Source organism: Pelecanus crispus, chromosome 11 (genome assembly GCF_030463565.1).
Source record: "Pelecanus crispus isolate bPelCri1 chromosome 11, bPelCri1.pri, whole genome shotgun sequence".
Lineage (NCBI taxonomy): Eukaryota > Metazoa > Chordata > Aves > Pelecaniformes > Pelecanidae > Pelecanus > Pelecanus crispus.
The window spans coordinates 4,323,879-4,384,826 of NC_134653.1; the positions used below are offsets into that span (position 1 = coordinate 4,323,879).

Below are 60,948 nucleotides of genomic sequence, written 5' to 3' on the forward strand. Positions count from 1 at the left end.
ATGCAGTCAGTCCCAGCATGAAGCCCAAAGTCTGAACAGTGGGACAGAAGGGCAAACCCACAGCTGGGGTATATCAACATCATCTCCAATGGGTCTCTGACAAATAAAGACCCAGACACTGTACTGCAGAGGTCTAGAGAAGAACCTGTGAGATGGAGCTGTTCTCTGTCATTTTTCAAGGGTGGTAAATGGGATACCATACAAGCAGTGCACAACACACATAAAAGATCCTCTTTAGGATCTGAATGATAGAGTGCCTGGCAGATAGATCAGGGACTAAAAGTCAGGATTCCTGACCCCTGTTTAAACTTTGGCACTTGAAAATTTACATTGGACAAAAGACACACTCTGTTCCAGTTCCCTGCTTTCCAGTGAGTGTAACAGTCATTGCCTGCCCTTGCGAAACAGCATTCTCCATTCATGTTTGGGGAGCTCCTGGATAGCAGAAACTGTGCAAGTGCAAAGCATTATCTCTTCAGCATCCCGCAAGAGCGTACCAGCAACATTTAACCTCCCCTCAAATCCGGTGGCAGGTCACAGCGATTGGCGGGTCTCGCATGTGTGTGACTGTGAGTCACCTAGCATTACTGATCTTCATATTAATCTATTGTTGTAAATGACTTGGAGCTGCCTACAGACAATCCTTCAGAATACGGAACAATGGAGAACCTGCACATCTGAAGTAAGCCTCCTCTGCATGGCAACTTATTGCCATCGTAACCAGCATAAACAAGAGCAATTAAGACAATTTCAGAGCATCACCTCCTCCCTCTGGGGTCTTAATGAGAGCACGCTCAGAAGGGGGCTGAAGCAGAAGCAAGCAAGGGCTGGGAGTTAACTTGTGTGGGAAAAGAAGGGTAGGAGAGTTTTAGATTCAAAGGATTGCTTCCTCTCCACCCCATAGCGTAATACAAAGGGCAAGTAGGGGGAGAGATTCAATCAACTCCGTGGTAGACAGAAAAGGCTCAGAGAAGCAGGGCTTTTCTGCTGCCTCACACCCTGCAGACCCTTCTGCAGGACCCTGCAGAAGTTTTTGCTGACATACCCAGGTAACTAGGGGTAGCTAGAATGGGTGAGTGCCATGAGCATCACTCAGAAGCATAACAGGGTTCAGAGCCAAAGCTCTTGGTAGAAAACAGGGTTGGATTGGATTGATGGCCTTTTAGAAGCAAGGTGTTAAGGAAGAAGCTCTTCTAAAGATGATGATTATCTATCCTAGAAAATAAAGACAAGCCTCAATACGGTGGTGTTGGGTTAGTATATAGGTTGTTTGTACTTGCTCCTTAAAGCTTTGCTATATGCTAGTGATCTACGAGCATTTGGATGACTGAAAAGCTGTTTGTGGGTGGCTATGCAGTGAGAAGGAAAATTAGGAAGCTCTTCTATGAGGAAACTGCCAGGAGATGAAAGCTTACGTATTAGAGGGACTGACCTGTATAAATACTCCAGGGAAGGAAGGGAGACAGATCCTATCAGCTTGGTGACAACACCTCTTCTTTTGGCAATCTGGCCCCTTGCAATGGAGAAGAGATGGATGGGGCTATAGAGCAGAGCTTTTGTTAAGGTTTTCATATGATCTAATACTGCAGGAACTATATGATTTTCAATTGACTCTTCTCAGATTTAAGGCAGAAGTCAGAAACTAGGTTCCTGCATTGTCACAGTGTATAAATAGTCCTGATGGAAGCATAACAGGAGCTCAGTTAGGTTTTACCCAGTACAGCAAATGATGTATCATGGACTCAAATATTTTTATAAAAAAGCCACAGGATTTTATCCAGCTACTCTTGCAACAAGCTCACTAGCTTCTGTTTAATGTGTGTATAATGACAGCTACCCATGCTTCAGGTGGATCGCAAAACTCACCCTAGATCCAAAATGGTTCTTTCCATTCTCTGCAGAGACAATCTTTTCCTTTTAACTTGAAATTTGCTATCACAGATTTGATTGTCTGCTTGAAAAAAAAGAAAAGTGGCACATTAACTTGCAGAGAGAAGAGGAGCTAAATCTGAGACCTCTTATCTGAATCTTCTCAATGCCTAAGTGCTGGATAATTGGAATTGCTGTCTGAGCCATAAACGCTGTTTTGCTCAGATGTTGCTAACCTCATATAGTCTTCTCCTTTCTGCTTTTCTAGCACAGCAGAACCCTGGTTCTAGGATCTTAGAAGATACATGAAACCTGACCTTCAGTGGAGAGAGATCCTACAGAAACTTTCTATGAGCCAGCAGGAGATGAGTGTTTTGCAAAATGAGAAACCCACTCTCTCTGGAGTCAGGAGCTGTTCAGAAGCAAAGCGTAACTCAGCCAAGCCACGTGGACCAACTTTCCCTCAGCTAAGACTTTGGACAACAAACCCTCCCAGCCAAAGGACTTCCTATCATCAGGTGGGTCTTTAGGAGGGATGTGTGAAACAGTCATGTTGCTGTTAAGAGCAGTTCAGGAAACTGGGGCTGTCTGCTGTGGTCATCCTTGTCTTGTGCTGGTTCTGCGTGCATCAGATTGGCTGGGTGTGCAGAGCTGGGGTCCACCTGCAAAAATATATATGACTGTATAAAGAGGAATAACAATTAGTGGTTGCTGATATTCAAGACAAGACAGCTTTCACCACGGATATCCTGTTCAGGTACTGCCTGGAGGGGAACTAGTGAGCACTCAGCAGTTCTGAACATCAGCTTACATATTTAGGAACCTCATGTCAAATGCCTTCTAAAAAATAGCAAAAAGGCCATTTGACAGAGAAAAATGGGGAGACGTGAACAGCTGAATCTGTTCTCTACCACTGACTCACCAAGGGACATGGAGCGAGTCACCTTATTTCTCCATGATTCAAATACTCCTTTGTAAAATGAGGCCAGCAGAAAAGCAAGTACAGCGTTTTCTGTAGCGGCCTGGTTTGTACCTGTGGATGTGTGTGCCTGGATGGGCGGGGTTGCACAGGAGTTTTCCGTTCAGAAGAAAGGCCTGTAGAGAGACACCAGTGTTTGCTAACCCATCCTTTATAATGCTCTGACATCTGGAAGGGCAGAGCACAATCATTATTGTTAGGATGATGAGCACTGTTTCCCTTATTAAGAGGAAATTAAAAATAGGAAGTGGTTATAATTATCATTTTGGACACCATTCCAGTGGCATCATTCTCAACATGCTGTCGGGATTATAATGTAATAGCATAGTGAATGTCATCCTACAATTCCTTTTTTCACCGCAGCACAAGTGTGAGCCAATAAGATCCCTGCTATCTCCTTCCCCGACATCCAGCCGTGCATTTCCCAATATGGCTAGCTCCCTCTTTCTGAGGTCCATTGTAACATTAACAAAGGCAGCCAAGCGGTATTGTTAACATCCAAATGATGGAAGGGTACACAGAAAAAAAAAAAAACCCAACCCAAACTAGCATCTCTAGAGATGAAAACAATCATCTTGCACCATTCCAGAGAGGAAGAGAAGAATTTCCCAGATAAAGACTTATCACCGTCCCCGTCACCTGCTCTAAGGCGAAGTGCTGTTGCCCGTTCCAAGCTCACCGTTTTAGCTTGCTGCTCCATGCAAGGAAGAGAGAACCTGCCTTTGGAAACTGCTAACCTTTTCCTGCATGGAAAACCAAACGAACGCACTTTGTTTGGGAAAGGCTTGTGCTGGGATTCATAATAAGCCATCGTTGACGTGACAGACCTTGTTATTGACCTGGAGCCAAATCTTGAGGTCCTTGCCTGAAGGATCAGAAGGATTTGACCCCAGGACTGTTATTAGCCTTGACATCACCAGCTCCTGACATGGGATAGTTTTCCAGTGAACTTGCTTGAGAATGTTTAGAAATGTCAAGTGGCCGAGCCACGAGGATACAAGAACGAGAAGGTGTCAAATTCGCCCAATTGAACGGGAGAATTTCAGTCCTCCCCCTTGCTCTCGTTGGCGATGGCAGCGCTGCTGACAACGTATGTCAGAGTTACACTGCGTTATCAGACCTCCTCTCAGCCCAGGCATCCTTTGTCAGCACAGTCCACGTGTGAGATCCCTGCTAAGTGAGAGCAATGGGATCCCTACATAGACTCAGAGACCCGCAAGAGCACTTTTTCAGCACTGATTGTGTTGTGGCGGATGGAGCTTGTACCAAACCTGTTTAAGCAAAGGATGGACACTGTGCAAGCTGGACAGAAGCCTTCAAGTTCTGGTTGTGGTGTGGTAGTATTTTGCTGAAGGATACCTGGTGTCACATCACACTAACTGACAGCTTTGAGGGTGGGGAAAGAGAAGGGCAGAGAAGGCTAAAGAAGCCAGATAGCTGTAGGCACCAACGTACCGCTCTTGAGGTGCAGCGATCCCCACACATTTACTCTTACTTCATAGAGGCAAGACTTCTTCTGTGTTTGAACTCTAGCAGAGGAAAGGCTGTGTGTTAGTTAGAACCTCTGGCCAAACTCTTTCTCCACACTGGGAACAGCTACTGCACTGTCTCTAATACTTGCAGAACAACTCAGCTTACCATGGTTTAAACCAAACTTCTCAACAACTTTTTCCATTCTCCATTGTCTTCACTGTGTTCAGTGCTGTCAACTTTCCTTGGGTACATCCACAGCCTAAAGTATACAGTAAATCTTACTGCTGTGCTCATGGACTCAAGCCACCATTCTGGTTGCTGACACTGGTCAAGGTTTAACAGGATCTACCATTCATGCCTCCAAAAGACTTATACCATCAAGATGCCATTATTGAGTGACACTCACATTGTTTCATGCAGCTAAAAATGATAATGGGTCAGAATCTGTATCGATCATATATATCCACCCATCTATCTTGCCATCTCTCCACAATTTCCGTAATCCTTGAGAGCACCACTTGTTAGTGTGCTGCAGGAACTCATCCAAAATGCTTTAAGATCCTTAAATTAATCATGGAGGATTCACCTTCCTTTCCATCAGGGAAAACAAAAGCTTGAAATTCAAGGGGAGGGCTGAAATCTACTCGGCTGATTGGCTGGAGGATGCCTTCTCGCCCACACGTCCTGCTCGGTAACATTTCCAAGTATTTTTGAGCAAGCTGAAAACAATTGTGTTGGAGGGGCAGAGAGGGCCTGCTAATACCCTATCGGTTTCACATTCTTAGGAGAGTTCCCAGCCCACCGATCTGCTGTCCTATATCAGGCAATGAGCCTTCAGCTGGAAACTTTACCCTGGCTCTACCTATTGTCCAATGTTTTCCTTCCTGCCAGATGATTGGAATCGCACCAGTTGTTAATTTTACACCTGCTGTTTGTGAATATCCCTGGGTGACCTTTCCGACAACAGCTAGCACAGGGGATTTCTTGGTGGAGAGATGCACATAGATGCATGCGGGACCAGATAGAACGGGAACAGGAAGGGCCCTCCCGATGAATGATGAGGGATTAAAATAGCTCTTGCTGGGGCCATAGTGGGATACTGGACGGCAGGAATGGTGAAGCGGATGTTTAAAACAGAGTGAAGTGTTGATCTAAGCACAGAGGGCAAAATAGTGTTATCAGATCCCTTCCTCTTTCCAGCTCTCTCCTTGTGCCCAGTTGGCTGAGCAATGCCACCCACCCCCAGAGCCTCCTGCAAAAGAAGAATGTCTCCCTGAGATGCTGAAGCCAAGGTCTGGAAAGTTGGAAAACTTTTTCATTTGGGAATCTGACAGGAATATCTGCCCTATGGCCCCATTCATGTCTTCCTTACCTTGGTGTAGCTGACCTTAATGCCATCTCTGGAAGGTATTAATCACCCCAGGAGGGATGTGTCAGTACAGCATGAACAGGAAAAGCCATTGGCTTCGCAGTCCTGAATTCTAGCTGGTCTGAGGAAGTCACAGGTGCTCAGATATCACTGTGACCAGCTTTAATACTCAGATTAGGTTAAACAGATCTAGCCCACATTAGAACTGCTGCATTAAGAGCACTCTGGTTATTAAAAATGATTTATGGGACCAGAGATGGATCAGAGGAGATAGTGGCCATGGGCTGTAGCCAGGTCACCTCGACATTTCCTATGGCAAGCGGGTACTTGGCTGTAGAAAGTGGAGTTAGTATACATGTAGGAGCAGGAGATGGCACATTTCCCTCTGAGGGAATACTGAATATTGGATAAATATCTCAACACAGTGGTGGATGTCTGCTGAGTGGTAGCAGATGTTTGGGGACAGGCAAGCCTGACCCTTGCGGAAGAGAAATCACTGATGTGGCTATCAACACGATTTGTGTGTACGCTGCTCAGTCACAGGCCTCCATCCTTCCTGGCCCAACAGTGATCAGTGTGCCAAGCAATTCCTCTCCCAGCAATCTCAACTCAGTGTAATACACCCTTTTACCAGAGAATGGCTCTGGCTCAAGAACTGATTCTGTTCAGAGATGGTAGGGCAAATCTCGCTGTTTGCAAAGCTCCTCTGCCCTCTAACCTGGCCAAGCACAACTCACATGGAAAAAACCTTCTCAGATCTGAGCCCCAGGTCCTAACCAAGCTGGAAGAGCCTGGGGCAGCAGCCCCCAATGCCTGTAAGTTGTCACAGTAACAGGATGAGGAAACCCCATGCCGTTCTAGATGCCATCTTGCAAGAGAGGCTCTCATCGCATCTAAACTAATGATCAGCCCCACCATGTCTTGTGCAAAATGGGAACTCTGAGAGTTGGCCACTTCCCAAACTGAAGAACAACGTTCTGACAATCTAAACTCCCGCTGTAGCTTTTACCCCAGAAGACATTGCTCACATCTTCTCCTGACCAAGTGTGGAAGACAGGACTGTCTCTGCAGCAAGCCTGTCTGCAAGCACCAGGTGAATAATCTCAACACACATGTGACATGCCTCTCAGAAGAAACGATGTCCCTGACTAATTGTTTTGCTATGGTATTCTTGTGATTCCTTCTTCTGAGACTTTCAGGCCAGCAAGCCACCACTTTCTAAATACTCTTGGCCAGAAACTCACTCAAATGCATGGACAGCTGCAAACAGTATGATGCACCGTGGGCAGCATTGAAAGGGGTCTCTGTGTCACGTATCTCCAAACCCCCGGAAACCAGGGGAACAATAGTTGTTATCCCAAAAAACTGATCCCTCAGCTAAGTGAAACCCATCTTTGAAGATCAGGGATGGCAGATGAGCTTCTCTCTGCAGCCTCACAGACATGCTAACAGCCATCTGCATCTCTGGATTCAGTCCTGTCCTTGGCCAACTCAGTTTAGAAAAGGTTTTGTTTTTCTTGGGCTGGTTTTGTTTACAGCCGTTTGACCGAGGCAGAGAGTTCACCAGCAGCTGAATGCAACCCAGGCTCTCTCAAGTGTAAGTTCTCCAGTGAAACATCTGGTTACAAGGCAAGGTCAAACAGGCCTGAAATGGGAGAGGGCCACAGGCTCTCTCCACAGAGATGCAGCCAGCTGGGAAAAGAACAGGCTTTTCTGGCTATGTTTGAGCATTTGGCTGGGAAAAGGAAAAAGAAAAAGAGAAAGAAACAGATACTGCAAAAAAGCCAGGGATCAAGAGGCTGGTTCTTTTATTGGTTAAAAATCAAGACCACCCTAGTTGCCACATGAATTGTTGAGTCTTATTTAGCAGGAATTCCAGTTGTTCCCAAATAGACAGAAGGTCTCTTCAAGTCCCTCATTTATGCATATTTACCAGTGTGTATGTGTGAATTTCTCTATTCCCCACTATCCTGGAATTACCTCAGATACACATCTCAGGCAGAAGACCTTCTTCCCACTCTGTTCTTTCTATTATTTACCTCTTACAATTGCACTAGAGCTGGAAGGATAAAGACAGACCTGACCTGCAGCACACTGCAAACCTTGCTCTCATAAGTTCCTTAGGACAAAGACCACCCAACCACCCAGCTGCTCTGTGTTCGTACAGCACCTAGCACCACTGCTCCCCAAGTCAATGCCTGGTTGCAATAACAGCACAAATAACAATGTTGTTCTTGAACGGCGCGAGAGCTGCTGAGAACCAAAGAAACCATTCAGGAAGCCTAAAGAATGACTCTTTCCATGCAGCCCCAGGGAATGTTAGCAGCAATCTAACATTTAGGATTTCCTTGTTTTTAGAAAAAGCCTCATTCCTCTGAACAAGAATCAGGAAAACCCTCATGTGAACCGAATGCCCAACCAAGCGCAGAGAACACCTACCAAGAGAGAAAGCTTGTCATGGAGACACAGCGGGAACTGTTTGGTGAGTTGGGATTGACTCATGGACTACCAAAAAATAGCAGAAAAGACTAAATTCACTTTATGGGGTCTCTGCGGCATAAGCTGACCAGCCGTAATAACATTAATCCTTAGCACATGATTTTCAGAGAGAAACAGGTGAAGAATAATTGTCTGAGCATGGGACCAAGCACTATTTCTGCGCTCTGATGCTTCCTCCTTTAGGGACCTTCACTAAATCTCTCAACCTTTTTGTGCTTGAACATCCTTCTCTAAAAGGATAAGGACAATAGCAGTCACTCACCTACTTCACCGGGTAATGAATGATTCAGAAAGCTCTCATCGACCTCTTCAAGTCCTATACACAATATCCGATGTGTCATGCAGCAGTTCCCATCAGCCAGAAAGCTATCGTCTCTTAATGGGACTGAGTTTCAAGGGTGATGGACAGGGCAAAGCCTGTGGAAGGACCTGGCCTCTGAAACTTTTTCCTCTGGCATCTCTGTCCAAGCTGGGACTGGTTTGCGGAAGGATCCACTTTCCTGTGGAGGCAAGCAGGGAGGGAGGGGGGACAGCTTGTGCTGAGTGTGTGACTGCCATTGCACTGGGTCGTGCTGGAATCCAGACATCAGGGGCAGAAGCATCTTTTAAGGCACAGCACATCAGCTGATGCCTTCATGCACCAGAAATAAAGGACTCCAAATCCGAACCTGGAAGCCAACCAAAATACCAGAAGACCGTCGTGCTTCTCATGTGCATAAACTGATGCCTAATTTGCATGCACCGCTTCTGTATCTTAATCCCAGCTTTCCAGAGGACGCTGTCTCATCCCTGATCCCATCAGCAGATGGACTACATCTGCTCAAATGAAAGCCACAGTTTCACCCTACTCAGATTTTTCCCACCAAACTGCTGGATGCAGCTGTTATCCAGGCCCCTGCCTTATGCAGTCTTTGATCTGAATGCGGAGATTTTCTTTCACAAGCTCGTTACCATTTGAGTCACCCTTCAGGCTGCCTGGACGTGAGCAAGCTCTGATCTGGAGTCACTGCTGGAGTCACTCTGATCATTGGAGTTCACTCCAATGAACACAATCGGCACTTCCGAGCACATGGTACTGGCTAATGTTTGCTTGGCTTGGAGCACAGATCCCATGCAAAACCCCACACAGACTAGCCAGTTATTAATAACAGTCTGCAAAGGGCACATGTGGATTGGGACTTTACTCAGACATGTTTGGGAGTGCGAACGCGAGATGCTGCTCTCATGAACACAAACCTCATCTTCACAAACTTCTTTGCAAAAAGCCAACCACGTGACTTTGCAATTTTCTGCACCCCTCATCCTGTAGGTAGGATTCAATGAAAAGAGATGTTTGGTCTGAGCCTCTGGTATCTGCAAATAGTATTGGAGGGATAAAATGGAACCTGGTCCATGCTTTTCCCAGAAAGTCTGGGGGACAACCCAAGACACCTAGTCCATCCCTTAAATAACAAGCAATAACAAGAACACAGAGAATCACACCCTTATTCCTAAATTAGTCCCTCTTAAAATCGAGCCAGTGGCTTTAGGAAAAGGTGTATTTGCAAGCCCACAGACTTAGATTTCCTAGGAGAAACGGAATCATTTAAGGGTAGGTAAATCCAATTTAGAGCATTAAGTATGCACGTGTTGGAACTCATTGTAGAAACTGGGCTTGAGAAACAACATAGCAAAATGTTGATTCATCCTCATCCCTTTCCTTCTCTTCTGTCTTTTGTCTCACAATGGGGAAGAGTCCCTCTAGAAAATCTCACCTTGTATCTGTCATTGTGATAAAATAATCTCCAGCTGCCTACCCCAAACCTATGTGTGAGTGCATGAGGAGAGGAGTTTTGTCATAACGTAAAGGGTCAAATAGTTCCCCTCTCCCTCTGTTTATTTACCTCCTGGTATGGGGATTCAGGTCATTCCCATCCTCTCCTGGGCAAAAGGGCTTCTTTGCTTGTTGGAGTTGTACCAAAGTAGCCAGCAAAGTTTGGCAAGGCTTCCTTTCTCTCGGCTGCCAGGAGGAAGTGAACCAACCGCACTGACTGAGAAACTGTCTGGGACTTGGGCATTTTTCTTCCTCTTCCTTTAAGCAGAAGCGTTTTGATTACACTAGCAAAACCAATCATTTTCACTAGCACTCCTTAACTTTATTTTTGTTACTTGAAACAACCTTTCCTACATAACATTCACTACACCCGTCTCAGAACCTGTTGCCTCCCTGTACCCAAGCGAGAGATGCTCCTGCACAGTCGGACCTGGTATCGGCTGGGGAGCAGCAATGAACCCATCCGTCCCCACTTCCATGGGCTAGGATCACACTCCTGGATGGCCAACCCTTAGATTGCACTGGGCAAGATGCTGCACCAGGGAAACGGTCCTTAAAGCTTGTTCCCTCTCTAGTTATGCACAGCAGGGATAAGTAAGGCCTCATCTATAATCACCTAAAAACATCACATGATTCATGCTCTCACAGTACAACAGCTGAGCACGCCGCAGGATACACAGCAACATACATTGGTGATGCACCATTACACACTTTCCCATTGCAAGCCCTGTTGAAACACTGCCATCAAATTATTTCAACTGATCAAAGTAGGAAAAAAATAGAATATTAAAGCCCCAGATAACAAATTAATAAGAATAAAAGCATGTAGGTGAGAATTAAGAAGGCATTAACATTCTGATGGCATCTGCTGCCTAAATTAAACTACAGGGAAAAAAAAAAATTAGTTCAGCTGACGCTCAGGATCAGGACAAATAGTTCTCAAATGGAAATTACAGTTTTGAAAATTATGCACCAAAAAAGGATCCAATTTAGGACATTTCTGATTTGTGAAGTTCTTTCTCCAGGTGGGGATCTCAGGCTTGACTGGAGGGCTGGCAACATGATTGGCAAGATGCTGGAGTTGCTCAGTTCCTGCATCCCGCAGCAGGACCAGACTGGCCCAGAGCTGAGCGGGGCCGGTGTCTTGTCACCTCTCCCATCCCGCTGGGGCTCTGTCCCCTTCTGGAATTGGACCATATGGATATGGTGTGTAAAGCGTGTTTCATTCATGCGGACACCAACATGGAAAAGGAGGAGGAATGAGGCCTGGATTTTCAAAGGAGCTCAGTGTTAAATTATGTGGATAACTGCATCTGTAATTTCCATGAGCAGTTACTGTGACAACTAATAGTGAACGTCATAAGTAGCCAGTTGAGCATGTAATGACCTGAGTTATATGCACCATCATGTCTCTTTGGCACACCAAATTAGGTGTGCGTACACATTTTGCATGCCCCAAAGGACTGCTACCTCGGCAAAGAGCCTTAATTTCACAGCACAAGCCTGATCTCAGCAGCCTAGCACAGCACAGACAGTTTATGCAATGCAAAGAGCTGGCACAAACTCCATGGCCCAGGTCGGAATGGATCCTCAGACAGCTAATTAATTTTTACTGCTCCTTTGTGAACTGTAAATTACCCTTCATTTCCTAGATTTCTGTCCCATTTTTCGCCTGCCTTTCTCTAGTGAAGCAGTAAAAAGGGAAAAGTGCCAATAACGGGCTCTCGTTGTGATAAAAGCAGCCACGACTCACTCGTACTTTGAACAATGCTCTGCTTATGACCGGAATACAAAGGCAATTGGTTTCAAGAAACTGTCCAGAGATAATGACTTTTTCTGGAGATGGGAGGATACGAGGAATATTTTTTAAAAAAGAGGGGCAGGGGGGAACTGTCTGTTTTTGCAGGACAAACACAACCAAGTTCCTCTCTTGCAGAGGGTTAAAACCAAGATAAATAATCTTCGCTTAGAGACCAAGTTCATCAGTATTGCCTGCACAAGAGCAGAGGGAAACTGCTTACAACGCTGAACCGCTAACAGCCTCCCCTTCTCACTCAGACAGGAAAGAAGAGCCTATCTCCGAGAAAGAGTGACCTTCAGACCACACACACACGAGTCTTTAGAGAGCAGCCCCTGAGCAAATGGTGCCAGAGCAAGGATGGGCGGCTTTTTTTCAATACTGCCATGACCCTGTTCAAAGGCTAAAGCTGCTGATTCTATTGAATCCAGATAGCAACACCCTGCCAGGGAAAGACCTGCTAGTATATACAAACCTGCCAAGACATGGGTCTGGTGTATGTTCTTTGCTGATGCCACTGTTCTCCAAACCTGTTACCTTCAGTCCCACACCTATCATCAGAGGCAGGAGTTGCTGTAGGGAAGAGATCATAACACACCTGAGATGAACTTTGCACGGCCTCTGCTGAAATTCAGGTCAGCTTCAGCGTGGTGAGAATCACTTCACCCTTGTGTCAGGACACCAATATTTGCATTAAATCTGTGAGTACAAAAAGGTATTACTGGAATTTTCGTGCGGTTGCATCTACCAAATGCCCCTTGAAAGGCCATGGCCGCAAGAACATACGGAAGATCTCTGGGTCCATGCTGTTGGGATGCTGCAGGAATGAGAACACAGCATTGCTGGGGTGCCTTTATGGGGCCTTCAGCATATTAGATACTTATATTGCAAAACACAGCATTCCTCAGCTCTGACAGAGCCTCTTTTATCTCAGCTGCAGATTCCTGAGTCGAAATCGCTGCCAGATGACTGTGCACAGTGAGTTAATGGCCACAAAACCCGAGCTTCTCTTGCCTCAAGTCATTTACCCATAGCATCAATGACGTTATCATGTTCAGCCCATATTTACTACAGCTACAAACTGATTCAGAGAAACCTGGAGTACAGGATTAATCATTACTCTTGGGATGTTGAAAATGGATACCAGAACGGACTTCCAAATTAGGTATCTAAAAGTCCTGCATCTCCCAGGAGAGCCCCATTACATCTCCCTACTCGTCCTAATGGAATCTATAGCATGTGAGCACGGCTTTGCCTCCCACAAACCCTCCCTGCATAATTAGCCCCAGCTCAGATTGCTGCTTTCTGTGATGGGTGGAGAACCACTTTCTTCAGGCCACTGAGATGTAAAGAGGAAATGTTTATTGCAAAATGCAAGTCAACCACAGCTAGTGGGTCTGGACCATGGTGGAGGGATACAGAAATGGCTGCTGCTTCTTTTTTTTGCCTCAGAAATAGAACTCACTAAAAATAGCAGTTCCTCAGGAACAAGACTGCCTGAAAATAGCTGTTTCTCAGGAGCAGGGCTGGCTGCTTCTGAAAGAAGTAGCTATTAATGTATAATTGTCCCTGAGGCTGGTTTCTGAGAAAATGCTGTACATACAGAGGGCTGTAAAGAGATATGTTCACAGGCAGGAAACATAGGCACCCCTCTCTTGTCAGAGGTCCCGTAAACTCCAGTAGCTCACGTAAGTGCATTTGGTTCACTAATCTTAGGCACAGTTAGAACCATCGCAGCACTGGGAGGTATTTTCCGCTGTACTGGTTAAAGCAGCGCTCTGGGATGCTCTTATTATCTAGACCAGTAAATGACAAAGCCTCCATCAGCTCTAACCAAACCTACACTGGTTCTTCTCCCAGGACTGAGAAAGCCTTACAAGCTAGAGCCAGCTCTGAAAGTCCAGCACTCTCTTTCCCCAAAAGGTCCAAGAACTTTGTTGAATTGCAGGTTGTGCAATCTACTTCCAATTTCCTGCTCTACTCAGCACTTAGAGTTTTCTCACGCAGATGCTACAGGGCAATAAATCTTCTGAAGAATGGCCCTACATTTCTCCCGCTATGGTGTTGCCTTATAATGAAGAAAGACAAATTGCTTGTGAGATTGGTTGATTGGTTGGTTATTCCCTAAAATGTCTCACTCATCCCTTTCATCGCACCATGGGTTCAACAGCTCATTTCTTGTGTCTTCTTTTTCCTTCATGGCACAGCCAGCCAATATCTGCACAGAAGCCATTCTCCTCCTCTTCTTCTCCCCTTAAGGAAAACTCCAGCTGACCGAAAGAAGCAGAGATTACAAAAGGTCCAGAAAAGGCAAATTTTGCAAAGCAGCAGCTTTAAGGAAATGGTAGTGCAGATGAAGTACAGGGGGCTCTGACTGATTGCTGCCACCATTTCAGTCCCACACCACCAGTGCCAGAAACCATAGCAGCCTCTGCTGAGAGCATCCTCGGATCCCAAGGGCTGGGTAGGACTGGGCTGTGTCATCACTGGATGGAAATCTACAGACTGCTTTTTCCAGGCTCTGCTTTAAGTGCTTCTTCCAAGTCCTATCTCTCCTCTGTTCACCGGTGATATGATGCTTCAGCATTCCGATAACATCAGAAGCAGCCTTCTGGAGGAAGTGTAAGGCTGAAGTTCTAGCCACTGAGTAGCCCAAGGCAGTTCTTTTAGCTCAAGAAATTCCTCTCTTTTTTTCTTAACCAAATCCCAGCAAAAGAAATGGCATTCTGCTTGCAATTACAGCAGGCTGCAATTTTCATTATGGAAACTACCTTTAGTTCTGTGAGCAGGCTTACATTGCGGTGTGCAACAAAGACAGACATTCCCAGACTTCATTTTAACCTCGTTTGCTTAGGAGGGAGTATCAGAGAAGCTGCAGCCAGGCTGATTTCACATACCCACAGCTGTGGGAAACTCGTAAAAAACCCAAATACGTGCTGCCAGAACTTTGGTCCCTGACACAGCCAGGCAAAATTAGGGCAGGTATCCAGACCCTGGCCGCACAGCCGTGACACCCAACCACGCTGTTAACGGAGCTTTCCCTTCCCTATGGCTGAGTGCTATTGTTGTATAATCGAAACTGCATACATGAAGGGAAAGATCTATAATATACAGATATATACATACACTCCGTGCCTTTTCGTTTTGTTAAAGTGTTGAAAAACGCCTTGGGACCCTTAAATCAAATAGCCCATGAAAGACAGAGTGCTTGGCAACATTGCTGTTTGATAGCAGCAGGGTGAGGATTTTTTGCAGCTCAGATCGGTTTGATTAAACAAGCATTTTGTTGCAGCCATCATACAGCGCTCATTAAAAAATACTCTACATTTGTGTAGCATTTATCATCCAAGAATCTCATCATGTTTTACAAAAGGTAATTAATTAAACTTTACAACTCCCCTTGGAGAGGGATAAGAAAATGGAGAGTTGCCTTAATCCATCACTGAAATGCAGCAGACACCGGGTAAGAGGCAAGCAGCTGTTCAACAGCATGCAGCAGCACTAGGACAAGACGAGAAGATCTCCAGGCAAAGTCACCCAGGGAATGTACTATACACCTTGCGTTTGCCTGGACTGTGCACTTCCACTATAGGTTAAATCCCAATTCTTGCAGAAAAGAGGATGATTTTTTTCTCCCCTGCCCCGCATCCCAGGTTTAGATGTGAGACACCTGGCAGTACAGCATGCCTCGTCTCCGCGAGAAGTATTCCATCTATTGAATCCCCAGCACTGCTAAATACCAGGGGCAGCCACAATCCTGACCAGAACCGAGGGAGGCAGAAGATACAAAGCCAAACAGCCACAAATTGCATCTCATAGTACTGGAATGCTGCGCAAGCTGGTGCTTAAAGTGGAGGGAGGGTAAAGTCCCCTTAATCCCTCGCTTACTTCCCTCTCCCCTCCCCATCAGTAAATCCACACCTGTTAAAGGTCACCCTGAAATGAAATACATTTGAATACTTCCTGCTTCAGCTTGGCTCCCCTGTCCCAGTCCCCTGCGGTCCCTCCCAGTTTGCGCTGCAGAGCAGAAGAGGGAAGGGGGGTGCCCATGTGCCCTGCTTGAATGTCAGAGTCGCATGGCTGAAATCCCACCTGCCTCTTAGCTGATCTTTAGAGAGGAATCTCTTTCTCACCCTGGCTTTAAGCTCCTTTCTTGCCGAGCGTATGGGATAACATGGCCATTGGGCAAGCCTGATTAGACAGATCTGTTGTGCGACTTTCACTACCTTGCAAAAAGCTAGAATGAGATCCGGTGCAAGCTGAGGAGGGGTTGCAAAACATCTCTCATTTGCGAGTGAAGTATGACAACAAAACCACAGAGATACATGTGGGGGGAGAACGATGCGAAGAAACACGTGTGCATCCACGCTGCACCACAGAGAAGCACTGAGAAAAGGGAGAACAGATGGAGCAGCAGGTATCTTACCAACTCACTCACCAACTAATCAAACACAGCCGTGAATCCCGTACTGGTGACTGCATCTACTGACTGGAGAAAGACGCATGGTCTAACTGTCTGGATGTGCAAGTACCAGACTGGAAGGCCTGTGTAGTGAGAGACAGCTGGTGGGGACCGAGCTGTGGATCTCCCATTGCAGCGCTACAAACCTCCCGATTCCTTTGTGTCTTCTAAGAGATCCTTAGCTCACACACCGGTAAAAAAAATAAGAATGAGGTCTAAATGAAACAGTAGTGCTTCTCGGCTCCTAAGCACGCACTTGAGTCTGATGTGTAAGTGACTGCAGCCATCGGGAAGAAAGAGAAACCCTGGGGTACAAGTCCTCCAGAAGCGCTCAGTGGGGAGATGCACTGGGTTGCTGGAGACTGGCTGTGGTCTGAGATCTGCAGGAAGCACCATCGATGGGCACCACAGGGCTGTGGAAGTGATAATGTCCCAAACCCACCAGCGCCTTTGGTCTGAATTAGACCCATGTCAGCATGAGCTTCTTCCAAGACCCAAGCCAGCAGAGGGAGAATAACCATCGACTCCTGCAACCCAGGGAAGGTCAGATAGATAATTTCCATGCAAGGCTATGCAAGTGCTGAGTATTTTCATCAGATGTAGATGTGGGAAGAGAGGAAAAGTACAAGGATTGTGCTGAAGGAACTGACAGTGGAGTCAAAGATGGTAACAAGGTGATTTTTTAAGCCTCTGTCACACTATTTAATTAGGCTCCAAATCCTCCCCCGATAACATGAGGCCCATTTGTACGACCCTCCTGCTGGGCCACTCACGCTTCGCCAAGCAGACACATTGGTAAGATGGGATTCATCACACCAACCTTCCCCATGCTCACGAATGCAGATCTGCTTGCACAGATGGAAGATGTGTTCAGCCCTGCCCTTCTGGACTCATACCACCACGGCTTCCCCAGTGGGTACACGTCTTTCCTCTTTTGAGCATGAAGAAACTGTTTTTTACTGGTCCCTGATTTTATTTTCATGTTTGCCTGTGGGAAGCAGGCAGTCTCAGACACAGCTGTCGCTGCAGCAGACCTACCTTAGTGAAAATTCCTGCTTTGGTTTTGCAAGTGTTTTAATTAACGTAAATTATTTTACTACACTTTACTACTGATAGCATGTAATTATCTCCCCACAGGTATATATTTAGCTAACCAGCAGGCTGATCAAAGACCTACAAAATAAGGTACTTTTGCAACTGACACCAGATAGAAGCAAAGGCCAGCAGGATGGGACAAAAGGAGGAGGGAGGAATTCCCCCTCCCCAGTCCTAAACACAGGGCTCAAATTTCTCCGCTCGAAAAGATAATCATAACATTAACTTACACATTTTGTCAGGGGAGCATGAAGATGCATCTATACTCAAGTGCTGCGAAGGAGAAAAGAACGATGTACATGCTAAACCATTAATCATTGGTAAGCGATCGCCTTTGTAAAGTGTTTTGAGGTTGACTAAGGAAAATAGCTCTGGAATAACACAGAGCAAGCAATCTGCTTACAATCATAGGTTAATTCTCTCAACTGCTTTTGCTGGGCCAGTCCCTAGGTATTATTATACATGCAAGGCAATTCACCATTTTCCTGAGGAAGTCTGGCCATGGAAGAGATTCCAAACTCCACACCCCTTTCTCATCCTATTCAGCTCTGGAGTCTGGTTTCCACTGCAAGCACATTTTTAGATGAATGAGGTTGAGACCTATGCTGAGCAGCTGCACTGCTCTCACCACGTCAAACTGTTCATACGATTAAAAAATAACAGATTGGATCAAGCTACCTGGGACCATAACTCTTCTCCAAATTACTGGTTGATAAAACACGCATCTCTCCATTGAGCTTCTGGAAGCGCTGGCAGCCCATAACTTCTCTTTCTCTTTGATGGCTACAGCCGCTTAACCTGTGCTGGTGGGAAGACTTAAGAAATAGGAAGATTGAAATAGGTCTTTAGGAGCCAAGAAGCAGCTGATGCCAAAGCGCATGTTTCAGAACCTTCTCTGTCCACTTGGGTAAGTTTAAACCTTTATGAAAAGCACCGGGCGCTTTGTCATCAGTTTCAGTGGGCGCAGGATCAGCGAGGTAAATCCTTGTCTCTTGACCTTCTTGAAGGCCGCTCCGTGCTACTTTACACAACCGTGGACACTGTGCCTGCATGTTACTGTTGTATTGCTGACCACCGGGCCCAGGTGAGACCCCGAGTTTTCAAAGGGTGGCACAGAGAATGAAGAAATTATCCCAGCCTCTAAGATCTTGCAGTCTGAGGGAGGTTGTGTTACGCTTTTTACTTCTCCGTTTCAGCAACTTTAATGAAGAGTGTTACTTAACTTTTCAGGCCACAACTGAATCTTTGGTCTGAAAGCTGCAATATTATGTGTGACGGTTGCTACCGCAGAAAGGAAACCTCTTTCGTATCTACTGACGTCCTTTGCAAAATACTCTGGGTTTTTTGAATGATGTACTCCCTATTATTTCCATGCCATTACTTATAAACTTCACCGCATTTTCTAGAGGGGTCTTCAGTAAGATGAAAACCTCAGGGCAACACTCCATTAGGCTTTTATTGTTATAGGTTGGGTTAAACCTTCTTGAAACTGGTAGGTTTAACCGCACTCCTTTATTTAGGGTAGCTGAAGGAGACATTAAGTCTATTTCCACCCACAATGCAAGATTGCTCAAGCACCTGAAGGCTCTGGGAGGACAGTTTCGGGTAGCATATTAAAAGGAAAGAAGGTTGTGTGTGGACGGACAGTACAGTTCAGGTGGAGACAGAAAGACAGCATACTGAAACAGGCAGGGAACGGAAACTTCAAACAGCCTGAACAATCATTGATATAAAACCTGGCCTGAGTACAAGAGACAGGGATTTGGGGTCACGTTGCTGCCTGGAGCAGGTCTGGAGCTATAAGCAAGGAAACTGGCCCTCAACTGTGGGATTTCTTCTGTGTTCAGGAAAGGGGGGCTGTGAGCATTCTGGTAAGCAAACAGAAATCCATCAGAAATACCCTTCTTCATCACTCCTCCTCCAATCTGGATCAACCAGTGAGACCCTGAATTTTGGCCAGCACCACGGGTCAAAGGGAGGAAACGTGTGCTGCAAAACCTCCCGCACATCTGTACCGTTTAACTCTTCCTGCTTGGTTCAGGATTAAGATGGCATAAAGACAACAGCACTATTCCTCTCTCCCTCTACCAGAGCGGGCAGTTCAGGCCAAGGTTTAGGTCACTGCTGTCCCTAATTGCATTGGAGCTGTATCCTTGTTATGGACTAACAAACCAAATTTGCCCAGATCTTGCTATAAGCAGGTTGAGCTCTTCTGCTCTGCAGGGAACTCCTTCAAACAAGGCACCCGCCATTGGCTTTTTTTCCTGTAGGTGAATTAATCTGCCTTGCATGAGTAATCCTATTTAAAACAATAGGTTGCCTTGCAAGAATGAGGGAAGCAAGTTTGAAGCACGCTTTTATGCAAGTACTGTAAAAAGGCCACACAGTAGTTCATCAGGGGACACTTCAGCAATAAAATGACAGTTACCAGTGAAGTCCAATAATAATATAAAGGCTAATTTAATAAGAGGATTTTTAACCCATTTAACAGGGACTAAGTCTGGAACCCTTTCTTCAAGTGATCAGGCACAGTATGCTGTCCTAATCCTACTTTATGTTAATAAGTAAAAGAAAAAAAACAGGCAGTAATCTATTCCTTCTGCTTTTATTTTTATGTTATGGGAGAGCACTATTCAATGTAAATAAATTAATTTCAGTAAAATAGAGACTGAAGCTAGACATGTAGACCAGCCTCTGAGTAAGATGCATTACAGAGTAGCATATCTCTTGAGACAACAGAGGTCCTGTGCCTCAACTCATTTAATGCCAGGTAACACAAACCCTATAGATTATAATGCAAGAGTCCCGCAGCGGCAGGAGGAAAGCATGTGGAATAAGAGTCTGCAACCTAAGAGAAGTAAAAGCTGAGGAGATTAGTAGTCCCGTGTTTATGTAGGAACCCTGAGGGCCCCCTTCAGTGTCCTTAATTTGGTCTGCATCATCTCTAACAGTCCCCTGTGGGGTGGAAATTTAATATCTAGGAAATCTGGGGTCCTGGCTGACCTGTCAGAAACAGCGGCTGATGGCCGCTCCCCGTTTACTGCTGTATCACTTTGCTTTCCAGATTCGGTACAATAAAGGACAACAAAACCTGACAGTATTTTATGAACCTGAATGATAGGATTTCAAACCTCTAGAGGTCAGGCTAATGGAGAGCATCCTTCCAGCAGCTGCGTTCTGCTAAGTGCGAGTGACACCTGCTGGAGTCCTCTTCCCCATAAGCCACCCTTGCCCCACCGTGGCCAGCTCTGCAGGTGTTTTAGTTGCCCACGGTGGTCCTTCTGGGGGGCTGAGTGCACAAAGTCCCCCAGAAAGACACGTGGGCAACACGAAATAAATCCGGGTGGCTCTTCCTTATTGCAGGAAGGCAAAAGTAGTCTTCATCTGCACATCCTCATACCTCTTCCAGCACTCTCGTTACGCCCGTGTACTTCCACTGTACGCCGAGGCCTGGCCTCTCCTTTTGCCTTTGACATCTTTGGAGAGGAGCTGTAGTAAAACGCAGCGTATTTCCACAGGGAAAAGTCCTGAGTGGGCACTGAAATGGGACCACACGATACATTATTCACCTGTCACCTACTCCCTGTGAAAAATACAGTCTAACTTTCCTCCTCTCGCCTTGAAGCCAGCAAAGATGACTGCAGGAGAGGGGAGGTGACTGCTGGAAAAGGTCTGAGAAGCCCTCACTTCTTACAATATATGATAAGCTTAAATGCACGTTGCATTATCTGTGCATTATGCACTATCTGTGAATACACATTTACAGCGTTAAGAGTTGCAACTTCCTCACAGCACACCAGAAAAAGTTCATTTGTGGGACATCAGCAGCCCCCAAAAGACTGCCGATGAAGTCTTGTGACAACGCAAATGAAGACTTAGGAATTTTCCTCTCTCTGCTATTTTCTTACAATCTGCAGCGCCGGCACCTGACACCCCGCAACATACAGCGGGGACAGTGCAAGGTGCTGGGGTGTCGGAGGACACCCCGCATGAGTTGTCCGGCATGGCTGGGCCGGCACCCCCTGGAAAGGGGCCCGGCCACTGAGGAGACCTGCTGGAGCGGACAAGGAAGAAAACATCTCAGTGTGCCCCCAGCCCTGTGACAGGGCCCCACACGCTCTGGCCTCAATGCAGTGCCTGTGGCAACTGCGGCAGCGTGTGCAGCCCCCACTGGGGAACCGACCGCCGCGGTGAGGGGATGGGACGGGGACAAGGCGACAGCGGAGCCAGCACCTCCTCAGCGGGCCCGTCCTGAGGGGGATGAGCCGCCCGACCCGCCCAAGATGGCGCCGGCAGTGCGCCAGCGCCGCAACATCCGGGTTCCGCCTGACCTGGGTTCCCGCCTGACCTTCCTCCCGTGAGCCTCAGCGCCGCGCCCCGCCCCTTCCCGTCCCGCAGCAGCGGCAAGATGGCGCAGCCGCCGGGTGAGTGCGGCGGGCGGCCAAGGTGACCGCGGCTCCCTCCCTCCCTTCCCCTCTTCCCCCCTGACCGGGCTGTGTGTGTGTCTCTCTGTGCCGCAGTTCCCCTCAAGGACATGAAGCTGCTGGACGTGAAGCTGGGCCAGCTGCCCACCTGGCTGGCCATGAGGGACTTCACCCCCGGCGGCATCCTGGGGGCCCTGCGGAGAGGTGAGGGGGGCTGAGGGGGGCCGGCGGCGGGGCTGCCCGCCCTGCGGACAGAGCTCCGCACCCCTCGGCCGGCCAAGGCCCGCGGGGTGTGAATCCTTTCTCCAACGGAGCTGGGCAGATCCGGGCAGAAGCATCTCTGGTTGCTGGAGCGGACGTTGGCTGTGGCAGGGGGGACCCGGCAGTACAGGGGCTGCTTCAGGGCGATTTTTGCTTTCCCGGAGCGGTGTAGTGTCTTGTTCTCCCATCTGTAAATTTGTTTCTCGTATGGGCTTTATCCGCCAGAGGTTTGGTTTCAGTATTCCTTCTTGTATAAAGAGGAATTATGGTGACCTGACTCCTGACCCCGTTTGCTGAAAATCTTCAGGTTTCCCAACATCACAAGTAAATTAAAAAGAAAAAAAATGCACTTGATCCCTAAAGATGGTAAGAAAGGATGCAGGGCTTTTATAGATCGCTTGGCAAAAGTTCTGATGCCTTTTGCTATAGATATAGTTACGGCATTCAAGAAGACTTAAACACGAAGTATCAAACGCAAGTGCCTACATACTGTATATACAATAGTAGGAAAGAATTAGATAATTCCAAAGCAGCTTGAGCTCACGAGAGTCACAGTAATGTTTAGGGAAAAATGGTAAATGGCTTTCCCCCCCCCTTTTTTTTTTAAGGTTTAGCGCTAGTAACTTGAGTTCACCTCGCTTAACTAACACACAGGTTGCCTTCTCCCAGACTTGCTTCCAAGACCCTCAGGTGTTTCATTAGAACCAATTTCTTGAAGTTCTGCGAAACCGGGCTGCTTCTTTCTGACACAGAAAAACACGCAACTCATCTAGCTGCTATGAAATCTTTTCTCCTACGCAGGTTACGACCGATACTACAATAAATACATCAATGTCAGGAAAGGGGGCCTTGGTGGCATCTCCATGGTGCTTGCTGGTTATGTTGTTGTCAGCTACATCTGGAGCTACAGTCACCTGAGTAAGTAAAAGCAGTGTGGCTGAACGTATGTAGCGCAGCTCGGAAGATTGCTTGGGGCAATAAAAACAATGACTCTGCTGCTGCTTTTAGAAATAAAATGAAAGACTGTGCTAACCATCACTGCTTGAATCCAGGGCTGTGGGCAAGCAGACTTCTAGCTATAGAGAGCTTGAATACTTTTAGTAAGTTATCAGATGGCCAGTATTTTCTTGGTGATGAAGAAAGCTTAGATCTTGTTGCCTGTCTGATCTGACAGTACCTAGAAACTACATGCTCAGATTTTTTTTTGAGTGCTTTCTTTCCGGTAATTTCAGGTGTGGTGCTTTTTTTCTTGTGACTTCAGTAAAATTAACTTGCTTTTCTTCAAATGATACAGAGCACGACCGCCACAGGAAGTACCACTGAAGCGTGAATTTCAGAAAGTGAAGGTACAGCTCTTGAACAGACTTGGCTACTGGAACAATTATCCTGACAGAATACATCAGAACTATTCATATTAAGATCTGTAGGATTATGACCAATAATAAAGTGCATACACTTTACATTTACTGAGCTGCCGCTCTTATAACTGACTTGTTAATTGTACTGTGCAAGTGAGCTTGTCGTCTTAGAGTTTCATCCCCCAAGGATAAGTTCAGAGACTGTTGGGAAAGCATCTGCTACTTGGGTTACATTATGAACTGGGGAAACTGTTATAATTGATTCCTATTTAACTGTTCGATAAAGGTAAAAAGCATTGGATTGCTTCTTAATGGCCATTAAGTACAGGCTGGACATCTAGCTGAAAGGATATAGTATTTTGATTTGAAAGAAGAGTATTTGAGCTTTAAGAGGCTTCTTGGTGTGGCCGCGTGTTTCTCATTCTCAGTCAGGCCGTCACCTGGGGACTGTAGGTATTTGGGTGGTTTTCCATCAATGCAGAGCACTGCCTCAGATGAGATCGGTCGAGCTTTAAGGTCTGCAACTCATTCCGTCACTGGGTTTGTAACGCTTCTTACCTCTGATAACCCATTTCTATCAAAACTCTACCTACTTTCATTACTAAAAGAAGCTGCAAGGTTATTCTGCAGGGGTATAAGCTTAAAAGACATATAATAATGCATATAGCATATAACAATGGTCCGTGAAGTTAAAGCTAAAGGATAAACTTTGCTTCTTGACTTCACTGCAGCAGCAAGGAGACACCATGCGCATAAATGCCGCTTAAAACAGCCTCTGGGTTTGGCCCCAGCTGCTGACCTTCCTCCCGCACCCCTCTGAGCAAGCGCGTCCCACGGTCGCGACGCTGCCTGCCAACACCCGAAACTGCAGCTGGGCACGCAGGTAGGACCCGCGGTATCCCCTTCTGAGTAGGGGGAGAAGGAAAACCACTTCTTGAGGGATAGGAAGAATCTCTCAAGAGCTTCAGTGGTAACAGCGAAGGCTTTCCGTTTTGGAAAACATCTGTTCAGGCAGTGAAGACCATAAACTCCTGAACTAGACAGGGAAGGCAGCCGGACACCGAGGTGTTGTAGTTCCCTTTCCACATGCTTAGTTACACGCAGAAAACACACCTCGGCATTTGGCCGCTGTTCAGCCTCTGGGGGCACAATGTGTTACGAGAAGTGTCCGATGGTCTGTCATACCATAATCACTTACACCTGAAACTGCTAATTTGACTGACTCAGACTCTGCAGTGAAATAACCGCGGTCATTCAAATCAATATAGGCTCCGGTCACTTCTCTTAATCTAGTCATATTACCTTGTTCTTAAAAAAAACCCAACCAAACAAAAAAATTCACAGCCAGCTTCTTCCATCAGTACATTTCAATAAAAACAAAGTATAAAGGCAGTCAGCAAATGAGAGACTGGTTAGAATTAATAAGGCTCATGTTGTAGGTGCAATTTTTTTTTTTTTTAATTCACATTTTATCATTGGCCCTTTTGAAATAGTCTTCTCACAAAATGAATGGGTTTTGGCTTGCAAAAATTGCTCTCCGAAAAATGCTCTACCACTTTTAAAAGCAGTGTTCCGTAATAATACACATCTCCACTTCTCGGTCTTCTCTAGGCTATGGAAATACCTGCTCAGTGTGAGCTAGACGACAGGGGTGCTGAGGCAAGGCTCTTCTATTCCTACTCTTCAAGCTGTGTTCATTTCCCTCCTTGGTTTTTGCAAATGGAAAATGAGCACAGGTGTGGCTTTCCTACAACCACCGTTCCTCATTGGTTGGCTAGCCACAGAGAGGCCAATTTATTCTCCCCTTGATCAGTTCTCACCCAGAAGATCAATTTCTAACCTTCAGTATAGCCAGAAGCACAGAAACAAAGCAAGTGGACGAGTTTTACAGCCTGATGTACGTGATGCATTAAGTCAGCCACCAGGACAAGCTTACCGACTACAACAGGCTGGACCTAGGAACGCAACTTAGCTTTTTAAGAGCTACAGGACAGCAGAATCCCTGCTTCCTCACTGAAGGGAAGGCATTTCAAGTATGAATTTTCCCAGTCAGTCTTCCTGCTTCCACAGGGAGGGCTGAAACGCTGCAGGTTCTCCAAAGAGAAGTGGCAGAAGGAAAACACTTTAAAGAAACACTGGCGTAAGATGCGTTTACGTAGAGCGCTGCACTGGTGAGGGGTTTGCATATCTATTGGCTTTTAGATCTACCTTTCAGCAGGGCTCAATGAAAATAGACGGAGGCCAAAATCTGTTTTAAAAAGGTTAAAACATAAAAAAAAGTTGTGGACAATTACAAAAATGTTGCTTAGCAGCAGCCAGCCTCTGACCAGTTCTTTCAGTAATGGCATTAAAAAACCTGATTAATAGTTCAAGACATAGTGCTAGGCAGAAACCTTTTCTCAGTGTTAACAGCAGCCTCGCACTCGTCGTTCTGCTCTTTCACTGTCCACTGAGAAAGGCCAGATGTCCTTTGGTGCATCTGTTGGCATAATGACCTTTTTCACCACACTAAAAGAGAAAGAGAGAGAGGAGTTATTACACAGTTACAGCTTTTTTTTTCCTCTAGCTGCCTTTATCAAGGTAGCTGGCAACTGTTCTGATTTGAAAGCTTTTCCACGTATGGAAGATGCGGCATTTAGCAGGTGAAGTAAAACACGGTGTCACGAGGGCCATGACTTTTGGGCTATTTCTACTCCTTGGAGCAAAAGCTGCTTCTGTGCTGGGAGCAACCTGACACCACGTTACTGTAATGCACTACAAAGGAGAGAGCGCTCAGCGCACTGCTACAAACAGCGCAGGGCTGTAACACACACAGAGGCTTTCAGCGTTTGAGGCTTCCAAGACTACACCATCTGATGTGCACTACATCCGAGATACGTGGGGACTCTCCTGATCAGCTATCCTGAATTAGACAGAGAAAAGCACACCTGAACAAGAGATCACGACTTTGCACCTTGAAGCTATTCAAGCCCAGAGAGAAATGCCAGTATCTGATGCTACAGCATTCTCCAGCTATGTAATTTACTTGCAGCTATAATAATAAGCAGCTCTTTTCAGTGAAATGGATTCGGCTACTTAATATCCCTATCCAATCACAGTAATTTTTACACAAACGAGCACCTAAGGCACAGAAGCTGGCATGTACAACAATGTAACTGTCAAAGCTGATGGGACAGGGAGATTCTTTGCCCTTTTCCAGTGGCTACGGTTGGGGCTTTTGTGGAAAAATAATCAGAGATGGAAACTCAATCATGTCAAAGTTTTACCAGTGCTCTTCAATGAGTAACCAAGGTGAATTGCTCATTCCTTGGTTTGACAGTGACGGGGTGCGTTTACAGCTGAAATACTGATCAACCTTTGCATATTCCATTTCTGTTACTTGCAAGGACCTTCCATGCTAACAGGGGAGAAGAAAATCTTTCTACAATCACCAAGTATAAGCAAATTAACTAGTGAGACAAAACTAATATTAGCTCTTATTTTGAAACGTGTACGTTTCATCAGTCTCCTTTAACTGTCATTGCAGTAGGGCTTTCTATTTATTAGCAGCGAAGTCTGGCCTACAGCAGCCTTAATTGTCACAGCAAGTCCGTGAGCTGGCAAACCAGCGACCTAGAGGCCTCAGAGCTCAACGCTAATTCCCACAGCTGTATCCATGTGCAAAATGCAATGTCTGTTGAGCGGAGCGCACGTTTCGTGACCCTGTTCACGCTGTGCAAGAACCTTTTGCAGGACCAAGACCCCTCATCACAACAGTCCATTCCTTTGCCCATAACAAGCAACCAGCAGCAAAGCAGCGTGATGTAGTCCAGGTGACGTGCACTCTGTACTCCTTACATCGAGCACCCTCCGCTTTCCCTCCTCGTCCCACCCCTCTGAATTACCTTGTAGCAGGTGACCTGCTCCAACGGCCGGGGTCCCCTGTTCCCAGTGTTGTTGTTTTGAGACTGCATGACTCCAATGACTTGGGGTGTCCTCTGTTGGTTAGGAGAAGAGTTCTGACTCGTTAAGTGCATCGAGGATAAAGACCTTTATGGTTGTTATTTTGTTAAGAAGGGAAAAGAGCACCCCATCTATCAAATTACCAATTTTCCTCCAAATCTGTGTGTGGGTGCTCTGCCAGCTGGAGCACCAGAGAGAAGCAAGCAAGCACTGAGGCTTACAAAGCCCAGCGATCCTGCTTTTCTCTGGAAAGCAGATTTAGAGAGTAGGTTTAAGCTGCTAAAATATCATTGCCATCACCAAGAGATGTCACACAGATTACAAAAGCTGGCAGATCGCCGCACAACCACATACAATGCGCTTCTATGTAACGTGGGAGTGTTCTGTGACTGGACCTCCATGGGAAGCTGGAGCAATTGCAGGGCTTTCATCACTACAGTGGCACTCAGGGCTGCTCACTGTTTAATTCTTGCATAGCACCCTCCCTTACAGGCAGCGCCCCAAGCAACGGAACTGCCGCTGCTGGCCTCCAAGCTGGAGGACAGTACTGATGACTGAGAAGGTTAACCAAGGCGAGGGGAGAAACAGAACAAAGGAAAAACACCAGGGTCCCAGGATGAAGGCAGCAGCAGTCCGTTGTGATCAGATAGTGGACATGAGAGGGCTGGGAGGAGGAGAGAGAAGGGACAAAGCTTTGCGGCTTATTAGGATTTGTCTCCAAGTTCTTAATTACAAAAGAATATCACGCCCTGTTGCAAAATAGGAAAGGTTTTCCCTCATTCAGTGAGTATTTCTCTAAGGCTTTCTAGGAAGCCATGTCCAAGAGCCCAGCTGTCCAGTTCTGACCACTAGACAATACACCTTCTTTTAAAGCACAGTGGGAAATGCTTTGAGGGTGGGTGTGTAGGGGAGGCAGGGGAATTGTGTACCTTTTGCTGTGTTTGTGTCGGCTGAGGCAGTGGTGGTTGCTCTGTCGTTCCCATTGGCAGTTCAAACCGAGGGCTGGTTTAGATGGAAACAAGAAAATTGATTCTCAAATCACATGCCAACATTTTACCATCAGCTCAGTCAAGTAACTCCAAACAACAGAAGAAACATTCAGCCAATTAAATTCGGCTCACAGGAAATAGCTCTCCCCCTCTCCACTTCTCTTCGCATTCTGATGCACAGCAATTACGTACACAAAAACAACAATCCCGTACGTAGTATATCCCTCTACTTGTGAGGTCTTCTGGAATATAAACCCATGTGATCCCACTGCACTGATGGCATCTGATCACCACTCCAGAGTCTTACCGGTAACTCCCTGAAGAGGCCCTGCCCCACATCCTCAGATCGGTAACAAACTAAACATTGGCCAAATCTCCAAAGCCATTGGGAAGCACTGGAGCACCCTCATTTGACATATACCGGATTACAAGGGAAACACAAGACTACAGGAGAAGCCTGGAAGCATACTCACTGCATGAATTTACAGGTAGGCCCCTCTGGACAGAATCCTACTAGGTAATTCACACAGATGACTCTTCGAGTGTGCCGGTGTCTGCAGAGGGGACCTGCAACACAAAGCTCAGTAGTTCACGTTCCATGTATACGTACCCCAGCACTCAGTAGCAGCAGGTACGCAAGCAGATCACGCAAAGAAGGAATAGCAACGCCCTACCCTTCATTTATAGCCACAGAAGCAGCAACTGTGCGACGTACATACCATGTTTACAGAAGCCTCTGTCATACCAGGGACAGTCTTTGATCTTAGACTCCGGGTCAATGTGCAAGAATGGACATTCTTTGTTACTGCATTCCCCTGTACCAAAGGCAAACACACCTCTTAGTCAATTGTGCGGGTTCGAGATCAAATGACTTCCAAAACATTACCTGGATCATGTAGCTCCCACAAAGCTGTTACCAACATTTATAAGTTCAGGCACAACAGTCTTGCTGCCTGCCTTAACCTAGATGAAGAACACCAAGGACTCACCACCGGTGAGTAAAGTTCTACCAGACTGGATTACTTATGTGTGCTTTTAAAAACAATGCGGAAACTAAATTTGAAAGAGCAGTCATGATAACAAAAACCAAACATTTAGTGCACCAGAAGCGTGGAGAAACTACAAATTGCGCACTAACCTCAATCCAAGGAAACCTACAAGACTGTAAGTTTCTGACAGCAAGTTGCCTCATTATGTCCAGATCTCCAGAGCTGGAAAGCAAGTGCATAAAAGTTTTGCACTCCCATGCCCTCTGCTGCTCATCAACTCCCCAAAATAAGAGTCATGCAAAGACCAACTGCTCAGCCTACTCATCTCATACCCAAAACAGAACACAAGGCATAAAACCCAGTAAAAACTTGAACTTCCCCCCTCTTCCCCCAAGGGACAAGCTCTTGAGAGAGAAGACATCTACAATACGTCACAAATTTAGGGGGACAATAAGGTGAAGGAAGGACTAAGCAGAGCTGAAAAAGTACAATCTAACGATATCATCAGACACAGAAAAACTGTAATGCTCTGAAGACGGATGAGAGGGATGTACTGGGATCCTCTTCACCAGACTCCCACGCCAGCAAGGAACGCTAAGTAGGAGCTACAATGCCCCTTACCAAATTTGGAGTAGAAGTAACACTCAGGCATCTTGGTCATGTCGTACTCGTGCAGAAACTCGCACTGGTCTCCCTTTTTGCACAGTCCTCGTAGCCAGTGTTTGCAAACAACTGTCTTTTCCCCGCTGATGTGTCGGAACGGGCACATGCCTCCTGCAGAAGGATGTGACAAAGAGAAGGGTAAAAAAAGAGCAATTAAGATCTACGACAAATGAAGGCACAGGACATCAGCAACACCTCGTTCCCCTCTGCAAGAAAGGTTTCAGAAAACATCATTTTTTCTTATGAATTTAGCCTTTAGTGGCAACGGCAAAACAGGGAGTTCCAGACAAGTCTTGTGTTACCCTCGAATGAGCTAAGCAACATAGTCTCCAGCTCTTAATCCTGGCAACCACAAACCACAGCAACTAATACAGACACATCCACAGCAAGGTCTGCACGTGATAAGTTCAAGCCTTCCTATACCGGTAGCTGTGTTTATTCACCTCCCAACTTCTTAAAAAAATACCTTCATTTCACGATTGCTGCAGTTATTCCAACATCCTTCAGTTTGATCCTCTGTCTAGGTTATCCCCTCATCTTTACAAAAAACAAGAGTCCTGTAGACAGTGCTAGAAAACCTAGTTTCCCCCCTCCACCCCCATGCGTATAACTGTATTGGAAATATCACTTGCCTTTTCCACAGGCCGCCTTTAAAAAAAATTCACAGACAGCCGCGCCCGATTCTGTGGAGAAAACAAAGAAATAGAATTAATTTTAACAAAGTTTCACATCAACTTGTAAAATATTTCCTTCCCCATAAAAGACAATCCGGTCCTCAACATCAAAAGAAATGCAGTGCTTTGGTTTGGGGAATTTACTTTCCCACATAAGTTCCTTGTTCAAGTTTGGCCCTTGCAAATATCTGTATTCATCCTGGGGGATACCAAGGGGAATTTGCAGACATTTGGTGCTTGTTTTGCTTTTCAGATATTTAGGTTTTATTGACTGGGCTTTCCTCTGCTGTTAAGTCAATCACGTCAGCGAACCCTGTATTTACAGTCCTGGCAACGACAGTCTTGTATTTTTTTGACCAGAACAGCCTGAAACAACCATTAGTATGTTATCCCTTGCTGATCCCGACCAACAGGTATCACAACATTCAACAAAATTAAAACATGAGTTTAGTAGCCCACCCAGAAAATTTCAGCAAACTACAAGTCTCCTGAGACTACTGTGTCAGATTATTAGACTGAAGGAAAAGGTTAGAGACTAGGCCATGGATGGCCTACTAAAGATGAAGTCTCCCTGCCATCAAAATGCCTCATCTATCAAAAGGGAATTAAAAAAAATAATAAAAGTATAGAATTGTAGAATCATTTAGGTTGGAAAAGACCTTTAAGATCATCCAGTCCAACCATTAACCTAACACTACCAATTCCACCACTAAACCAATAAAGGGGAGAGGAATATTTTCCTGTTTCCTGGCTTGGAGGCTGGATTACTTTTTAATGAGTACAAAGTACTGTGCAGGAATGCAATGTTTATTCAGGGTAATGCCTCAACTTCCATTTTCCAGCCTGGCTGGGTACTACCTCCAGCTTTCATTACATAGGAAAGAAACACATCTGGATTGAGACAGAAAGCTCAGAGGGAAAGCAGATGTTGGGTTCACAGAAACATAGATTCTATGATCTGAGGATAGGACCCGAGCAAGGCGCTCAGGTCCCCGGACATATCCCGCCCTCCCACCCACCCACCCCCCCGGCCGCCCCAGCCAGACCCGGGCTCCTGCCGGGCGGGAGCCCTGGCACGGCTCCGGGGACAGGGACGAGAGCCGGCCCCGAGTGCCCCGGGGAGGAGGGAGCCGCGCAGCGCCCGGTGCCCGCACGCACTGTCCATGCCAGGGAAGGGCAGCGGCTGCGCCCCCAGCTGCTGCTCCACGGCCAGCTCCAGGTCGAACTTGATGTGGTCCACGCTGGCGATGAGCTCCTGCATGGTGGCGGCTGGGGGGCGGCGGCAGCGGGAAGGAAGGGGGGGTATGGTGGTGGCGGTGGTGGCGGCGGGCGGCCGGGCCCGGGCTGGCCCGGCCCGGCCCGCTCCGCTCCGCGCCGGCAGCGCCTGAGGAGAGGGGAGGCGGCGGCGGCAGCTCCTGGCCGCCCCGCGCCGCCCGCCCGCGGAATGCCGGGAGTCACCTCTGACCCCGCCGCCCAACGGCCACCGCGCACGCCTCCGCCAATCAGAGCGCGCCGCTCCGCGCCGCTCCCGCCCCTTCCGCCCGCGCAGGCGCCGTGGCTGAGGCTGAGGGGAGCGGGGCCGGGGCGAGCCTAGGGCTGGGCCCCGCTCCGCCGCCGGGGACGCGCCCTCCCGCCGGCACATCATGAGCTCCGGGCGGCTCCTCGCCCCCCTGGGGCCGCTCGCCTGGCGGTGCCGCTGGGCCTGCTCCGCCCTCCGGCCGGGGCGGTGGGCAGCCCCCGAGGGCGGCTCCGGGAAGGCACCGTGCCTGCTCCAGCCCCCGGGCCAGCAGCCGGTGCCGGGCTGGAGGCCGTTCAGCCCCTCACAGGCGTCCTGCAAGCTGCCCCGTGGCGACCTGAGGGAGACCGATGCTGGCAGCTGCGCCGAAGCCGTTGGGGAGGAGGAGGAGGAGCAGGAGGATGAGGATGACGATGAAGATGAAGGCGTGGAGTTCGGGACGCTGTCTAATAAATTTTCTTCTAGGAAATATTATCACAAAACCACAGCAAGCTTCCAGAATTTAAAGCTTCAAGAAGAGGGAGAGGAAGAACCAGAAAGCAAACCTCGACGTGGCCCTAAGAACACCCCGTACTGGTACTTCTTAAAATGCAAGGCCCTCATCAAAGAAGACAAGGTTTGTTCCCAGCTCCTCGCGTATTTGATTTTTAATAACGTTGATGAAAGACACACCTCTGCAACTCTGTCCCATCTGTATCATCCTATCACTTAGCATCTTTACGGAGAGAAGTAAAATACGAAGTAACAAGTGCTAGGATGAGAGGAAATGGCCTCAAGCTGTGTCAGGGGAGGGTTAGATTGGATATTAGGAAAAATTTCTTCATGGAAAGAGTGGTCAAGCATTGGAACAGGCTGCCCAGAGAGGTGATGGAGTCACCATCCCTGGAAGGGTTCAAAAAATGGGCAGACGTGGCACTTTGGGACATGGTTTAGTGGGCATGGGGGTGTTCGGTTGATGGTCGGACTGATGATCTTAGAGATCCTTTCCAATCTTAGAGATCCTTTCCAATCTCAGTGATTCTTAGCTTTTACCTTCATTAAAAAATAATCCAGCCACCAAGCCAGGAAACATGAAATTATTACTCTTCCCTTAATTGGTTTAGTGGTGGACTTGGTAATGTTAGGTTAATGGTTGGACTGGATGATCTGAAAGGTCTTTCCCAACCTAAACAGTTCCATGATTCTAAGAATTTGTGAGGAATCCCGTGTCCTGTAGGACCTTCTACCATAACCTGCCCACAGCTGCGTATATTAACATCCATTGTAATTGATCCTGTTGCTGCCTCATCGTGGATTTTCCTCTTCCCTGTAGCTGGCAGAGGCTCTGGAGCTGTTTGAGGTGCAGATGCTGAAGGAAGAGCGTGTGCAGCCGGAAGAAAGCAATTACACTGTTCTAATTGGCGGCTGCGGCAGGGTTGGCTACGTGAAAAAGGCATTCCGGCTCTACAATGATGTAGGTTTACATTCTCTCCTCTCCCAAACTTTCATCAGGTTTTCTAAGCTAAAACTGTTCCAAGCATTTGGTCATGTTACTTTGTCTCCAAAATGCCTTTGAGTTAGTGTTTGCATCATCTTAGCCTGAAACTCTTAAAAACACGTTACAAAATCCTAGAAGTCCTTTCCTAAAAAGCCAGTTCCAATTCTTCTTCTCTTGCCTCAGATGAAAAAACGAGGCTTAACTCCCACCGAGGCCACTTACACAGCCCTGTTCAATGCTTGTGCCGAATCGCCGTGGAAAGACTCGGGCCTGCAGAGCGCTCTCAAATTACGGCAGCAGCTAAAGAGCAAAAACGAAGAGCTGAACCTGATCACTTACCACGCGCTGCTGAAGGTCTGCGCCTTGTGCTCAGACCTCCGGATGTGCTTTGATGTACTGAAGGTAAATAAGTGACTTTTCTCATATTAAGTGTAGTCTGCTCTGGTTAAAGCTCCTGCAAGTTGCCATATTGCACAGACTGTTTAAATTTCATTTTCAGCAGGGGTAATTACAGATTATGCGTTTGTATTTCATTGATACTTGGTCTCATACAATGAAATCGTCTTGGTATGTACCGACCATTAAGTTTAAGTACACAAAAAGAGGCAGCCTTAAACAGAGGTTGGCTTTAAAACTCTGGGCAGTTGTGTTTTGTGGGGTTCACACCTACTGTGTCTGTCTCCATCCCCTATTTTGAAGACCCATATACTGATACCTCAGTCCTTTTAAAGCTCTTACAGCAGCTCTTCTCAGAAGGGCCAGTCTGGGAGCAGCTAAGAGGATTGCTGTTCCTGCCCTCGAGTTCCCTGTAGCTCCCATCAGGGAGAAGCCGGGATCTATGCAGGCATTTCAGGGCTTTTTTTCTCTTGGAGTGATCATTCTGCTTGCAGCACCGGGAGTTTGCCCTATGCTTTGTTGCTGCTGTATGCCCAGAAGACAACAGCCGTATTTGAGCTTCACAGCCAGCTGGGACGGACTGGGTAACTGGGAAGTTTAATGCTCTCTCTGCTCTTTTAGGAAATTGTGCATAAGGGCCACGTTCTCACAGCCGAGACCTTCAGCTTCCTTCTCATGAGCTGCATAAAGGACAGCGAAAATGGTTTCCGATACGCCTTACAGGTTTGTTTTCATGCTTTAAGTGGGGAGGAAAAAGTACTCCTGTATTGTAACTCATCACTTGAACACACGGAAGGCAGCAGGTTGCTCAGAGCTGATGAAATAGGAGGAGTTCAGCTCCTCCTAAGAGAAGTTCTGCAAACTAGACCTCCACGAGGAGGTCTCGTACACCGGTGGACCACCCTGGATGATCTTGCAGGACTGTACTAGCTCGAGGTGGCTGTTCACTGTCCAGTGGCATCTCACCTCATCGTGCTGTAAACCTGCTCCTTTTCTGCAAGTAGATACCATAACAGTGGGCACAGTAGATATGCTTACAATCTGCTAGAAATGCTCCTGTTATTTAATATCATGTACACCTGGTGTTCATCTTCCCCTTTTCAGGTTTGGAAACAAATGACTGAGCTTGGAATAAAGGCCAATAGCCACACTTACAATTTGATGCTGCGTGCTGCGAGAGACTGTGGAATAGGCAATCCAGTTGTGGCTTCTGAACTCCTGCTCCAACCCGCCCATGAGAACTCATCTCAGCTAAGGCTTGCACCCGGCAGGCAGAAGGAAAAGGTGAAAAATCAGAAGAAGAAGGGATCGGAGAGTGCAGCTGCTGTCCAGCTGGATGTGGAAGCTATGGAAAAGCAATTATTTTGGGAGAGTTCAGTGCAGCCTGAAGAACTGATCCAGCAACAAAATAAAGATGTGAATCAGGCTGAAACAGAACCAGCTGCTCTCAAGAGCCCCAGCGTAGCTCATGGCAGGACAGGAGCGTTGATGAGGAGAGGCCAGAACAAGATGGAGCAGGAACAAGCATGCCTAAGCCAGAAGCAGCGTTTCTGCAACCTGCCCAACTTGCTGGATTCCAGGATGCCTGATGCAGCCGTGGTTTCCTTGGGGACAGCGGCCACACCGTCCGATAGACTGGCTTTGATGGGGGACGTGGAAGGATTCTTGAGTAAAATGAAAGAGGACAATGCAAAACCCAACATTAAAACCTTTACATTACTGGCTGAGCTTGTGGAACCCCAAAGCCCCTCAGAGTCCTCTTTGCTGGCACTCCTAGATGAGCATAAAGTGAAAGTAGATGTGACCTTCTTTAACACTTTAATAAGGAAGAAAAGTAAACAGGGAGACCTGGAAGGAGCAAAGGTGAGGAAAAACTCGGAACCAGCCCTGTCGCCACCTCCTTGTCTCAGGCCTCCAGCATTACCTGTGTTTTGCTGTGAGACCTGTTTCTGTATCCGCAGTAGAAACTGGGAATCTCACACTGTTTTCCACAAACCAGTGCTCAGGTTAATTTCTAAGTAGTTATGGGTTCTGTTCTGGCACCTTCAGCTCTGTCTGGAAAGCTACAGCGAGATTCTTTGGAAACTGATGTCAACATTTGTATCTTGCAGAGCGTGCTGCCAGCTCTAGTGAAGAGGGGACTATCGCCTAACCTCCAGACATTTTGTAACTTGGCAATTGCCTGCCACCGAGAGAAGGATGGACTACAGTTACTCTCAGATTTGAAGGTAATAAACTCTGCTCCTTGGGGTTTGAGCTGCGGGAAGAGGCAAACTGAAGCGTTAATGCTTCTAAAATGACCTGCTGAGGTTTCTGCAGTTAGTGGCTGTGGTCTCACTCCACAAACACGCAGCTCTAGAGTGGGTGCCAGCTCAGGTGGTCTGTCCTGTACCCATGCTGGGATAGGAGAGTGCTCACGGGAAGGGCTGTGCTGGCACTGCAGAAGCTGCTACATGAGTTCTGGAGCGAGAGCCTCGCTCCTTGTGTAAGAAGTGCCCGTATACCTTTTCCTTCTCGAAGTCCTGCACTAGTTGGCAGATAAACCAGCTTAACTGTAGCGTTTGTTGTTTCCAGAAGTCTGGAGTAACTCCCAACAAGTATATCTACAGCACCCTCATTGCTGCCGCTGTGAGGCACCTGGATTACAGTTACCTCACAGAGATCCTGCGAGACATGAGGAATAACCAGGTACCTCCGAATGAAGTTATCATACGCCAGCTGGAGTTCGCAGCACAGTACCCTCCCAAATTTGACAGGGTAAGTAGCCACGCCTGGTCAGAGTGCGAAGGCATCACAGAGGACACTGACAAGGAGGGGAAACGTAGATGTCTGCCTAAGCCTTTTGCCTTTGGCTTTGCCTGATCTGGCTGACAGTTACCTGACAGCCGTTTCTTTACTAGCAGCTTGTAGCTATTGCATAGTGGTATTGAAGTGAGCTCTCTTCTAATAGAAACTTGTTTTGTTGGATTTCTGTTTGCAGTATAAATCAAAGAACCCATACCTGGAGAAAATTGATGGTTTCCGCGGCTACTATTATCGGTGGTTAAAGGTAATGGCAGGAGAGGAGACCCCTCACCCCTGGGAAAAATACAGAACAGCGAAACGTGGGGTGGATGACAATAAAGGAGAGGCTGCACAGGAGCAGCCAGCGCAGAAGTAGCAGCGAGCAGGACGCTGAAGTCTGCATCTTCCTGGTGCTGGAAGAACTTGGAACTTGCTCCCTTAAACCGTCTTATAGTAAAGCTGCTTCGTATTTCCACAAACCCCAGTTCTTGCGATAACTACATAATAAAATATTTGTCCTTTGTTTTAAGGAGAAGCAAATACATTTTTGGGGACTTTCCTTAAACTGCAGAGGAGTAGATAGGCTGTAGTTTAACAAACCCTGTGCTAAACAAGGGAGAAGCAAAATCAGATTTAACAGTGGTTTAGCTCAGTACTAGTTTTGTCTCTTTCCTGTGTTCTGCGTGTTATCTGGGCACTTAACGCGTGACCTGTAAGTCTCTGTAAGACTTCTGGCATTCCTGAATGGATCTATGTGCTAATTCCAGGTTACAAACCTTAGCAGAGAGTTCCAGTGAAACTTAGCTTCCTTCTACACAAGATCAGGGAAGAGCTTAAATCATGACTGGAGTTTTGAGAACTGTATTATTTCCTTTCCCTACAGCCCTTTAAATTCAGTTATTTGAGAAAGAGGGGGAAAAGCTGCTTAAAAAACAACCCACATTTAGAACAGCTCACAGTGTGCAGAGCAACCTTCAAACCAGCCAACCAAAACACAGAAGAGGGGCGTAGAAATGTTTTGCCAGAAGATCGCACCACTCTCTCAAGAAGGCAGACTTTATTTTAAGATAAATGGCTACACAAAAACCTACTCCAAAACACCCACCATTGTATATATGATCCAGATGAACACGCTGCTGGTTTAATTGCTCTACAGAAACACCCAATCACGCAGAAGGTGGCTATAATTGCACTCATAGTCCATTGTGTAGGATAGTATCCCTCAGAGTTCAACAAGTAGTCTTATGGCTAAAGGCTTCACCCAGAACAGCCTCTGCATCCACAGTGAGTGCATTCAATGATTCTCCCCTGGAAAAGAAACACGAGGAGAGTATTTCAGCCAAGCTACAGTGAGCAGACAGACCAGCAGGCTCGGGCCTCAAGGCAGAGAATGGGTCTGTGTGGGAAGGGTTTCTGCCATCTGGTCTTCTGCTGTTTCCCATACTTTCATGACTTTAAACGACTGTGTGCCAAAGCTGACAGCAACTTTAGAACCAACTAGATACCAACTCTACCAGCAAAGATAGAAAATGTTAGAACTAGAGGAAATTACCCGAAAAAACAGCACTACCTGCTCTGCTGTCCCTGACCTGGGAGGAGGTAGACCGGGTACTGCAAGGGTGCAGACAAGCAGAGGAACAAGCTGAAAACCCTTACCACTTCCAGCTTGCTTTTGGGAACCCTGCAGATGCAGTTGGTTCCGAAGTTGGTGTCCCGCGTCTGGATGCACCGCAGGCAGCAGAGGTTCTCGTAACCCTGTTTCTTCCACTTTGCAATCAGGTTTTTGTCGGCGTATCCTTCCTTGATGCAATACTCGTAGAGCTCTGTAGAGGAGCAGGCACCATCACAAGTAGCTCCCGGGAAGCATTAGAAGACTCGCTATCAGGAATTACTCTAGCTGTACTGACGAGCAGGCAAAGCCAGGCAGCCGCCAGCCCTCCCTCCATCTTCCCTCCCCAGAAACCTGATCCTTCCCACCAACGCCCCAATTCAAGCACATCTGCAGGCGGACATCTTACTCCGTTCTGTTTTTCTCTGCCTAGGGTAAAGCGTTTGCATTCCTCACCTCTGCTGATAGCTTTTCTTTTATAGAAGAGATCAAAGATGTAACGTGTTTTCTGGTGATGAATTCTGAAGATAGGCCAGAGGGATTCCACTTTCCTCTTCCCTTCGTGAGGCTCAGTCTCCGCTGGGAGGGAACACAAACACCAGGTTTCAGCTGACTGTTTCAGGCTGCCAACTTATTTCCTTAGTCAGTTTGCAACAAACTGTTCCGAGAATGTTCATAACTTTAATACATTACAGAGATAAGACCAAGCTTAATGGGAGAAGATTCAAATGAAAGGGACCTGACCTGGAACAGTTCCTTTAGGAAGTGAAAATAAAAAAAAAAAAAAGACAGATGATGGGGATGACGTGACCAGCACTGGGATGGCAGGTGACTTCATGGCTGCCCTGGCTCGTCAGACCAGAGCAACAGCATGGACGAGAACTCCCAGTCCCTACATGCACACCAGCAAGCTTCAGCTGGGGCTCAACACAGGTGTGCCCTAAAACAACCATACACTGAACCTCTGTGCTCTGTAACATGGGGACGCATGGAGAAAAGCTACCAGTGCTGACCCAGTCTCAGTCTGCAGCATCACTGAGGTGGAGATATGAGGGGGAAAAAAGCCCCAAAAGGTCGATCTCTATTCACAGGGGAAACTGTGCTTCCTGAAGCAGTTAAGGACAAGCTTGTTTCAGGGACACACCCCTGAGAACACCCAGCTCTGCCGCTTACCTTCTCTCATCTTCTGATCCAGCTCATCCAGCGTTGGCTCAATCAGCTCCCAGCCATCCGGGGGAGGCTTCCTGCTCCTCTTCACTTTGGGCATCACCTCGGAAACAAGGAAGGCGACAGGCGAGGGAACGAGGGTTTGCCTGCACTCGAATGTTTGGGTGCTTCAAAGTCCTGAGAACCACTGGAAACAACGAAAGGAAAACAATTGTTAGATTTCTCGTGAGGTTTCTGTGCCCCTTTGCCATTTTCCCCTTCGATGATAAAAACGAGCTTCACGAAGCTCGTGAAAGAGGTAAAACCTCGCCGCATGCGGCCCCTGGGGTGAGCGCTGCACCCGCCCCACCCCAATAAATCATTTTTTCTCCTCAGCGAAGTGAGCCGGCAGCCGCCCCTCCCCCGCTCCGGCCTACCCTGAAGCAACAACCTCCCTCAGCTCCTCCGGAAACCCCGGCCCAGCCCCGCCAGCCCCACTGCGGCCCCCGGAGCCCGCGGGGGCCCGGCCCGTGCCGTGCTGGCGGCGGCGGGGGGAGGCCCGGGCCCGGGCCCGCTCACCTGCCCAGGGCCGCAGCTTCCGCCCCGCCGTCACCCGCGGGGCCTCCCGCAGCCGGGCCGCCCCGTAGCCCCGCCCCTCTGGGGTGCCCGCGGCGGATGCCTGAACGAAACTCACCCGGCCGTGCGCACACCCGCCTCGGCCGGGGCAAGGCGGGGAGCGGCAGCCCGCCGAAAGGGGAATCGACCCCTCTGTCCGCTGCGGCGCGGAGCGGGGGGAGAACCGGAGGGGCGGCGGGAGCGGCGGCGCTGAGGGCAGCCCCGCGGCGGGGGCCTCGCGGGCCGCGGTGACGGGGCGGGCGCCGAGGGCCGCGCGCCGCGCGCGCGGGGGTGGGGCGGCTTCCGCTTCCGGGGCGCCGCTCGGGGCCGGGGGGGGCCTCGCTGCAGCTGCCGCAGCCGCCATCGCCGCCGCGATGCCGAAAGGAGGTGGGGGCCGGGCCGCGCCGCGCCGCGCCAGGGGTTCGCCCCTGCGAGAAGCAGCCGGGGTGGGAGAGGGGGGAGGGCTGAGGGGTGTAGGCGCCTCAGGCCCCGGGAGGAGAGGAGCGGCGCGGGGGGAGGCCGCGGCTGTGCAGCTCGGCGTGGGCAGGGCTCGGCCTCCCCCGTCTCGGCCGGGAAGGTGCTAGGGGCGGCAGGGCTCGTTCCCCGCCCTCGGGTCTGAAGGGAGGTCTCTTTCCCTGCTTTCCCTGGCCTCGGGGAGCTTGGAGCGGGGCGGGGGAGTGTCTCCTTTGCCCCTTCTCGGCCGCGGAGGAGCTCGGAGGGAGGTCCCCTTGCCGCGCCCCGCTCTGGCTGTGGGTGGCCTCGGAGGGGGGACCTCGGTTTTCTCCCCAAGCCCGTTCGTGGAGGGCTTCGGAGGGAGCCTCGCCCCCCCGCCCCGAATTGCTGGCGGATTCTCCACGTTTCTCACAGAGCTGGGGCTCCCGTTCTGTGCCCCTCCCCAACGAGCGCCGTGGGATCGCAGCAGCCCCTGGGGGTGTCAGGGCCTTGGGGTGCCAGCACACACACACCCGCCGTGGGACCGGGAGCGGGCTGGGCCCCATGTGCTCCCCACTGGGCTGGGGAAACTGCAGCCGGTTCCCCTGGGGCAGGGCTTGGGGCACACGGACGCCCGGGGAGGGGAGTTCACGGCTACCCCGGGGGTCCCGGGGGGCATCCCGGGGGGCATGCAGGCAGCATGTGCTGGCTGACGGCCTTCCCCTCCCGGTGGTTCAATGGTGGAGATCTCCGGGGCCGGGTACGGGGAATCTGAGCGGCCAGGCAAGAGGGTCCGGGCCTGAGGGGCAGCGTGGGGGGGACGCGGAGGTGGTCTTCCATTCAGGGGCTCCAAAAGTGGCTCCTTTCATGTGGCTCCGGCAGCTCCGCATCTGGGTATTATGGAGCGGGTACCGACTTGCTTGTGTCATTAAGGAGAAGTAATGAGGGACTGACAGGCTGTCAGGGCTGAGCTGGATCCACCCAGAACCTTCTCCAGATGCACCATCTGCATAATTGGCTCTTGTGCGAGCGTCAGTGAAACCCCAGTCATATACATTAATGTAAACCAGCCCTCGTCATTCATCTCCTCTGTAGTTTGCTCCAATTTATTTCATCAGCGTTTCCCAAGCTTTAGTACCAAATCTGCTTCCCTATTTAGATTTTTCAAGCACTTTATTTTGTCTCCATTTGCACAATGTTAGTAGATAGGGCTGAAGCTTTCACGTATTTTTTGTGAAGGCAAAGAACTGTGGTGGGTCGTAACCCCGACTGCCATATTTAAATGCCCCGTAGCTCAGGATTTCCTGCTCTGTATTTCATTGTACAGTTTTAAATGTTTGCTTCAAACCTTTTGCTTCTTGGGAAAAGGGGGATCTTTGCCCACTCCCCCCCCAGGTCAGTAGGAATTATTATATTATGGAGTGGATTTTTGCAATCGCTGTTTAATATAAAATGGGGATTTTAACCAGCCATTAATAAATTTTGTTACAGGATTATTTCTGATGGTATTGTTCTTTTTTTTGAATACCTTGATTCAAAAAGAATAAGTGATTCCTTCAATATTCTCGATTTAAAGTCCTTAGTTTTTCTGTTTAAAGCTGAAGCCAAATGTGTTTGAACGCGTGCCTGCCTTAGGCAGCAGTGGTCTTTACTGCAGGTGAATCTATTTTAAAAATCCTTCACAGAGGAGGATAAGAATCATTATCCCTATTTTACAGACAGGGAAACCGAGGCACAGAGCTGACGTGAGTAGCGCAGCGTGATGCGGTGGGTTGGTGGCAGATGCAGGACCGGTGCTCCGCTTGTCTGACATGCGGCCTGATCTCCCTGTGAAGAGCAGAGCCCTGCCCCTGCCCCACGCCGGGCTCCCCGCACTCCCTCCAGCTGCTGAGCCGGTGGCACCGCTGCTCCCGCTCAAAGGGGCCGTACTTCTCTGTGCGCGGGCTCGAATATAATGAGATTGATTCGCTCTTCAATTTGCTTCTTTTTAGGCATTTCATGTAAGATAGTTTCTCTTGAGTTGCTTTCCCCCCCCCCCCCCCCCCCTTATTACTGCTTTTTATTTGCAGTAACAAGGCTTTTGCATTCTTCAATTCTGAACCCAACGTAAAATTCTGAGCCCAGCTGGACAAGAAGGCTGCCTGGCATCAGTTAAGCTTGTAGCGCAGAACTGTTTTGGTTTATTTAGGTTTTCTTGGTGTTACATAGTGTGTCAGGGATATTACTGTTGTTCCATCTAGAGTGATGTCATTTGCTGGGCAGTGAGGTAATGTCTCCTGGGCTAGAGCGCTCTGGGACAGATCTAGTTCCCAGAGGGTGTCAGTGTTGCCACGTGGGATGGTTGGGAACAGATAGACAGAAAACACGTGTCTTTGGGTGCAGCAAAGCTTTTGATTGCGCTCGTGGTTTGAGAGCCCATGAGCTTCCATGGCTGGGGTCCGAGAGAAGAATCTGGTCTCTGCACTTCCACATCTCACCTGAGGAAAACATCTCAGGAATCTCTGTAAGGCTTCACAGTGGGGTTTTTGAGAGAATTTATTCCACAGCTCAGCTTTTACTGAGCTAAAATGTGTGAGAGTTTGTGCTGAGCCAGGAGGACTGGTCAGAAAACATTGACTTTCTAAAGCTGGCAGCCCGCAGATGCTGCCCGTGCTGGTGCTCCCTGTCCCTCCAAGTCCAACAGCACAGCCAGGTGTGGCTGTGGCACAGCAGTGACAGATTTCTCCCTTGCGTTGTGCACAGTCCCGAGGAAGGACGGACGATCCCCTCAGCCCTCCCCACCATCGTAAGGTTTCCGTTGTCCTTGGCAGGTGAAGCAGGGAGGGTGAGAGAGAGTGTGAAGATGTCCTGCTCCTTCCGTCAGACTTCAGAGGCTCCTGCAGTAGCAGAGAGCTCCCTTACCTGAGCTGTTTGCTTTTTGCCAGTCTCACACACTGGTTCTACCTTGAGCTCCCTAACTTAAGGCTGGAGACTGACTCTACTCAGCTTACTTTCCAGCAGTTCTTACGTAAGAACATAAATGGAGCAGTCACTTGCAGGAAGCGTTACTGGCTTCAGCAATTCATTAATCAACAGAATTTTGAACTTGAGAGCAGATCTTAGCCAGGCAGTCCAGCCAGCTAAGCTGCCTCTCTCCTCTTCCTGGTTCCTAGAGCTTGTTTTTATTTTTCCTTATAAAGCGGTAAAACATAGAGGCTTCTTTTAGTAGTTTTTCAGCTCTCACTGTAAGTCCCAAAGCTTTTGTCCAATTAGCTTCCTATTTTCTCTTGGCACAGCCTTAGTGTAGGGGAGGGGTGAAGGAGGCAAGCTTGTCGGAGAGTTGGTTGTAACTGCGGCTGCCGCAGGAACATGCCGTGATTCCTCCTGTGCAGGAAATGCAGAGAGCAGCTGTGGGACTGAGCACCCCTTGCCAGCTCGGGAAGTGAATCAGAGAGGCCACAAGCATAGACATGGGTGGGCAAGGAAGGGCGGCGTCACCGAGAGCCAGGGGGCACTTGAAAGCTCATTATCTAATAAACAGTGTCACGGCTCTGCGGTGTGTGAGGGATGGGGGTACCCCCTTTGGGCAGTACTTTCCTGGCTCCCTCTCTGTAGGACAAACCTGTGCTTCATTTGGAAAACGCTGTACAGCTGAGAGGCTGCTCTGGGTTCTGCTGCCTCCAAAACCAGCCCAAGGGGAAAGAAAGAACTGATTCTACGACTATGTTTCTATGGATCAGTAATCCCAATTCTCTGTATAACTTACCCAAAATTCTTGGAGTGTTTCACTGAGACTGGCAAGTTCAACGTGTCCTTTTTTGATTGTCATTTAGATTCTATCAGAGGAGCTATTTTGGTTTGTCCTGTCTGCACTGAAAATCCAGAGAGAGTGCTGCAGGAGGAGTAGACCTTTCTGGAAGCTTAGGAAGCTTATTGCTAAACCTTTTTTAAACCTTTTTTTTTTTTTTTTTTTTTTTTTTTTTTTTTTGGTGCAGGTAGGAAAGGAGGCCACAAAGGCCGAGCAAGACAGTACACAAGTCCTGAAGAGATTGATGCCCAGCTCCAAGCAGAAAAGCAAAAGGCAAGGGTATGTGTTTGCCTACCTTATGTGCTTACTGTCCTAAGTTCTGGCTTGTACAGCATGCTTAACTTGCGGTTCATGAGAAACGGCAGCTTAGTCAAGTGCTGCGGGTCATTCTGTCAGTGATCACAATATGAATTCTGAATATCTCTGGCTGGGGAGACTGCAAGGCGTGATCCAGTCTGGTTCCTCAGAAATGAGGCCAGGTGGACCATCCGGTTCACAATTTGAAGGTTAAAGGATAGGGAAGATGATTGCACAGCAGCTCTAGCCATCTTTTACCCCTGTATTTCATCATTGTAGTCTCCAGTGTCAACTAGTTTTTTTATCCGTGCTCTGCAGCTTGGCTGTGAAGGAAAAGGCCTCACATCTTGACATCTAATTGTGTATTGAAATTATTATGTTTGCCCTCTTTCTTTTCTAGATTTAAAAGACCAAATTCCTTTGACTTCTTCGTGTACACATGATTTTCTTCTTTGCCCCTGACTTGTAGGGAGAGGTAACAGAGTTTTCTGGCATGAGTTCTTTTTTGGGCGTGCTTCTATGCCCCAACACAACTGCCCGAATGGTATTATAAAAGGCCTGGCTACTTTTTGCAGTACGTGCTCTCTTGTAGTCCCAAATTATCACAGCTATGATGGCGCTCTCCCTGCTATTTTTCTGTGACTTTCTGAAAGTGCTGCCTAAGCCCAAATATACTATTCCAGCTGAAGCCTCGCAGCACTGACTACAGTAGGATAATTATACCCCATGTAGGAAATAGTGATGACTGCCTCCCAGAAGAAGATTAATCTTTCAAGCAGTTATGAGCCATATTGTTGACTCCTTTTTAATGTTTTGACCAGCTGTAACTCAAGATGATTGTGTGGTTTGCTGCTTAGCCACATATTCTGACTTTGCGTTGGATTTCTTCTTCCGAAGTATAACTCCTTGGTTTGTTTTCTGATTCCACCTTCTTGGTTTCGTGCCATCTTTCCAAATTCTGAAACCGCTTATGGGTCTGATCCTGTTTTCCAAAATTATTCCAGCTCCTACCGGTGTGATGTCATTCACAAACTTTATAAATGTTCTCTGCTTCCGAGTTGTTAATAAAAATAACCAACTGGAAATGGAACAGAGCAAGCAGGACCCCACTTGAAATGTCTGTCTTGTTTCAAAACAAACCAGAGAACTGCTCTTTGAGAAGGATTTCACATAGTGATGGTTACATCTAACGCTATTTTGTTAGGGAAAGCTTAAAAAAAAAATTAACAAAATTACTCCTCTTACTGCCTATAGCTCATCCACTTTGCCAGTTGCTCTGATGAGGGATATTTAGCAATGGTAAAGCAAGCTACTCACACCCGTGCTGGTTCTTCTAATCTGACCTTCTAATGATTTACAAATTAATTCCTAGACCTCTGACTGGTAAAAGCTGTGCTACAAAGGCTGTAATTTCTTGGATGATAGTATTCTGGTTGGTCGTTGTCAATTTGCTCTTCCCTACGTTTTTTTTTTTTTTTTTTAAATCTAGATCTAAGATGGGATCCAGCTCTATACTACATCTCTGTAGTTTCCAGTCCGTGAGATATTGTGCCCCAGAAACCCAGGCCAAAGCAAAGAGCCAGTTCTGTCTTTTACAATAATTTTGCTGTTCTCTCTGTGTAACAGGCCAGGAAAGTTGTTTAGAGGTGATTTGCCGGGGCAGATGATGCACAATTATGTGTTGAGGATGAGCTCATGTTTTGTAACAGCCAGGCACCTTTGGTGTCATAAGGGCCACCTTATGTGCTCTCAGAGCTGTCTCTTATCCCTCAAAATGATCTCATTTAAGAGTCACTGTTGGATTTGGGATTTTCATTGACATACATTTTCTCTAATTTCTTGTGATTTTTGTAGGAAGAAGAAGAGCAAGAAGAAGGAGGCGAAGGAGCAACAGGAGACCCCAAAAAGGAGAAGAAGTCTTTAGATTCAGATGAGAGTGATGAAGATGATGAGGATTATCAGGTACTCTATTTCTCAGGGCACTTAATGCATTTGCACCGCCCAGATTCTTGAGGCAGGAGAGAGATGCATGCTCTTGACTCCAAGTTGTCTTTGATCGCTACCTGTAGTAAATTTTTTATGGAAGGACTGTTTTTAGAAGCCAAGAAGCCCCTTACTTGATTGCATTTTGTCCTCAGAATGAAAACTTGTGTATTTTTATAAGGGAAATACAAAGGCAAGAATATTTAAATAAAGGCTGAAGATGACTGGTAGTATAAATCTTGGTTCATAAGTGGGTTTGATGTTTGGTAGTGAAAACATCTGGAATTCTGCTTTTGGGGTGTGTTGCGGTGTATTTGATGAGCTTTGATACAACACAATGTTGGGTATGAGAGAGCTTCTTAACCTTCCTCTTGTTCTTGAACCTTAGCAAAAGCGCAAAGGAGTGGAAGGGTTGATAGACATAGAGAATCCCAATCGTGTAATTCAGACAACCAAAAAAGTAACTCAGCTGGACCTGGATGGACCTAAGGAACTCTCGCGACGAGAGCGGTGAGTCTTCCCTGCTGCCTCGGCAGCAGCGAGTGCGCTCCTGGAATTTCACTCTTGCTGGTGGCAGCAGCTTTACGTGGGGAGATGCTTCCATGCTGTGTATGTGTTGGTGTTTGGAAGCCCTTTAGGTGTGTCACTCTCTAAAGCGGACACTGAGCAGCAGCAGACTGTCAGGCAGCACTCACTGTGGTTCAAAATGTCTTTCCTTACAAACTTTACAGAAGTTGTCCTCTGGAAGTAGCTATGGCCATCCTGGAGCCAGGCAGCTCGGCCGGTGCACTAAGACAGTGAAGTTTGTTGCTGTGAAGCTGATATAGAGCATTCCTTTCCTGAAGTTTTATGCCAAAAATCCATCCTAGCTGAAATCTGTTAACCAGAGGTCACCTTAGGGTCTGCTTTAATCTTGCTGCAGAAGGTGACAGCAGTTTCCCAGATTCCAGGGGTCATGGTGAAATTTTTATCTGAGCAGATGAATAAGACAAACCAAAGTTTAGTCTTCTAGTTTCATTTAGCAATGGAGAGCTTGAGAGTGAAAGATTTAAGCTTGCTTATTTGGGATAGATTGCTTCAGCAGAAGTACACCTTTGAGGGTAAGGCTGGGAGAAACACATCATGGTGCTATGCAGTCCGGGGCTAATTCATTTGACCTCATTGTGTGTCAATGTCCTTATTTAGCTGAACAAAGGTAATAATCTCTCTCACCATCCCTGTTCAAACCCTGTAATAGATATAACCTGTGCTTGAAAACTGGTGACAGGGCCCCCCAGTCTCAGTGGGCAACCCACCTCTCTCCTCACCATCCCTCCCGGTCAGAGAGCCTCCCCCCTCTCTGCCTCTACCTGCGTGCTCACGTGGATCCTCTGATGACCGCTGTGTTTCACTCAAACAGAGAGGAAATAGAGAAACAAAAGGCAAAAGAAAGATACATGAAAATGCACCTAGCTGGCAAAACAGAACAAGCGAAGGCAGATCTCGCCCGACTAGCCATCATTCGGAAGCAAAGGGAAGAAGCTGCCAGAAAGAAAGAAGAAGAAAGAAAAGGTTAGAGAGTAATTCATCATACCCTCTTACTCTTTGCAATGGCTGTACTGCCAAGGGGCATGATTTCCCATCTCGCACGTGGTAATCCCTTGTCTCCTGAGCCTGCATGGCATTGCTGAGTGTCCTTACAACTCCCCTCATCAAAACCAGGTTCAGCTGTTTCATTCTTACAAAGCTCCTGCTCTATAAAGCTCTAGGACATCTGAGCAGGGAGCAGGGAAAGAGAGAAGGGAATTGCCTTTGATACCCATATTGTCCTCAGCCTCCCAAGCGACGCTTGCTCCAGTTTGGGGGTTTAGCAAGTTCCCTGTGCTGGGTGTGATAGATCTGCTTTGCATGCCGGCGATCCAAAGAGCCCAGGGAATTTGCAGCGCTCCTCCCCTGCCCGGAGTTTCTCTTCAGCTCTGACAGGCATGAACCAGAAGTCCGACCAATGTGTGTTCTTAGCAGCTTCCACAGAGAAATTTGTGCATCAGCATCAGGGTAATTTGTGGATGCCTGAAGAGAGGCCAGGGAGAGAAGGGAACATGCAAGGGGAGCTGCTCCTCTTCCACTCTGGAGGGGATCTACCAGGGATTGGCGGGGAGGGTCATTTTTTTTCCTGTTACCTCACTGTACTAGCAGGATTTTGGTCTCGGGGGCTGTCAAGCCACCACCACCAGTCCCTGATGTGCTCTGTGAAATGATGAAACCTCTGGTTTTTTTCCTCCCCCAGCAAAAGACGAAGCGGCTATGGCAGGTAAAAGACTTCAGTCACTATCCCTTAACAAGTAAGCACAGGACATGCAAGAGGAGGAAACGCCAGGGAACTGTGCCTGGTGCCTGCTGGGAACTCTGTCGTGTTGCATACCATCGATGCCACGTAGGGTGTACTGCGGCATCGAAGTCACCTTCACCTCCAAGAGACACTGACGATGTGTTTGTCTTCATCCTGGCACAGATTTCCATTTGGGGTTAGGGGCAGCTGCTATCTTCGGTGCAGAACTGTGCTGAACAGCGATTCTCTGTAACAGTTTGGAAACCTGAATGTTTTTGCTGTTTTTAGGATTAAGAACTCATAGACAAGGGGGCAGGGCGGGAGGGAGCTGTGCGGGAGGGGAGATGCTTCAAATATTAGATTGCAAGAAAATAGATTGTGGGGTCATTGTGGGGTGGGGCATGGGGTGGGGAACTTTGACTTGCTAGTGACAGCCCAAAGGAAAATGTATCAGAGGAATCCCTTTGGGCAAACGGCCCGTAAAATTTTGCTGCAGGGTGTTGCAGTATAATCTGGGAGCCTGACTTCATGGACATCTGGAGTGCCGTTCCTTCCCGGTTTCATCCCTCCTTTCTTGCAGCCAGTCTCCCCATTTCCCTCCTCTTCATTTTTTTTTTTTTTCCTTCTCCTTATTAGGAATAGTGCCAGTTTTTAACCACATCATCCTTTGTTTAAAGGAAAAAACCAAACATCATCATTAATTGTATCAGACCCAGATGGAAAAAAAAAAAAAAACCTTGATAAAGTTTAAAAAAACAACAACAGAACTTGTATATTTGGCTGATTAAAATGTAAATTATAACTGCTCTGTCCCTGTCTTGTGCATGTGTAAGTGAACAGGAGCGTGCGGGCTGCTGCTGAGATGCCAAGTGCAGTAGCTGCCTGGTGGTTGGCGACTTCTGCGACTGCCGCTTTGCCGTTTCTCTGTGTTGTTTGTGGCGTGGGATTTGGCTGGAAGTTCAGGAGCTCCACCAGCCGATGCAGCCTGAAGGCACAAAGCTTTTCCTGCTGTCTCTGATGGACGTCTTGCACAATCTGATTACCGCAGTGGAGAAAACAGTTACCCTCCGGCTGCTGTCTAACCTAGTCACGGTGTCGGAAGGCCAGTCCCCAAACTGTCGCCCCTGTCAGCCGTCCTATTTCACGGTGCAGGGCCGCTGGAGCGAGAGATGCTCTAACCTGCTCTGCCCCAGGGAGTCCGGCTGCCAGCCTGTGCCAGGGACACCAGCGCTTCCCGGACTCGCTCGCCAAAGGCTGGAGGAGATTCAGCCCCAGAGCTGAGATGGGAGCTCTCGGAGTCGCGAGCAGAGATCTTGTAGAATCGCAGGATGACAAATGTGATTTGTTCTGTGTACGCCCGCTGTCCCTGCCTGGCTGCAGGTTGGCAGGGGCGCAGGTGTGAGGGAGGGATGCGCTGTGGGGAACGTCACAGCGAGCTGCCCGCTCAAACCCCGGTGGGAACTTGCTTTCTTGGTCCGGGAATGCCGTGTCACCTCCGCGCGTGGATAAAGGCGGAAGCCTTAGAGCTGTTCCCCCAGCCTGTGCTGTTGTACCCCAAGGCGTAATTTGAGGCCGGAAATATTTCCGGGGAGCTATGCACAATGAGCGGTACCACAGAGGTGCCCTTGCTGTCAGCTCCGAGAGGGAAGAGCCGATATGGTAGGGACAGAACTGGCACCAAGTCCTCGGAGCACGGGGAGGCGGTGGGCTGACGCCTGGGATGGAGCAGGGCGGGAGCCACAGGTGGAGGGGGGAGAAAGATGGGCTTGTTCACATGGGGCAGGATGGGTCACGCGTAGAAAGGGGTGGAAAAAATCTTTTCCCGGTAGAACACATTGCTAGCTAACCTCTAGACCAGAACCGGAATGTCACCGTCCCTCTCTGCCAGCGAGCGCTCTCCTCCCGGGCCATGGTGGACGTGAGGTCTGCTTTGAGGGGCACCAGCAGGATGGGCTTCAACCTGAGCTGTCACAGAGAGCTCTGATCCTGGGAGGGGTAACCGTGTCGCTCCGCACAGGTTCCTTTTCCTTTTGGTGATAAACGTAGGATTTCCTTTGCGGAGACGCCCGGTTTAAGGCCGGAGGTGGGGCTGGGCATCGTGCCTGCCCGGGTACTGACGGTTCTTCTGCCTTTGCCCAGGCCCGTACCAACCGCTTCATCGTGAGTTCATACCCGGTATGAAATGTGTGACCCTGCCTGTTGTTTACCACGTGCAGTTAAACCCTGCTCTGAAACATAGAAAGATTTATCTGCTTTCTTACAGGTTCTTCAAAGGCTCCTCGGCACTCCTGGCAGCAGCTTTGTCCTCCCGGCGTGGCTGTGAGATGGGACTGCCCGTACCCCGAGTTAGAGACGAGGAAGGTGGAAATCGGAGATGCTCTGGTCAAAATTGCCTGGCAGCCTGCGCTAACGGGCTGGAAAGGGGCAGGAGTGGTTTGGCAGCCCACGGTTTCCAAGCCAGCTCCCCGGGCATGGGATCGCACACCTGATGGGACTCAACCAGTGTCCAGGAGGAGCTCGGTGCCGGGAGCAATGTGGGAAACCTGCGCTCCCTTGCCACCTCCATCCTCTCCCCTACCTTTTCTCTAACACCAATCCTGTTTTGAAACCGTGCTGAAGCAGGGAACGGGGAGGTGATGTTCCCCTTATCCCCACGGTCCCGATTCATCCTCAGAGCCGGCAGCAGAAAGGATGTGACGGCCCGTGGCGAGATGCAGCGCAGCGGCTGTGATGTGCTCTAATCACAGAACCATAGAATCATTTAGGTTGGAAAAGACCTTTAAGATCATCCAGTCCAACCATTAACCTAATCACGCATGCGTTCGCGTTGAACTTGTTTAAAAAAAAAAAAAGGGGGATTTATACTGGAAAATCCTTATTTTATTTTTGGATTTCTTTAAGCAATGTATGACCAGCATCAGGTAGGTTGGTAACAAAAATAGTAAAAAAAAAAAAAAAAAAAAAAAAAAAAATTGTTTTCCTTGTGTGAGAGCAGCCGCCGGGGCTGGCTGGCAGGTGGGGAAGCGTGCTGGTGGCATGGTGGCCGCTGGTGGCACGGTGGCCGGTGGCCGGCTCGCGTGGCACGGGGGTCGCGGGGGAAAGCAGGCAGGCGCGGCAGAGCAGGGGCAGGTCGGCAGCCGGGACGCCCTTCCCGGCTGGCTCCTTCATTTGATCTTGAGATCCTTCAGCGCCGACTCCAGGCTCTAAAATGAAACCGGAGATCGTTCGTCATCAGTTTTTTGCTTTCCAAGGCGACTGGGGGTGGTTGGGGAGGTAATGGGGGGGCACAGATGGGGGGGAGCTGTCCCCTGGGGTGCCAACCCATCCCCGTGGGGAGGAGATCCCAACTTCGGATGCTTTTGGCTCATTTTTTTCAAGCCGTGTGGGCAAAGCCGAAGCCAGGAGAGGGTGCTGGATCCCCGTGCAATGCTGGTGTCAACCCCCCCCTCCGATGGTGAGCCATGAAAGTGCCACCCAGGGGTGTCCCCTACCCAGCCCTGGGTTAAAGGAGATCCCACCCAGGACTGTGGGACCCCCGTGGGCAGGGTGGGCCCCCCCACCACAGCAAAGAGCTGCGCAGCAGCGGGCTGGGGGGGATTGCAATTAGAGCTGTGCCTAATGAGGGTTCAACGCTGGGTGCTCCTGGCCTGGGGGGACCGAGGCACTGCGGGGCCGCCTCACCTTGACGTCCCAGATGCTCATGCCGCCGTCCATCCCCGTGGTGCAGAACTGCGAGCAGTTGGCCTTCCCACCCGCCAGCACCGAGATCTGGCTGCGGGGCGCAAAGAGGTGGCAGGGAGTCAGCCCCAGGCCCCTGCCGAGCCCTCGGGACTGCCCGGTCGTCGGTGGGTAAGAGTGGGGCCGGACCCCTTTGTCTCCCCCACCCATGGCAGGGATGCTCCAGGGATGCTCGGGGGTTGTCCCAGCTCCTGGGGCTGGACCCCTCCATCTCCCCCCCGCCCCATGTGCAGGGATGCCCAGGGATACCTAAGGATGCTCCAAGAATGCCCAGGGATGCTCCAGGGTTGCCCCAGCTCCCAGGGCTGGACCCTCCCATCTCCCCCACCCATGTGCGGGGATACCCAGGGATGCTCCGGGGTTGTCCCAGCTCCTGGGGCTGGACCGCTCCATCTCCCCCACCCATGTGCAGGGATGCCGAAGGATGCTCCAAGAATGCCCAAGGATGCTCTGGGGTTGTCCCAGCTCCTGGGGCTGGACCACTCCATCTCCCCCACCCACGTGCAGGGATGCCCAGGGATACCCAAGAATGCCCAAGGATGCTCCAAGAATGCCCAGGGATGCCCAAGGATGCTCCGGGGATATCCAGGGATGCTCTAGGGATGCTCCAGGGTTGTCCCAGCTCCTGGGGCTGGACCACTCCATCTCCCCCACCCATGTGTAGGGATGCTCTGGGGATACCTAGGGATGCCCAAGGGTGTTCCAAAAATGCCCAGGGATGCTCCGGGCTGTCCCGGCTTCCAGACAGTGACACAGCCAAGGGATGCTCGGGGCCCAGCACCCCCAAGCAGCCCCCGAGGTGGCCCAGCCGAGCCTGTCCCCCCAGTACCCACCTGATGCTGTTCTTGTGCAGGGTGTCCAGCGTGGCGTTGGTGGTGTCCGAGCTCGCTTTCTTGTCCAGGTTCTGGAAGCGCTCGCGGGCGGTGAGGCCGCGCTGGGAGCTCTGCTTGGGGACGTCCAGCTTCCCCCCAAAGGTCAGCGTGCCCTGGCTCTCCTCGTAGGTGAACAGCATCGGGTAGCAGTCGTGGCCCTGGGGAACCAGGCAGCCCTGCTCAGCACCCTCCTGCCGGCTCCCACCGCGGCGCCCGCCCCGCGTCCCCAGCCCGGACTCACCGCAGCCACCAAGCTGTTTTCGGTGATGAAGGTGACGGCCAGGAGGGGCAGGGTCTCGGTGCACAAGGAGGTGACGCTACGAGGGAGGGCTGGGCGTTAGCAGGGAGCCAGGCTTCAGCCTTGTCGCTGAGACCAGCACAGCTCATGACAGAGGTGGAAGCCACAAAAAAGCAAGGAGAGGACACCTGGCCATCTCCGCCCAGGTCTGCTCGGCCCTTCACCCCCACCCCAACCCAGATACCTCCATCCCTGGATCGGTTTTGGGGTCAACCACCCCCCTGCCACCCACAGCACGGCCACCCCGAGCCCCCTCCGCTCCCCAGCCCTGCTTACGCCATCTTCTTGTTGGCATCGGCGAGGCAGAGGGTGCTGTCGTGGCTCACCCAGGCCACGCGGGTGCCGCTGGCCGAGAAGCAGATGCTGTGCACCCACCCGCAGCTGCTGCTCGACTCGAACATCAGCTCCCCAAAGGGCATCTTGGAGCCCCACGGCGTGGGGCTGGGCCGCTCCTCCACCTCCTTGATGTAGGCTGAGAAGATCCTGGGTGCGGGAGAGAGCCCTGCCATGTGTCCCCGGACACAGCACCGGAGCTGCCTCCATCCCTGCTCCCTTGTGTGCCTCAGTTTCCCTGCCAGAGCCTGTGGGGTGCCCCGCTGGGTGCTGTAACGCTGGAATGGTCCCTGGGGTCCCTCTCAGCCTCCCCTATCTGCCCTGCACCCACCCCGTCCCCGGCTCCCAGCAGCACCCGGAGGGGCAAAGCCTGCCCCACGGGCAAGCCCGGGCGCTGGGCTGCCCCACACACCTCTGTGCTGTGCCAGGGTGGGACCCCAACCCCTCCTTGGGGGGGTCCCCCCACCTCAGGCCCCCCCCGGTCGCCCACCTCCCCTGCTCCTCACCGGCACTTGAAGTCACAGGAGCCGGCAGCCAGGAGGACGTTGTTGGGGTGCCAGTCGAGGCTGAGCACCGTCGAGCGGATGGGCTTCTTGATGTGCTTGCAAACCCACCTGTGGGGAGAGGGGCTGGTGTCAGTGGGGGAGCATCACCACCCCTGGGAACTCCCCCCCGGGCTTTTGGAGGGCTGGCTGAGGGTGGTCGGGGTTACAAGCACCCCAGGAGCTGCACTGGGGGACCAGCCAGGGCATGGGGACAGCATGTCCCGTCCCCAGCAGCAGGGTTTTGGAGCACCTCCCTTCACCTCCCCAGCTGTCTCCTCTTCCACCGCCTCCTCTGGCTCCTCTCTGTCTCCCCTGTCTCCTCCTGTCTCACCTCCAACTCCTCCAGTCTCCTATCTCCCAGTCCATGTCCCTTCCACCTCCCCTCCATCCATCTCTCAGCCATCCATCCATCCATCCATCCACCCATCCATCTCCCCATTCATCCATCCATCCATCTCCCCATCCATCCATCTCTCCGTCTCTCCTCCATCCATCTCCCCATCCATCCATCCACCCATCCATCCATGAATCCATCCACCCATCCATCCATCTCCCCATCCACCTATCCATGTCTCCATCCATCTCTCCATCCATCCATCTCCCCCAGGACAGGCCCAGTGAGGCCGTGGCTGAGCCTCACCAGTCATTCTCCTGCTCAAAGTAGCAGATGGAGATGAGCCGGGAGCCGCTGCCCACAGCAAACTTGTTCTCCTTGGGGGACCACTTGACGCAGCGGGCGGCCCGGTTGATCCGCAGGATGACCAGGGTGGGTTTCCAGACATTGCCCTTCAGGGTCCAGACGTAGGCATTGCGGTCGGTCCCGCATGTCACCAGCCGGTTGCTCTCAGGGGCCCAGTCGATGCCTGGAAGGCAGAGGGGTTGATGGTGGCCCAGGGAGCCATGGGGATGGGGATGGGTCACTCAGGGCTGGAGGCTATTTGAAGGCAGAGCTGTTTTGGGTGGTCTTGCTCCAGAATCCCTCTTTTCCCTACTCCCACATCCATCCCAAATCATCCCACCCCACCCAGCCCCATTCCTTCCACCCCATCCCGTTCCATCTCACCCCATCTCTTTCATCTGTCCATCCCTTCCCATCCGTCCATCTCTCCCTCCCACCCCATCCTACCCCACCCATCTCATCCCACCTCATCCCTCCCCACCCCATCCCTCTCCACCTCTCCCTCCCACCCCATCCTACCCCACCCATCTCATCCCACCTCATCCCTCCCCACCCCATCCCTCTCCACCTCTCCCATCCCATCCATTCCACCCCTGGGTGCCTTCTGACGTGCTGGATCGGGGCCAGGAGAGGTCAACGCAACCCACTCCCTCTCCTCCACCCACTGCTCAACCCCCATCCAGAAGCTGCCGGTGGCACCAAGCGGGGCCGGGACCATCTCCGGGGCATGGCCACCCACCAGCCGCGTCCCCGTCCCCTCCGTCAGCCGGGACTCACCTGTCACCTGCCCATTGTGCTCCTTCAGCTCGTGGACTTTGCTCCACTTGGCCCCGTCCTTGTGGTAGATGTGGACCTCGTGGTTGTTGGGGCAGAGGGCGATCTCTGCGGGGCGAGAGCAGCCGGGGCAAAGCCCTCCCCTGGGTGCTGGGCTCTGCGGAGGCGGGGAGCGGGGCCGGCCAGCATCGACCGGCCCCTTCCCGTGCTCCAGGCTTGGTGGGGCATGGTGAGACCCCACTGAGCCCCATCTGCATGGTGGGGTCCCACCAAGCCCCCCCGCCTTCCCCCAAGCTGGCCCTGCTCCTCCAAATAGTCCCTACGGGGAAGGGAGGAGCATCCCCAACCCAGCAGCCCAGCGTCCCCTTCCCCAGCGCGTGGTCCTGCGGGGCTGGTGGGATGGGGCGAGGTGGGATGGGACAAGATGGGACGAGATAGGATGGGATGGCTGCGGGTGCTCAGCTCCTGTCCGGCTCCATCCTGCCCAGCACCCCAGCCTTAGCAGAGAAAGCCCTTTTTGTTCTCTCCCACATCCCCCGTGCGTGGCCGGGAAATGCCATCGGCCGTGAATCACCCGGCTCCACTCTCCTCTCCTCTGCAGTGCTTCACCCGTCCCTCCCCGTGCCGGCGGCCGCGGTCGGGGCCGGACGCTGTGCTGGCAGCCCCTGCACCAGGCTCCGTCCCGGCAGCGGGACCAGGGGGATGCAGGAGGACATGTGCTGTCCCAGCCCCAAAATCTGTCTGTGGCAGGACCTGCTTCCCCAAACCCAGCCCCGACCCAGCTCTGCCCCATCCGGGGGGGGCACTGCGCACTGAGGGGATGTTCAGCCGGGACAGTTGGTGCTTCGGGCCGTCCCTGGGGATTTGGGGATGGGGCGCTCCGGCTGTACTTACGGGTCTGGTCCTTGTTCCAGGCGTGGCAGCTGATGGGCTCCAGCAGGAAGCTGTGGTAGGCCATGGCTCACGGGCTGGGGACAAGGTGAGACCCCCACGGCCGTCAGGAGATGCTGCTCCGGCCATGGGGACAAGCCTCCAGCGGGACCCCCCACTCCCAGCCCCACCGAGCGTTCCTTCCCGCTGGGATCAGCCCCATGTTGCAGCCCACCACATCCCCCTCTGCCAGGGAAGGATATCCCTGGGGATTCCCAATCCCCTGAGGATTTCCAAGCTCAGAGTCTTGCCCAAGCAAGGGGGAAGGGTGCCCCAGCGGGTCCAGCTTCGGGGGGGGCGAGGGAGGGTCTGGGTGGAGCTGGAGGAGACGTTCCCCATGCTGCTGCCCCGTGGCTGGGCACCCCACACTGAGTGTCCCGTGGCTGGGTCCAGATGGGTGCCCACAGCCAGATGCCCACGGCTGGGTGCCCCATGGCCGGGCACCCCATAGTTGGGTGCCACGTGGGTGTCCCATAGCCAGATGGAAAGCAGGGACCACTTCCAGGGACTTCCAAACCACACCGTCATCCTGCCCCGGATGGCTGGAGCCCGGCGGGCAGGAGCCAGTGGGGTACACGGGGACCCTGGTGCCAGCACCGCCAGCCCCACACGCGTCCCAGGGATCCCACCCTGGGCAGCACCTCCTCCCTCCGGCTGTTCCCACCAGCCCAGCGGGGCCGGATCTGCTAGCTCCTTCCCCACCTCTCATTTATGAAGAGCCAAAGCCCCATGGAGGCATCTCCATCCCATCCCATCCCGTCCCATCCCGTCCCGTCCCGTCCCGTCCCGTCCCGTCCCATCCCATCCCATCCCATCCCACGTGTGCTCAGCCCCGGCAAGCCGGTGACTAATCCCTTCCCTTGGCTGAGCTCCCACTGCTCCCGCCAGCACCCACCGACCGCTCCGGTGCTGCAGGACAGAGCAGCTTCCTGCAAGCCCACTCCGGGTGCCGTGGACCGGGAAGTGCTTGGAGCAGCGGTGCAGCTCCCCGGCCGAGGTAATGCACGGATGTAGGGAAACACCTCGCCAGGGCGTGACGGATGGGGATTACTCACAGCTTGCCTCTCGGCTATTTTCAGAACTCCCTGAATGCTGCCCATTTTCTTTGGCAGCTAAAAACGGTACAAGGGAAGGAAAAAAGTCCCTCCTAGCAAACCTCTGCCTCCAGGCTGGTGAAAAGAATATCCGTGGAGCTCCATCACCTGCCTTTCACACACGGAGAAATCCCAATGCCGATGCACGGCACAACCCCTGCTGTTACACACCCCACGGCCGAGCCCCTGCCGAAACACCCGTCCCCGCCGGCCCAGGACACGGGCACGGCTGCGCGGGCAGCTGCCCGAGCCCAGCCCCGCCGCTGCTGCCAGGATGCAGCATGGGGTGACCCGCGGGAGGGTACGAAGCCACTGCCACCGCATGCCTCTGCCCCGAGCCCTGCAGCCGGAGCTGCACCACGAGTGCCGAACAAAATCACCGGCGAGCAGGGATGCTGCTGTTGGTGTAGCAAAAGGCGAGGAGCAAAAAAGCACGTGAAGCGGCCACCCGGCTGAAACGGCTCCTGGGGAGGAGGGATGGGCGGCAGGACATGTCATGGTGCTTTCCAGCTTCAACGTTTGTTAAGAAAACGGCGACACTTTTTTTTTTTTTTTTCAGGTGGTTTGGATGCTCAGAGGCCCGGACCCTCCTCCCCGGGGGTCTTGCTGTTCACCCATTTACTGCCAGCCCCCAAAGGGAGAGGCTCGGCCGCCGCGCCGGGGAGCGGAAGCCATCCTCCAGCCGCTGTGGCAAGCAGCGAGGGCTGCTCACGCTCCGATCACTCCCCGCAGCAGTTTGCGTTTCATTTCCCCAGCAGCTGGGTTACAGCCCGTTCCCTGCTGATGCTCCGTGGGCCGAGCCGTGCTCCCGCCCCGGGGGGAGCCGTGGGGTGACCCACGGGGAGCTGGGCAGCCCCTTCCCCAGCAGGGAAGGGCATCGGAGGGGCCGTGGCTATCCCCCTGCTCAACACGGAGCCTCTCGAGGGAGGAAAAAAGGCATTTTCAGATGGCCAGGCAGGGCGGGATTGGGACCCAAGGCAGCTCCATTATCTCCCCAGCCAGCCCCGAGGCGCCGAGCAGTTCGGAAACATCCTTGGAGGAGATAACCAAACCTTGGCAGGAGCCGAGCGCTGGGGGCTCCTCCCGCTCTGGGGGAGGAAGCCATGCACCGGAGGAGCTGTATTTTTGGTTTTGCCGAGGCTGGTGGGGCGGCGGGAGGTGCGTTTGCACCCGCCGGCACAGGGACACAGTGAACGGTCCCACCGGAAGCCACAGGACCCTGTGAAGCTGTCCCCGGCCACCATGGTGGCCCGGTCCTCCCGCACTGCCGAGACCCCCGGCACCAACCCCCGGGACCCCCTCTGCTCCCCGCGGCGGCTGCAGGCTCTCGCCCCACCGTGCTCCTGCCAGCCAGGCCAGGGACACCCGTCCTCCGTCCCCAGTGTTGGTGTGGGTACCCCAGGAGCCAGCCGGGCCCTGGGGGAACCCCGCTGCCCCAGGGCAGACGAAGGGCAGCTCTGACCCTCCTCTTCCTCACGCTGGGTGAAGCTGGAGGCAGCTGACACCCGAGGAGGAGAGGACAGATTGCAGGCAGCTCTGGCTCTGCCGGCACCAACACCCTGCAGCTGCCGGGCCTCCGGCAAGAGAGTAAAACTCAAACTTGCTGCCAAAGCTGGGAAGAAAAAAAAAAAAAAAAAAGAAAAGAAAAGAAAAAAAAAAAGCCAGAAATGCAGCGAAAGCAAAACCTACAAGCGGCGAGGTGTTGCCTGCACCCCCTCGGACCCCAAAGCAGCCCCAGTCCCTCCCTCCCCTCGAGAGGTGATGGCCACAGCCCCCACGGGACAGACCCAGCTCCTCGCCGGGGTGGCAGAGCTGCCTCCCCGCTCCTTACCTTGCTGGGCAGCGCAGGCAGGGCGGGCAGGGCTAGTTCATGGACTCTGGGCAGTCGACACGAACGGCAGCCCGGAGCGAGCGGCGGGAGCTGCTGGCTGCCCCGCGGAGGCAACCCGACTTCCCTTTTCCTCTCTGAGAAATGCAACCACTTCCTTACGTGGGCGTTGGGGGAGCGCAAAGCAGCTCGGCAGCTGCCCTGCCCTGCCTGCCTGCGAGCCAGGCCTCTCCGCCATCGCCGCACGTGGATGAGCCACCGGCCCCGGGATGCTCCCGGCAGCCCCCGCTGCTCGGCGGGATGCGGGCAACTCGCCCCGGTGCAGCGGGGAAGGATGCAGCCAGGCGAGCGGAGAGGAAGGAGCCCCATCCTCTCCCTCCGGCTGCAGGAGGGTTGCTCGCACCCCCGGTCCCCGATGCGTTTCGGGGGGACGGAGGCAGCAGGGAGGCCCTGCCTGCCAGTGCTGGCCCGCAGCAGGCGATAGCTGCCGTGGAAGCCCACCCGGGGCGAGACGTGCGTCGGCATCGCCTCCCACGGCCCGGGAGATTCACGGCTCGGCAGGACCCCGCGGCGCCTGGATCCGGCCGCCCTGAGCAGCAGCTGCTCCTGGTTCCTGCATCCCACCGAGCCCAGCGGGACCTGAGCCCTGGCTGGCTGCAGTCACGGCTGCGTGCATGTACCCCACCTACCAGCCATGCACCCCTCTATTTTTTCCCCTCCTGCTTCAGAGCAACTAATTTTTATTCCTTTCCCAGCTGGGCAGGGTAAATCCCAGGAGCTCAGCTCCTGCTGGAAGTGCTGGGAAGGAGAGACGGGCTTCAGCTTCTTGCTCCCCCGCTGCAAGCCGGCT

General features: G+C 50.6%; 6 protein-coding genes across 10 annotated transcripts; 3 read left to right on the forward strand and 3 right to left on the reverse strand.

Annotated features, from left to right (window-relative positions):
• Nucleotides 1–21,749: 21,749 nt before the first annotated feature.
• Nucleotides 21,750–23,502, forward strand: ATP5MF (ATP synthase membrane subunit f). Its single transcript, XM_075718254.1, has 4 exons — nucleotides 21,750–21,781; nucleotides 21,878–21,985; nucleotides 22,844–22,960; nucleotides 23,337–23,502. Exons 1-4 carry the CDS (start codon nucleotides 21,766–21,768, stop codon nucleotides 23,363–23,365), a joined length of 270 nt encoding a protein of 89 aa, XP_075574369.1. The 5' UTR covers nucleotides 21,750–21,765; the 3' UTR covers nucleotides 23,366–23,502.
• Nucleotides 23,503–24,750: 1,248 nt separating this feature from the next.
• Nucleotides 24,751–31,930, reverse strand: CPSF4 (cleavage and polyadenylation specific factor 4). Of its 3 annotated transcripts, none has more exons than XM_075718253.1 (8): nucleotides 31,816–31,930; nucleotides 30,616–30,666; nucleotides 29,942–30,094; nucleotides 29,051–29,146; nucleotides 28,805–28,898; nucleotides 28,294–28,344; nucleotides 27,285–27,402; nucleotides 24,751–25,908 (listed from the first exon to the last, which is right to left on the reverse strand). In XM_075718253.1, the coding sequence occupies exons 1-8, from the start codon at nucleotides 31,916–31,918 to the stop codon at nucleotides 25,840–25,842; spliced, it is 735 nt and encodes a 244-aa protein (XP_075574368.1). In that variant the 5' UTR covers nucleotides 31,919–31,930; the 3' UTR covers nucleotides 24,751–25,839. The 3 variants fall into 3 exon arrangements, with proteins under 3 accessions (XP_075574368.1, XP_075574367.1, XP_075574366.1); XM_075718252.1 differs by having other exon boundaries at nucleotides 27,285–27,377; nucleotides 28,272–28,344; XM_075718251.1 differs by having other exon boundaries at nucleotides 27,285–27,433; nucleotides 28,250–28,344.
• Nucleotides 31,931–32,300: 370 nt separating this feature from the next.
• On the forward strand, nucleotides 32,301–37,384 carry PTCD1 (pentatricopeptide repeat domain 1). The gene is made up of 8 exons (XM_009480329.2): nucleotides 32,301–32,789; nucleotides 33,486–33,626; nucleotides 33,834–34,052; nucleotides 34,668–34,769; nucleotides 35,151–35,909; nucleotides 36,158–36,274; nucleotides 36,621–36,803; nucleotides 37,027–37,384. Exons 1-8 carry the CDS (start codon nucleotides 32,301–32,303, stop codon nucleotides 37,204–37,206), a joined length of 2,190 nt encoding a protein of 729 aa, XP_009478604.2. The 3' UTR covers nucleotides 37,207–37,384.
• Nucleotides 37,385–37,872: 488 nt separating this feature from the next.
• BUD31 (BUD31 spliceosome associated protein) lies at nucleotides 37,873–40,202 on the reverse strand. Of its 2 annotated transcripts, none has more exons than XM_075718317.1 (5): nucleotides 40,165–40,202; nucleotides 39,613–39,793; nucleotides 38,896–39,018; nucleotides 38,487–38,653; nucleotides 37,873–38,138 (listed from the first exon to the last, which is right to left on the reverse strand). In XM_075718317.1, exons 2-5 carry the CDS (start codon nucleotides 39,704–39,706, stop codon nucleotides 38,088–38,090), a joined length of 435 nt encoding a protein of 144 aa, XP_075574432.1. In that variant the 5' UTR covers nucleotides 39,707–39,793; nucleotides 40,165–40,202; the 3' UTR covers nucleotides 37,873–38,087. The 2 variants fall into 2 exon arrangements, with proteins under 2 accessions (XP_075574432.1, XP_075574433.1); XM_075718318.1 differs by lacking the exon at nucleotides 40,165–40,202 and adding an exon at nucleotides 40,023–40,062.
• Nucleotides 40,203–40,541: 339 nt separating this feature from the next.
• PDAP1 (PDGFA associated protein 1) lies at nucleotides 40,542–49,314 on the forward strand. Of its 2 annotated transcripts, none has more exons than XM_075718314.1 (6): nucleotides 40,542–40,587; nucleotides 44,607–44,698; nucleotides 46,571–46,678; nucleotides 47,088–47,209; nucleotides 48,099–48,250; nucleotides 48,966–49,314. In XM_075718314.1, the coding sequence occupies exons 1-6, from the start codon at nucleotides 40,575–40,577 to the stop codon at nucleotides 49,022–49,024; spliced, it is 546 nt and encodes a 181-aa protein (XP_075574429.1). In that variant the 5' UTR covers nucleotides 40,542–40,574; the 3' UTR covers nucleotides 49,025–49,314. The 2 variants fall into 2 exon arrangements, with proteins under 2 accessions (XP_075574429.1, XP_075574430.1); XM_075718315.1 differs by having other exon boundaries at nucleotides 44,607–44,692.
• A 2,840-nt stretch (nucleotides 49,315–52,154) lies between these two features.
• On the reverse strand, nucleotides 52,155–60,129 carry ARPC1B (actin related protein 2/3 complex subunit 1B). Its single transcript, XM_075718313.1, has 10 exons — nucleotides 60,102–60,129; nucleotides 57,141–57,214; nucleotides 56,250–56,354; nucleotides 55,434–55,656; nucleotides 54,755–54,862; nucleotides 54,192–54,398; nucleotides 53,859–53,934; nucleotides 53,579–53,775; nucleotides 52,689–52,779; nucleotides 52,155–52,210 (listed from the first exon to the last, which is right to left on the reverse strand). The coding sequence occupies exons 2-10, from the start codon at nucleotides 57,202–57,204 to the stop codon at nucleotides 52,172–52,174; spliced, it is 1,110 nt and encodes a 369-aa protein (XP_075574428.1). The 5' UTR covers nucleotides 57,205–57,214; nucleotides 60,102–60,129; the 3' UTR covers nucleotides 52,155–52,171.
• Between the last annotated feature and the right edge of the window lie 819 nt (nucleotides 60,130–60,948).

Bases quoted from the DNA above. Each gene is read 5' to 3' on its own strand.
- ATP5MF (XM_075718254.1), top strand. The intron at 21,986-22,843 runs GTGAGGGGGGCT...TCTCCTACGCAG, and splicing joins CCTGGGGGCCCTGCGGAGAG to GTTACGACCGATACTACAAT. The intron at 22,961-23,336 runs GTAAGTAAAAGC...CAAATGATACAG, and splicing joins CTGGAGCTACAGTCACCTGA to AGCACGACCGCCACAGGAAG.
- CPSF4 (XM_075718251.1), bottom strand. From the start codon at position 31,918: ATGCAGGAGCTCATCGCCAGCGTGGACCACATCAAGTTCGACCTGGAG. The intron at 28,899-29,050 runs GTATGTACGTCG...TTTGTGTTGCAG, and splicing joins CAGAGGCTTCTGTAAACATG to GTCCCCTCTGCAGACACCGG. The intron at 28,345-28,804 runs GTGAGTATGCTT...CATCTAAACCAG, and splicing joins CCTACCTGTAAATTCATGCA to CCCTCGGTTTGAACTGCCAA.
- PTCD1 (XM_009480329.2), top strand. From the start codon at position 32,301: ATGAGCTCCGGGCGGCTCCTCGCCCCCCTGGGGCCGCTCGCCTGGCGG. The intron at 34,770-35,150 runs GTTTGTTTTCAT...TCCCCTTTTCAG, and splicing joins GTTTCCGATACGCCTTACAG to GTTTGGAAACAAATGACTGA. The intron at 36,804-37,026 runs GTAAGTAGCCAC...TTCTGTTTGCAG, and splicing joins ACCCTCCCAAATTTGACAGG to TATAAATCAAAGAACCCATA.
- BUD31 (XM_075718317.1), bottom strand. From the start codon at position 39,706: ATGCCCAAAGTGAAGAGGAGCAGGAAGCCTCCCCCGGATGGCTGGGAG. The intron at 39,019-39,612 runs GTAAGCGGCAGA...GTTCCCTCCCAG, and splicing joins GGATCAGAAGATGAGAGAAG to CGGAGACTGAGCCTCACGAA. The intron at 38,654-38,895 runs GTGAGGAATGCA...GCTCCTCTACAG, and splicing joins AAGAAAAGCTATCAGCAGAG to AGCTCTACGAGTATTGCATC.
- PDAP1 (XM_075718314.1), top strand. The intron at 44,699-46,570 runs GTATGTGTTTGC...TGATTTTTGTAG, and splicing joins CAGAAAAGCAAAAGGCAAGG to GAAGAAGAAGAGCAAGAAGA. The intron at 46,679-47,087 runs GTACTCTATTTC...CTTGAACCTTAG, and splicing joins AAGATGATGAGGATTATCAG to CAAAAGCGCAAAGGAGTGGA.
- ARPC1B (XM_075718313.1), bottom strand. From the start codon at position 57,204: ATGGCCTACCACAGCTTCCTGCTGGAGCCCATCAGCTGCCACGCCTGG. The intron at 56,355-57,140 runs GTAAGTACAGCC...CTCGCCCCGCAG, and splicing joins CTGGAACAAGGACCAGACCC to AGATCGCCCTCTGCCCCAAC. The intron at 54,863-55,433 runs GTGAGGCTCAGC...CTCTCCCCACAG, and splicing joins TTTGAGCAGGAGAATGACTG to GTGGGTTTGCAAGCACATCA.